The sequence below is a fragment of the Oncorhynchus masou genome, chromosome 31 (assembly GCF_036934945.1).
Source record: "Oncorhynchus masou masou isolate Uvic2021 chromosome 31, UVic_Omas_1.1, whole genome shotgun sequence".
Taxonomy (NCBI): domain Eukaryota; kingdom Metazoa; phylum Chordata; class Actinopteri; order Salmoniformes; family Salmonidae; genus Oncorhynchus; species Oncorhynchus masou.
This window is the reverse complement of record NC_088242.1, coordinates 9,004,796-9,076,884: the sequence shown is the minus strand read 5'-3', so window position 1 is coordinate 9,076,884 and position 72,089 is coordinate 9,004,796. Positions and strand designations below refer to the sequence as shown.

At 44.6% G+C, this 72,089-nt stretch overlaps 2 protein-coding genes across 2 annotated transcripts; both read right to left on the bottom strand.

Annotated features, from left to right (window-relative positions):
• Window positions 1–16,145: 16,145 nt before the first annotated feature.
• On the bottom strand, window positions 16,146–54,220 carry LOC135523396 (nuclear protein localization protein 4 homolog). Its single transcript, XM_064950038.1, has 17 exons — window positions 54,094–54,220; window positions 53,930–53,978; window positions 52,762–52,842; window positions 50,296–50,405; window positions 49,878–50,108; window positions 46,770–46,818; window positions 46,569–46,663; window positions 46,269–46,392; window positions 45,195–45,374; window positions 43,455–43,541; window positions 38,753–38,951; window positions 32,093–32,253; window positions 23,864–23,935; window positions 22,928–23,020; window positions 22,512–22,628; window positions 16,886–16,988; window positions 16,146–16,438 (listed from the first exon to the last, which is right to left on the bottom strand). Exons 2-17 carry the CDS (start codon window positions 53,942–53,944, stop codon window positions 16,275–16,277), a joined length of 1,881 nt encoding a protein of 626 aa, XP_064806110.1. The 5' UTR covers window positions 53,945–53,978; window positions 54,094–54,220; the 3' UTR covers window positions 16,146–16,274.
• A 3,761-nt stretch (window positions 54,221–57,981) lies between these two features.
• LOC135525104 (retinal rod rhodopsin-sensitive cGMP 3',5'-cyclic phosphodiesterase subunit gamma) lies at window positions 57,982–60,183 on the bottom strand. The gene is made up of 4 exons (XM_064952856.1): window positions 60,087–60,183; window positions 58,511–58,738; window positions 58,359–58,399; window positions 57,982–58,233 (listed from the first exon to the last, which is right to left on the bottom strand). The coding sequence occupies exons 2-4, from the start codon at window positions 58,654–58,656 to the stop codon at window positions 58,157–58,159; spliced, it is 264 nt and encodes an 87-aa protein (XP_064808928.1). The 5' UTR covers window positions 58,657–58,738; window positions 60,087–60,183; the 3' UTR covers window positions 57,982–58,156.
• Between the last annotated feature and the right edge of the window lie 11,906 nt (window positions 60,184–72,089).

Here is a 72,089-nt window from a genome sequence, read left to right as displayed (position 1 = left end):
CAGAGGCCTTTTCAAAATAAAAATCCCTCAATGAATCTGCTGACTCGTTTTTCTAAATAAAAGTCTCGTGGGGCGGGCGGGCGGGGCTATTGTTCATGTGTTGTAATAACTGTGATGCCAATAAGTAGATAAACATCACATGACAAATACAAATGACTAATTATTACAATGTAAAATATCAAACCCTCAATCCAATCCTCACAGGGAACTAAAGGAGCAATCCACAAAAATGTGGCGCCACCTATTGACAACAAGGTTATCAGATTCTTCCACAGGTTCACACTCTCATAAAACATTGCGTAAAACATTTGGAATAGCAAAACAATATTTACAACTAGTCTTCCACAATATGTGTTTTGAAATAAAATGTGATTCGAGTCCATTGAAGGAAAGGGGAAAGCAATACATGTCAACTGTATGTTGCTTTTACAACTAACTGAAGGACATGCAATGTACTTCTAGTCTTGAGTGCTTAGAGGGAATGATATTGTCACCACTGAGTTTTAGATGGAGACAGTATGGACTTGTTGTGGACACAGTCCAACCTCTTAGACCTGGGCACCATTAGCAGGTATCTTGACTCTCCGGACCACCACCCGGTTCTCCTGCGTCCCTGTGGTCTAGTACCAGTGCCGGTACTGGTTCCCTCTTCAGTTCCGGTCGGTGTGGTGTTCTTGTTCTCTTCCTCTGGTGTGTGTGGGCGGGGCTCTGCTCTGGGAGGGGCTTCTTTCTGTCCTCATGTCATCCTCAGAGCTCTCGACGCCCTCAAACTTGGTTGTCAGCTCCCCCAGACGCTCCTTCAGACCATTAAACTCCTTGTAGAGATCTCGTAGGGCATCTGATAGAGGAGGGATCCTGGTGGAGGAGTGATCCTGGTGGAGGAGTGATCCTGATAGAGGAGGGCATCTGATGGTGGAGGAGGGCATCTGATGGTGGAGGAGGGCATCTGATGGTGGAGGAGGGCATCTGATGGTGGAGGATAGAGGGCATCTGATAGATCTGATAGTGGAGGATCTGGGCATCTGATGGTGGAGGAGGGCATCTGATAGAGGAGGGCATCTGATAGAGGAGGGCATCTGATGGGGCATCTGATAGAGGAGGGCATCTGATAGAGGAGGGCATCTGATAGTGGAGGGCATCTGATAGGGCATCTGATAGAGGAGGGCATCTGATAGAGGAGGGCAGCTGATAGTGGAGGGCATCTGATAGGGAGGGCATCTGATAGTGGAGGGCATCTGATAGGGAGGGGGCATCTGATAGTCTGATGGAGGATCTGATGGTGGAGGAGGGCATCTGATAGTGGAGGGCAGGATAGTGGAGGGCATCTGATAGTCTGATAGAGGAGGGCATCTGATAGAGGAGGGCATCTGATAGTGGAGGGCATCTGATGAGGGCATCTGATAGTGGAGGGCATGAGGAGGGCATCTGATAGAGGAGGGCATCTGATAGAGGAGGGGGCATCTGATAGGGAGGGCATCTGATAGAGGAGGGCATCTGATAGAGGGCATCTGATAGTGGAGGAGGGCATCTGATAGTGGAGGAGGGCATCTGATAGGGCATCTGATAGAGGGCATCTGATAGAGGAGGGCATCTGATAGAGGAGGGCATCTGATAGTGGAGGGCATCTGATAGGGGCATCTGATAGTGGAGGAGGGCATCTGATAGTGGAGGGCATCTGATAGTGGAGGGCATCTGATAGTGGAGGGCATCTGATAGAGGAGGGCATCTGATAGTGGAGGGCAGGGCATCTGATAGTGATAGGGAGGGGGCATCTGATAGGAGGGCATCTGATAGAGGAGGGCATCTGATAGTGGAGGAGGGCATCTGATAGAGGAGGGCATCTGATAGAGGGCATCTGATAGTCTGATAGAGGAGGGGGCATCTGATAGTCTGATAGAGGAGGGCATCTGATAGTGGAGGGCATCTGATAGAGGAGGGCATCTGATAGAGGAGGGCATCTGATAGTGGAGGGCATCTGATAGTGGAGGGCATCTGATAGGGGGGCATCTGATAGTGGAGGGCATCTGATAGAGGAGGGCATCTGATAGTGGAGGGCATCTGATAGTGGAGGGCATCTGATAGAGGAGGGCATCTGATAGAGGAGGGCATCTGATAGAGGAGGGCATCTGATAGAGGAGGGGGGAGGGCATCTGATAGGGAGGAGGGCATCTGATAGTGGAGGAGGGCATCTGATAGAGGAGGAGGGCATCTGATAGTGGAGGGCATCTGATAGCATCTGATAGAGGAGGGCATCTGATAGAGGAGGAGGGCATCTGATAGAGGAGGGCATCTGATAGTCTGATAGAGGAGGGCATCTGATAGTGGAGGGCATCTGGGGAGGGCATCTGATAGGAGGGCATCTGGAGGGCATCTGATAGAGGAGGGGGCATCTGATAGAGGAGGGCATCTGATAGAGGAGGGCATCTGATAGAGGAGGGCATCTGATAGAGGAGGGCATCTGATAGAGGAGGGCATCTGATAGAGGAGGGCATCTGATAGAGGAGGGCATCTGATAGAGGAGGGCATCTGATAGTCTGATAGAGGAGGGCATCTGATAGAGGAGGGCATCTGATAGAGGAGGGCATCTGATAGAGGAGGGCATCTGATAGAGGAGGGCATCTGATAGAGGAGGGGGCATCTGATAGAGGAGGGCATCTGATAGAGGAGGGGGCATCTGATAGAGGAGGGCATCTGATAGAGGAGGGATCTGATAGAGGAGGGCATCTGATAGAGGATCTGATAGAGGAGGGATCCTGATAGAGGAGGGCATCTGATAGAGGAGGGCACTGATAAGGAGGGCATCTGATAGAGGAGGGCAATCATCTGATAGAGGAGGGCAGCTGATAGAGGAGGATCTGATAGGCATCTGATAGAGGAGGGCATCTGATAGAGGAGGGCATCTGATAGAGGAGGGCATCTGATAGAGGAGGGCATCTATGATAGAGGAGGGCATATAGTCTGATAGGAGGAGGGCATCTGATAGAGGAGGGCATCTGATAGAGGAGGGCATCTGATAGAGGAGGGCATATAAAGGGCATCTGATAGAGGAGGGCAGCTGATAAAGGGCATCTGATAGAGGAGGGCATCTGATAGAGGAGGGGCATCTGATAGAGGGAGGGCATATAGAGGAGGGCACATAGTGAATAGAGGAGGGCATCTGATAGAGGAGGGCATCTGATAGAGGAGGGCATCTGATAGAGGAGGGCATCTGATAGAGGAGGGCATCTGATGTAGGGCATCTGATAGAGGAGGGCATCTGATAGAGGAGGGCATCTGATACATCTGATAGAGGAGGGCATGTTGAAAATCTGTCTGATAGAGGAGGGCATCTGATAGAGGAGGGCATCTGATAGAGGAGGGCAATAGAGGAGGGCATCTGATAGAGGAGGGATCTGATAAGGAGGGCATCTGATAGAGGAGGGCATCTGATAGAGGAGGGCATCTGATCTGAAAAGGGCATCTGATAGAGGAGGGCAACTGATAGAGGAGGGCATCTGATAGAGGAGGGGGCATCTGATACTGATAGAGGAGGGCATCTGATAGAGGAGGGCATCTGATAGAGGAGGGCATCTGATAGAGGAGGGATCCTGATAGAGGAGGGCATCTGATAGAGGAGGGCATCTGATAGAGGAGGGATCCTGATAGTCTGATAGAGGAGGGCATCTGCATCTGATAGAGGAGGAGGGCATCTGATGAGGAGGGCATCTGATAGAGGAGGAGGGCATCTGATAGAAGGAGGGCATCTGATTGATAGAGGAGGGCATCTGATAGAGGAGGGCATCTGATAGAGGAGGGGGCATCTGATAGGGCATAGAGGAGGAGGCAATAGAGGAGGGATAGGCACATCTGATAGAGGAGGGCATCTGATAGAGGAGGGCATCTGATAGAGGAGGAGGGCATCTGATAGAGGAGGGCATAGAGCTATAGGATAGAGGAGGAGGGCATCTGATTGATAGAGGAGGGCATCCTGATAGAGGAGGGCATCTGATAGAGGAGGAGGGCATCTGATAGAGGAGGGCATCTGATAGAGGAGGGCATCTGATAGGGAGGGCATCTGATGGGCATCTGATAGAGGAGGAGGGCATCTGATAGAGGAGGAGGGCATCTGATAGCCTAGAGGAGGGCATCTGATAGTCTGATAGAGGAGGGCATCTGATAGAGGAGGGCATCTGATAGAGGAGGGCATCTGATAGAGGAGGGCAGCTGATAGTGGAGGCTTCAGCTGATAGAGGAGGGCTGATAGAGGAGGGCAGCTGATAGAGGAGGGCAGCTGATAGAGGAGGGCATCTGATAGAGGAGGGCAGCTGATAGTGGAGGGCATCTGATAGAGGAGGGATCCTGAACAGGGATCCTGGTGGAGGAGGGCATCTGATAGAGGAGGGCATCTGGGAGGGATCCTGGTGGAGGAGGGCATCTGATAGAGGAGGGCATCTGATAGAGGAGGGCATCTGATAGAGGAGGGATCCTGATAGAGGAGGGCATCTGATAGAGGAGGGCATCTGATAGAGGAGGAGGGCATCTGATAAAGTCTGATAGTGGAGGGCATCTGATAGAGGAGGAGGGCATCTGATAGAGGAGGAGGGCATCTGATAGAGGAGGGATCCTGATAGAGGAGGGCATCTGATAGAGGAGGGCATCTGATAGAGGAGGAGGGCATCTGATAGAGGAGGGCATCTGATAGAGGAGGGCATCTGATAGAGGAGGGCATCTGATAGAGGAGGGCATCTGATAGTGGAGGGCATCTGATAGAGGAGGAGGGCATCTGATAGAGGAGGGATCCTGATAGAGGAGGGCATCTGATAGAGGAGGGCATCTGATAGAGGAGGGCATCTGATAGAGGAGGGCAGCCATCTGATGAGGAGGAGGGATCCTGATAGAGGAGGGCATCTGATAGAGGAGGGCATCTGATAGAGGAGGGCATCTGATAGAGGAGGGCATCTGATGTCCTGGTGGAGGAGGGATCCTGGTGGAAGGGATCCTGGTAGAGGAGGGATCCTGGTGGAGGAGGGCATCTGGTGGAGGAGGGATCCTGGTGGAGGAGGGATCCTGGTGGAGGAGGGCATCTGGTGGAGGAGGGATCCTGGTGGAGGAGGGATCCTGGTGGAGGAGGGCATCAGGAGGGATCCTGGTGGAGGAGGGATCCTGGTGGAGGATGATCTGGTGGAGGAGGGATCCTGGTGGAGGAGGGATCCGGGTGGAGGAGGGCATCTGGTGGAGGAGGGATCCTGGTGGAGGAGGGATCCTGGTGGAGGAGACAAATACAATCCATTACAGTGCAAAAACAAGCTACGTTATAATAAATTCTTCTTGGGATCTAACTAAAACTAAAGGTATAAAGTAATAGTGTAACACAGTGAAATATCTGCTTTTCCTATGTATCCAATCATACACTATTGTTAAAATGTCTGATCTCACCAATTAAATTCTCATATCTAAAAACCAACTAAGACGCAGCGACTTAGAGTAGTGATTGGATACATTTTCATATTAGTTTGTACTGCTGCCCTGTGGGAATCAACCCACAACCCTAGCTTTGCAAGTGCCACGTCTACCAACTTGAGCCATCTCTACCAACTCAGCTTACTTGGTCCTTCTTGCACCAGCCCTATGAACTCAGCCACGCTCTATCCATTACAGGTTGTCCAACACCAGAACTGAGGTGAGGTTGGCAGCACAGCCTTAGAAGGTCTTTGACTTGGTTCATGATAGCAAAACCTCTGTCCAACACCAGGGTGAGGCATGAACAACATTTAGTAAAAGTTGTATTGATCGTGTTTGGCATCACAAGCTGTACTTCTCCTTCTTGCACCAGCCCTATGCTGATTTATGTCAACCTTGTTCAAGTCTAAAGAACACCTCAGGAATACAAGAGCACATCCTGACTGAGGATGATTCCCAGTAATGTCGTGGAGGGTAAACAAGCCCATTTAAAAAATAAAAAATAAACATTTTAGAAGACACTCTTCCCCAGAGCGACTTAGAGTAGTGATTGGATACATTTTCATATTAGTTTGTACTGCCGCCCTGTGGGAATCAACCCACAACCCTAGCTTTGCAAGTGCCACGCTCTACCAACTAAGCCATGCTCTACCAACTCAGCCGCGCTCTACCAACTCAGCCGCGCTCTACCAACTCAGCCACGCTCTACCAACTCAGCCACGCTCTACCAACTCAGCCACGCTCTACCAACTCAGCCACGCTCTACCAACTCAGCCACGCTCTACCAACTCAGCCACGCTCTACCAACTCAGCCACGCTCTACCAACTCAGCCACGCTCTACCAACTCAGCCACGCTCTACCAACTCAGCCACGCTCTACCAACTCAGCCACGCTCTACCAACTCAGCCACGCTCTACCAACTCAGCCACGCTCTACCAACTCAGCCACGCTCTACCAACTCAGCCGCCAACTCAGCCGCGCTCTACCAACTCAGCCGCGCTCTACCAACTCAGCCGCGCTCTACCAACTCAGCCGCGCTCTACCAACTCAGCCGCGCTCTACCAACTCAGCCGCGCTCTACCAACTCAGCCACGCTCTACCAACTCAGCCACGCTCTACCAACTCAGCCACGCTCTACCAACTCAGCCACGCTCTACCAACTCAGCCGCGCTCTACCAACTCAGCCGCGCTCTACCAACTCAGCCGCGCTCTACCAACTCAGCCGCGCTCTACCAACTAAGCCACACACACAACTGCAAAGTAAACAGAGTTTATGCACTTTTTTAAAATGTTGAACAAGGAGAATTTTTTTATTCACCGTGAACCACAATCAGAGTTTACCTACATAAAAATGTACTTTGTGAATAAATGTAATTCTGAAATGAAAACAGCCCAGGGCAGCTACTCATCCTCCGTTCTGTTGTCCCATTCTGAGTTCTGTTCCGTTCTCTTCCTCGTCTGCGCTGCACACAGAGCAGCCAGGCACAGCAGAGCCACCGCAGTCATCATCCTTAAGTCAGAACAAATATATTATACTTAAGCAATAAGGCACAAGGGGGTGTGGTATATGGCCAATATACCATGGCTAAGGGCTTAGCTTAGGCACAACGCATCGCAGAGTGCCTAGATACAGCCATTACAAACCCCCAAGGTGCCTTATTGCTGTTATAAACTGGTTACTAAAGTAATTAGAGCAGTAAAAATAAATGTTTTGTCATACCCGTGGTATATGGTACATATACCACAGCTGTCAGCCAATTAGCATTCAGGGCTGGAGCCACACAGTTTATACTAAACATTATACCTGAAGTCACATGATATAATCATAGCAGTTTGATTTGCTCTGCAGACATACATTCTATTATAAGGAATGTCTAATAACCTGATTCTTTTCTCAGTGTTGTTCACCAATGACTTTTTCACTGTGTTTGCTGAGAATACGTGTGTTGGTGAACATAAGTAGGCGTACGTACCTGCTCGCACTCAAAAGCTCCTGAATAGTTCGTCAGTGTGTTTGATAATCCCACCGTAGTGCAACGGTGTAGAGTGTCCCGACACTACAGTCACTATGACATCACACTGAGAAGGGTGTGTCCTCCATGTCTCCACCCACTAAGAAAAAAAAACTTGCACAGGGCCACCCACGTTATTTTTCATTGTCCATTGCTCATAATAGGGCAGCAGGTAGCCTAGTGGTTAGGAGCGTTGGGCTAGTTACCCGAAAGGTTGCTGGTTCAAATACCCAAGCAGACAAGGTAAAACAATCTGTCCTTGGGCAAAGCACGTAACCATAATTTGCTCCATTGTTGGGTTCCATGCATAGTAGAAACAGCTGCTAGTGCAGTCAGAAAGTATTCATACCCCTTAACTTATTTCACTTATTCACAGCCTGAATTCAAAATTGACATAATAACATTCTCAGCCATCTCTCTATACACAATACCCCATAATGACAAATTGAACGGTTTTTTTTTGTGACATTTTAACAAATGTATTGAAAATTAAATAGAAATCTTGAATTGACATAAGTATTCACACCCCTTTGCTATGACACTCCAAATGGAGCTCAGGTGCATCTTTTGATCATCCGAGAGACGTCACTGCAAGAAGTCAACATGTGGCCAATTCAATTGTTTGGACATGATTTTAGAAAGAAACACACCTTTCAATTAAAAAGGTACAACAGTTGACAGAGAAGAAATTATACCCTGAAGTCCAAGGAAGTGTCCGTAGATCTCAGAGATAGAACGGTAATGAGGCATATATCTGGGAAGGGTATACAACACTTTCTCAGTGGTCTCCATCATTGGGAAATGATCATTGTCGGTGATCAGGCAAACTTGATGATGGCATTAGAGTCGTGCCTGGCCATGCAGTCATGAGTGAACAGGGAGTACAGGAGGGGGCTGAGCAAACACACCTGAGGGGCCCCCGTGTTGAGGATCAGCATGGCGGATGTGTTGTATACAACTTTATACAACACTTTCTAGAGCACAGTGGTCCCCCCCCCCCCTCCCAGGGTCCTTAGCTCAGTGATGAGCTTTGAGGGCACTATGGTGTTGAACGCTGAGCTGTAGTCAATGAATAGCATTCTCCACATCCCTTTTGTCCAGGTGGGAAAGGGCAGTGTTGAGTGCAATAGAGATTGCATCGTCTGTGGATCTGTTGGGGCAGTATGCAAATTGGAGTGGGTCTCGGGTTTCTGGGATAATGGTGTTGATGTGAACCATGACCAGCCTTTCAAAGCACTTCATGGCTACAGACGTGAGTGCTACGGGTCGGTAGTCATTTAGGCAGGTTGCCTTTGTGTTCTTGGGCACAGGGAGTACAGGGACACATGTAAGTATTAAAGAGTCAGTCAGGGACTGGTTGAAAATGTCAGTGAAGACACTTGCTAGTTGGTCAGCACATGCTCGTTGTACACGTCCTGGTAATCCGTCTGGCCCTGCGGCCTTGTGAATGTTGACCTGCTTAAAGGTCTTACTCACATCGGCTACGGAGAGCGTGATCACACAGTCTTCCGGAATAGCTGGTGCTCTCACGCATGTTTCAGTGTTACTTGCCTCGAAGCAAGCATAGAAGTAATTCAGCTCGTCTGGTAGGTTCGTGTCACTGGGCAGCTCGCGGCTGCGCTTCCCTTTTGTAGTCTGTAATACTTTGCAAGCCCTGCCACATCTGACGAGCGTCGGAGCCGGTGCAGTATGATTCAATCTTAGTCCTGTATTGACATTTTGCCTGTTTGATGGTTTGTTGGGAGGGTATAGCAGGATTTCTAGTCCCACTCCTTGAAAGCAGCAGCTCTACCCATTAGCTCGTGTTGCCTGTAATCCATGGCTTCTGGTTGGGGTATGTACTTATTGATGAAGCCAGTGACCCGATGTGATGTACTCAATGCCATTGGAAGAATCCCGGAACATATTCCAGCCTTTTCTAGCAAAACAGTTCTGTAGTTTAGCATCTGCTTCATCTGACCACTTTCTTATTGACCGAGTCACTGGTGTTTCCTGCTTTAGTTTTTGCTTGTAAGCAGGCAGCAGTAGGATAGAACTTTGGTCAGATTTGCCAAAAGGAAGGCGAGGGAGAGCTTTGTACATGTCGCTTTTATTTTATTTTACCTTTATTTAACCGGGCAAGTCAGTTAAGAACACATTCTTATTTTCAATGACGGCCTGGGAACAGTGGGTTAACTGCCTGTTCAGGGGCAGAACGACAGATTTGTACCTTGTCAGCTCGGGGGTTTGAACTTGCAACCTTCCGGTTACTAGTCCAACGCTCTAACCACTAGGCTACCCTGCCGCCCCTCTGTGTGTGGAGTAAAGGTAGGCTAGGGTTTTTTCCCCCTCTGGTTGCACATTTAACATGCCAGCAGAGATTAGGTAGAACGGATGAGTTTTCCTGCATTAAAGTTCCCAGCCACGAGGAGCGCCGATCTCTGGATGAGCATTTTCCTGTTTGCTTATGGCCCTATACAGCTAATTGAGTGCGATCTTAGTGCTAGCATCGATCTGCGGTGGTATATAGACAGCTATAAAAGATATAGATGTAAACTCTTCGTAAATACTGTGGTCTAGAGCTTATCATGAGATGCTCTACCTCAGACGAGCAGAACCTTGAGACTTCCTTAGATTTCGTGCACCACCAGCTGTTGTTAACAAACATACATCGGTCGCCGCCCCTTGTCTTACAAGAGGCCGCTGTTCTATCCTGCCAAAAAAGCTTAAAACCCGGCAGTTGCATGTTAATCATGTCATCGTTCAGCCACGACTCGGTGAAACATAAGATATTACAGTTAATGTCCCGTTGGTGGGATATGTGCTCGTAGTTGGTCTACTTTATTATTGATTGATTGTACGTTAGTTAATAGGACCGATGGTAAAAAGTAGATTACCCTCTCGGTGACGGATCCTTACAAGGCACCCGGACTGTCGTCCACAATATCTTCTGCATTTCCTTCTGCGAATGATAGGGATCAGGGCCCTGTCGGGCGGTCCGAAGTAAATTCTTCCCGTCCGACCTTTCGTCTGCGTTGAAGAAGAATTCCTCCAGTACATGGTGAGCAATCACTGCCCTGATATCAAGAAGCTATTTTCAGTCATAAGACACGGTGGCAGAAATAATGTACAAAATAAGTTACAAATAACTAGAGAAAAAAAAACCCATACACAATAGGTTTAGGGGATCGTAAAACAGCAGCCATCTCCTTCGGCGCCATTATTCAATTCTCTTTATGGGAGAATAGCCATACGGAATTTAGTCCTGTGAAAAAGGCACATGACAGCACGCCTGGAGTCGCAGCAAGGCACGTGATGGACTCAGAGCATAGGGCCTTCCGAGTGGCGCAGTGGTCTACTAAGGCACTGCACCGCAGTTCTGGCTGTGCCCCTCGAGATTCTGGGTTTGAGCTCAGGCTCTGGCGCATCCGGCCGCGACACCAATGGGGTGGCGCAAAATTGGCCCAGCGTCGTCCGGGTTAGAGGAGGGTTTAAGCCCAGCATCGTCCGGGTTAGGGGAGGGTTTAGCCCAGCGTCGTCCGGGTTAGGGGAGGGTTTAAGCCCAGCGTCGTCTGGGTGAGGGGAGGGTTTAGCCCAGCGTCATCCGGGTGAGTGTAGGGTTTAGCCCAGCGTCGTCCGGGTGAGGGGCGGGTTTAGCCCAGCGTCGTCCGGGTGAGGGGCGGGTTTAGCCGGCAGGAAGTCCTTGTCCCATGGTGCTCTAGCGACTCCTGTGGCGGGCCGGGCGCAGTGCACGCTGACACGGTCACCAGGTGCACAGTGTTCCCTCTGACACATTGGTGCGGCTGGCTTCCTGGTTAAGTGGGCTTTGTGTCAAGAAGCAGTGCAGCTTGGTTGGGTTTCGGTGGACTCGCGGCTCTTGACCTTCGCCTCTCCCAAGTCCATACAGGAGTTGCAGTGATGAGACAAGACTAACTACTAATTGGATCCAACAAAATTGTGGAAAAAAAAAGGGCTTAAAAAAACGCTAAGTCTGGAGAAAAGCAGCTTATCACCAGTCTAACACCGTGCGGCAGGGACTGGTAACAATGAATGGAGCTAAACACAAACAAACCCTTGATAATAACCTGCTTCAGATGACCTTAAACTGGGGGACAAATACTTACGTTCCAACAGGACAATGACCCCAAGCATGCAGCCAAAGCTACTCTGTAATTGTTTCATAACAAGAATGTAAAAGTCCTTGAGTAGCTTAGCCAAAGCCCAGACTTGAAAATTGCTGTTGACTGCTGCTCCCCTTCTCATTTAAGAGTTTGAGAAAATCTGCAAAGGACAATGGGAGAAAATCCCCAAATCCAGATGTGCAAAGCTGATAGACATACCCAAGACAACTCAACACTGTAAATCACTGCCAAAAGGTACTTCTACAATTGACTCGGGTGTAAATCCTTAAGTAAATTAGATCTGTATTTCATTTTGAATACATTGATTGGCCCAAAATCAAAATTTCGAAACATATTTTCACTTTGTCATTATGGGGTTTCAGGTGTAGATGGGTGAGAGACCATTTCATATGTTCTGAATTCAGGCTGTAACAACAAAATGTGTTATGAATACTTTCTCTTGGCACTGTAAATTGACATTTTAATAAGTGTTAAAAATAGTGATAACTAATCAGATATGCTAGCATCAAAGTTAAAACACGTAATACTGGGTCTGGTCAAGCGCATGGAGAGAAAAGAAAAATGACTCATATCAGATAAATAATCTGCAAAAGAGCTCCAAAAATAAACGAAGGGAAATACTTTGTGTTGTTTCAAAAAGGACCCAGTGGTTGAAAATTCAGAGTACACATGCAATTTGCATTTGAGGTATTCAGCAGATGCGCTTATCCAGAGTGACTTACAGGAACACTTAGGGTTAAGTGCCTTGCTCAAGGGCACAGACATTTTTCACCTTATCAGCTTGGGGATTTGAACAAGCAACCTTTCAGTTACTGTGCCAACACTCCTAACCGCTAGGCTACCTGCCCGCGGTTAGAGGCCAGACTTTAACTACTCCGTTAAAACCTGTTTGGGATAGGGGGCAGTATTTTCACGTTCGGATGAAAAGCGTGCCGAGAGTAAACTGCCTGCTACTCAGGCCCAGACGCTAATATATGCATATTAATAGTATATTTGGATAGAAAACACACTTAAGTTTCTAAAACGGTTTGAATGATGTATAACAGAACTCATATGGCAGGCAAAAACCTGAGAAAAATCAACCAGGAAGTGAGAAATCTGAGGTTTGTAGTTTTTCCAACTCATTGCCTTCCTAATATACAGTGTAAATGGGGTCCTATTGCACTTCCTACAGCTTCCACTAGATGTCAATCTTTAGAACCTTGTTTCAGGCTTCTACTGTGAAGGGGGAGCGAATGAGAGCTGCTTGACTAAGAGGTCTGGCAGAAGGCCATGAGCTAAATCATGCGTGTGGCCGTGAGAGGTAGCTGCGTTCCTTTTCATTTCGAAAGACAATGGAATTGTCCGGTTGAAACATTATTGAAGATTTATGATAAAAACATCCTAAAGATTGATTCTTTACATCGTTTGACATGTTTCTATTAACTGTAATAGAACTGTTTTGACCTTTCGTCTGGACTTACCTTGTGAATTTCGATTGGTGAACTAAACGCACTAACAAAAAGGAGGTATTTGGACATAAAGATGAACTTTAGCGAACATTTGTGGAACTGTGATTCCTGGGAGTGCATTCTGCTGAAGATCATCAAAGGTAAGTGAACATTTATAACGCTATTTCTGACTTTTACTGACTCCACAACATGGCGGGTATCTGTACGGCTTGTTTTTGTGTCTGAGCGCTGTACTCAGATTATTGCATGGTGTGCTTTTTCCGTAAATCTTTTTTGAAATCTGACACAGCGGTTGCATTGAGAAGTATATATTAATTCTGTGCATAAACTTTGATAAAAGATACAAGTGTTATGATGAGTATTTCTGTAAATTGATGTGGCAAATTCGCCGGATGTTTGAGGCACAACATTACGCGCCAATGAAAACTGAGATTTTTGGATATAAATATTAACTTTATTGAACAAAACATACATGTATTGTGTAACATGAAGTCCTATGAGTGCCATCTGATGAAGATCAAAGGTTCGTGGTTCATTTTATCTCTCTATTCCTGCTTTTTGTGACTCCTCTCTTTGACTGGAAAATGGCTGTATGTTTTTCTGTGACTAGGTGCTGACCTAACATAATCGTATGGTGTGCCTTTGCTGTAAAGCCTTTTTGAAATTGGACACGATGGGTATATTAACAAGAAGTTAAGCTTTAATTTGGTGTATTGCACTTGTGAATGTATGAAAGTTAAATATTTCAACAACAAAAAAATGAATTTCGCGCTCTGCCATTTCATCGGATGTTGTCGAGGCGGAACCCCTAGCCTTAACAGGTTTTAAGAAGACAAAAATCAGCCTAAAAGTACAAAACAAACACGGTGCTTCATTGATAGGAATTGTTTATTGTTTTACTGGTATTTCTGATATTAAATTAAAATCCAGGTCTACAGCATCATACAACTTTCTTTCAGGGTCCAGTTCTTCAGCTCAGAGTGGGAAGTTAGGATTTATGTAGCTCTGGTCCAAGGCGTTGCGTATGGCTGAAACTCAGCATCAACAAGCCACGTAACTCCCTGGACCAGATCGGGGACTTATTTTATGCATTTTAAGATAATCGTTCTCAACAACTCACACAGGGGGAAGTGGATATAAAATGGGCAAAATAACCTTAAACCATTCTCAAATAAAATCTACAAAATAAAAACTCAACTTTTTCAATGGAAATGACTCCCGAGCAAAAACAAAACAAGTAATCTGGGATTAAAAAAAAGTATAATTTGAAACCCATGACCCCTCTTCTCCATTCAACTGACAAGGATCATTTACTGATATCAGCCCCAAAATGGAGGAAAACCTCAAGTGACGACAGGCTCAACCGCTTGGACATGTGCTCGCTACATATATCCCTCTCCAGGAAATACCTGAAGGCTGGAAAAAGTTGAGGTATCTGTTAGACTAAATCTGACTGCTACAGTGTCAAATTAGGGAGTAAATATCTAAAAAAAAAAAAAAAAAACACACAAAAAACCCAATTCAAATCAAAGACTTCATTGAATGCCATCAAAATAGCAATGTCAAGGTTTGGCCACTTTATAAGAATATAAAGCTGAATTAATTGAATCAGCGTTCTGTGTGAAATAACACAGACACCTACCCTGTGCTGACCAAGAGACACTGTGGAACAGGTAAATATAATAATAATAATACTTGTTCATGCTAACCACTAACCCATTCATATTCTCAGACATTAATGGTGCACCTAGATCATTGTGATCTGTATCTAATACGGGGACATGAGAAGAGAAAACATTCTGAATTGATTGTGCTGTGGACATAAGTTATTTGATGTCAAATAACTACTGTTGGAATGAGTTCAGTTTTACAGCTTTTTTAGTGTAGAGAGAAAATATTGGTTCTCAGTAACAGAAGCAAACACACCATGAGCTCTTCAGCCCTGCCTGGCCACCACCTTTCCCAGTTCTTTCACAATCCCTCTTTCTTTCCCCCTCCCTGCTTCCCTTGCCATCTTTCTTCCTCTGTCCATCCCAGGTGCACAGCACATTGGCCTGCTAAAAGGCATGGGACCATTAAGGCATCTTTCTCTCTCCGCTATGTTGACCTGTGACCTATAGTGTCTTTGAAGGCAGAGTGATGGAGATCCATAGGGAACGTAGGAGGAATAAAAAGCATTCCATACCTCTCTGGCCCCTCTAGACGGGCGCTAGTCGAAAGAGGAGAACCGATGCAAGACAGGGAAGGAGAGAAAGAGAGAGATGCAGTGTTGGCAGCTAACCCAGTAAGCAAGCATCTCAAAGCTACCAACAAAGAAAACATGGCACACTATAAGCTTCAACTGGAGCTTCAAATCTTTATCAAAGTTAACAAATAACCCAAAATCGAATGATTTCATTAAATGCTAGGACCATCACTCCAAACTCACTCCTGAGGGCAGAGCATCAACTTAAGGGAAAGTGCCTGAGCAACCGAGAACACATCACTACTGCAATACAAAACACTCAAAATAAAACAGCTCGGTTTATGATAGTGCCTGATAGGTTAATTGTATAACTCTGTGAAGAGGTTTGGGCCAATCAAGAGATCTTCTGGATAGACCCGTCAGTGTCTGATAACTCTTGGGAGAAATGAGAAGAAAAAAAAAAACACACCCGATATCTACTGTAGCTACAAATCAGGAAAACAAAACGCTTCATGTGCAATTAAATAAAACAGCAATCAATCCTTCCTCAAGGAATGTATATTATTTACACAGACTTTCCAGAATAAGTCGCGAGAGCGAACGGGTGCACCGGTCGGTGTGAGTGACATATAACTTCAAATGATTGAGTCTTTCCTTTGCTGTTGTCCCTGAAGCACAGCAACATTTATTGGCGCCAGGTCATGGAGGAACATAAGGAACCGTGGGGAGGAAGAGGGAAGAAGCCTTGTTGCCAAAGTGCTTTCAGCTAAACATGTCCCAGCCAGTCTCAGTCAGGGGCCACGGCAGAGAGCGCGTGAGAGAGATGAGAGCACAGTCATTATTTGTTAAATCATTTGATTTGGTGTAAACAAATACCATCGTTTTGCGCTTGTCAACCCCGCAGCAGTCTGAGATTGAATAGACAAGGGGGGGGGGGGGTCAGAGGAGACATCCAATCACGCAGCTGTTTGCAGTGTCCAATCCCGGTGCGAAGTCGTTGGTGGATTAGGGAAGCGGGTGGGTAGAGGTGTTCGGGAAACATGGGGGCCAGGGCAGGGGTGGGGTTTAACCCCTCGGCAGGCTGCACATCTCACAGAGCTCTGTGCCTGGTTGGTTCATAAAGGTGCAGTGGAGACAAGACCACATCGCCGAGGAGGATGCTGGGGTAGAGGGGCCCCCGCCCATGGCCCCGTACTCCTGAGGGCCCGATGACTGCCCACCCACCGTGCCTGAGGAGAGGAGGGAGAGAGGGGTCAGGGACATAAGAGTGGCGGTGACTCTTACCAGGAAGGACTTCTCAGACTTCCTTTTTATATGTAGGGATGATACATGAAAGGAGCTCCAACCAAATGTATCTTTGTGGTCAATAAAGTTCTACGGAATTGAATGCAAGACAAGTTTAACTCAATCACTTTAAAATCAGATCCAAAATCAAATTTTATCGGTCACATACACATATTTAGCAGATGTTATTGCGGGTGAAATGAAATGCTTTGTGTTCCTAACTTCAACAGTGCAGTAGTATCTAACAATTCACAACAATACACACTAATCTAAAAGTAAAATAATGGAATTAAGAAAAATATAACAATCCATTACTCTTCAACAGTGACAGAAATGTAAAAATTTCAACTAAGGCATGTCAGTGCCCTGCCTGGATGTCCAGAGGTACTTACTGCACAACTGCTCGATAGTGGCCCACTGCTCAGACTTCTTCCAGGTCTGAGCCAGCTCCTCGTCTTTCGTCTTCACAGCGTCCAACAGCAGACCAATGCTGTCCTGGGAACAAATAATGAGAACATTTTTGGGTAAAAAATAAAATACATTAAGTAACTATTTTCCGGCCACGCCAAGATAACCCCAATCAAATGCAGGGAAACATTGCGATTGTTAACGATAGATGACATCAATCAAGGATTTAGAGCCAAGTTGCCATGAACAAAGAGATTGATTGAAGATGGGGGGGGGGGGGAGTACTGTTGACAAATACACAATCATTTCCACATTGAACAAACGTGGTGATAATCTGAACCTTTTGTAGCATGACAATAAACCAACACATAGTGCTTGAACGTTTTTGGTTTGAGAGTGTGGGTGTGTGTGGGTGTGGGTGTGTGTGCGCGAAATATGGTTGGGCGATGTCTGGAGGGAAATATTGTCCCATCTTCCTGTAAAAACAGTTTTTCACGGTATACTGAAACTTTGGTCGTTTTTTAATACTAGAACAGAGGAGAAAATGCCCACAGCTTGGCTTCTAACAGAAACACCATACCTTCACGCCCACAGCTTGTTTACAAAACTGGCTCCAGAAGTGAACTATGAACTTAAGAGCAGATAACGACAACTATGCAAAAGTTGTGCAATGGAGGTTTTGTTGCAAAACGACAAACTATTTTACAGGTGACATTTGTATTCTAACATTCTACTAGCAAGTACATTACATTTTTTAAGGAGATAATGACTTGAACATAGTGTTTTCAGAAAGTATTCACACCCTGAGACGTTGTTTTACAGCTTGGATTTAAAATGGATTCAATTGAGCTCGTGTCACTGGCCTACACACAATACCCCATAATGTCAAAGTGGAATTAAAAATATAAAGCTTAAAATGTTTTTGAGTCAATAAGTATTCAACTCCTTTGTTATAGCAAGCCCAAATAAGTTCAGGAGTAAAAATGTGCTTTACAAGTCACATAAATTGCATGGACTCACTATGTAAGTGTGTGACATTTTTTTAATGACTACCTCAAATCGCTGTACTCCACACATACAGACAATTGTACGGTCCCCCTCAGTCGAGCAGTGAATTTCAAAACACAGATTCCACCATAAAAAATACCAGGGAGGTTTTCCAATGCATCACAAGTAAGGGCACCTATTGGTAGATGGGCAAAAACAAAAACACATTGAATATCCCTTTGGGGATGGTGACGTAATTACTTTGGGTGCTGTATGAATAAACCAAGTCACTACAAAAGACACAAGCGTCCTTCCTAACTCATTTGCCAGAGGGGAAGGAAACAGTTATGGGGTTTCACCATGAGGCCAACTTTAAAAAGTCAGAGTTTAATGGCAGTGATGGGAGAAAACTGAGGATGGATCAACATTGTAGTTGCTCCACAATACGAACTTAAATTAAAGTGAAAAGTAAAGCACATATATATTCCAAAAACATCCTGTTTGCAATAAAAGGCACTAAAGTCAAAATGTGCCAAAGAAATTACATTTATGTCCTGAATTACAAAGCATAATGTTTGGAAAAGAATCCAATAAAGCGTCACTGAGTACCACTCTTCATATGTTCAAGCATGGTGGTGGCTGCATCATGTTATGGGTATGCTTCTCATCGGCAAGGACAAGGGAGGTTTTTGGGGGATAAAAATAAACAGAACAGGGCCAAGCACAGGCAAAATCCTAAATGGAAAACCTGGTTCAGTCTGCTTTCCAACAGACACTGGGTGACAAATCCACCTGTCAGCAGAACAATGACCTAAAACACAAAGGTCAAATATACACTGGAGTTGCTTTCCGAGATGACACGGAGTGGCCAAGATACAGTTGACTTAAATCTATTACCGAACAGAAACATAAAACGCAACATGTAAAGTGTTTGGTCCGATGTTTCATGAGCTGAAATAAAAGATTCAAGGAATGTTCAATACGCGACTCAAGGCTGACTCAATACACTCAAAATGTCTAAAAACATCTTCTCACTTTGTCATCATGGGGTAATGTGTGTAGATGGGTGAATAACTCAAATACATGTTTTATTAATGATGTAACAACTATAACTTGGTATCAGTCCAGTGCTATGAATACTTCCTGAAGGCAAAGTATTCATTACATTTATGTGAGCACTATAATAATATGATTACAACCCAAAAGTAAATGTGAAATGCACTCTTAACTTCACTATAACAACAATGTAGCCACTAGCCAGCGAGCAGTCATGAGCGAAGCATTGCTCCCTGGGAGTTGAAATGCACTCTGGGAATCGTAGTAGATATATATATACAATACAATTATAGACACTTTTCTGTGAACAAAGAGACTTACTGGCGAGTTAAGACACTAAATCATTTCCACAAAACGTGGTGATAATCTGAACCTTTTGCAGCATGACAACAAACCAAAACATAGTGCTTGAATGTATTTGATTTGAGAGTGTGAGAGACTGAGGGTGTTCCATCTTCCTGGGCAAACATTAGTTTTTGTCCGATATAACGAAACTTCAGTACTTTTCCGGCTCAGAAGTGTGTGAAATGCACTCATAACTTGCTATGGCATCAATATACACTGAACAAAAAATATAAATGCAATCAAGTGTTGGGCCTATGAGCTGAAAAAGCTTACTTCTTTCAAATTTTGTGCAAAAATTTGTTTACATCCCTGTTAGTGAGCATTTCTCCTTTGCCAAGATAAACCATCCACCTAACAGGTGTGGCATATCAAGAAGCTGATTAAACAGCATGATCATTACACACAGGTGCACCTTGTGCTGGGAACAATAAAAGGCCACTAAAATGTGCAGTTGTCTCACGCGACACAATGCCACAGATGTCTCAAGTTGAGGGAGCGCGCAATTGGCATGCTGACTGCAGGAATATCCATCAGAGCTGTTGCCAGAGAATTTGATGTTCATTTCTCTAGCATAAGCCCCCTGCAACATTTTTTTTCTCCAGAGAAAATGGCAGATCATCCAACCAGCCTCACAACCACTGACCACATTTAACCACGCCAGCCCAGGACCTCCACATCCAGCTTCTTCATCTTCGGGATCATCAGACCAGCCACCCGGACAAGCTGGTGAAACTGTCAGAAACGGTCTCCAGGAAGCTCGTCTCAAAGCTCGTCGCCCTCAGGTTTTGACCTGACTGTAATATGGTGTCATAAGTGACTTCAGTGGGCAAATGCTCACCTTTAGATGGCCACTGGCACGCTGGAGAAGTGTGCTCTTCGCAGATCAATATCGGCTTCAACTGTACCGGGTAGATGTCGTGTGGGCAAGCGGGTTTTCTAATGCCAACGTTGTGAACAGAGTGCCCCATGGTGGCGCTGGGGTTATGGTATGGGGCAGAATTAAGCTATGGACAACGAACACAATTGCATTTTATTGATGGCAATTTGAATCCACAGAGATACCATGACGAGATCCTGAGACCCATTGTCGTGCCATTCACACGCCCTCCATTCGTTATTGTTTCAGCATGATGATGCACAGCCCCATGTTGCAAGGATCTGTACACAATTTTCTGGAAGTTGAAAATGACCCAGTTCTTCCACGGCCAGCATTCTCACCAGATATGTCACCCATAGAGCATGTTTGGGATGCTCTGGATTGACATGTACGACAGCGTGTTCCAGTTTCCGCCAACATCTGGCAACTTCACACAGCAATTGAACAAGAGTGGGACAGTATTCCACAGCCCACAATCAACAGCCTGATCAACTCTTTTCGAAAGAGATGTGTCGCGCTGCATAAGGCAAAAGGGTGGTCACACCAGATGCTGACTGGTTTTCTGACCACGCCCCCTACTTTAAAAAAATAAGTTCTGTGATACACATTCGTTTTTTTGACGTGGTATCGTTTCCGTATCGAGTATCGCTTCCGAATAAAGTAACCCTAAGCTTGTTATTGGTCCAAATTCTGATATTGTGACAACACTAATAAACATCGTTGACATACGATTGTACCGTGTATTTCCCCTCTGGAGGAGAACACGTGTTGTGCATGGAAGGGTCAATTGGCGGGAAGAAAGCAATATAATGGATACATTGCTAATAATTTTTCTGTATCTAGTCTAGACTGCAGAAAGATGATTAAATAGGCTGTGTTTCTCTTGTCCATAGAAATACCCAGATATCACTTAGTATTTCTTTACCTTTTAAAAATGAATATTATAGACGTATCAAGTGTAGACTATTGTTCCTACTCCAAAACAATGACAATATCCATTCGGACCTTTGCCACCTAGGAAATGTGTGTGACCGAACCTTCTCGGGGTGGCAGGGTAGCCTAGTGGTTAGAGCATTGGACTAGTAGTTGCAATTTCAAACCCCCGAGCTGACAAGGTACAAATCTGTCATTCTGCCCCTGAACACGCAGTTAACCCACTGTTCCTAGGCCGTCATTGAAAATAAGAATTTGTTCTTAACCGACTTGCCGAGTTAAATAAAGGTAAAAAAATAAAAAATCCAAATACATGAGTATAGGATAGGCTAAAATATTCGGTCAAACCATGAGACATATTTTCAACGTGTTCTTCCCCCTCTCCACTCACTACTTGGTTCACACTCATTTCTTAAAACGTTGTAACTTGTAGGTCTATATTTGGGATTTGTACAGTTTGATAGGTGAAAGGCATATCCTAAAAGGCCTATTAGTTTAACATTTGCCATTGTTCATTTGTTTCTAAGTGTTATAAAATTATCATTCGTTTAAACTTCCTATTCCATTAGTATTTTTAGCAATTGTTTTGTACTCCCTTGTCGATAAAACGCAATTGTAAATTCGCCCAAACCCTAGTGTACAAGTCTGTATGCGAGTGAGTGACAGTATGGGTGTGTGGGGTATGGTGTGAGTGTGTTTGTGCAGAACTTACCCTGAGAGGCATGACCAACCCTAGTGTACAAGTCTGTATGTCAGTGAGTGACAGTATGGGTGTGTGGGGTACGGTGTGAGTGTGTTTGTGCAGAACTTACCCTGAGAGGCATGACCAACCCTAGTGTACAAGTCTGTATGTGAGTGAGTGACAGTATGGGTGTGTGGGGTACGGTGTGAGTGTGTTTGTGCAGAACTTACCCTGAGAGGCATGACCAACCCTAGTGTACAAGTCTGCATGTGAGTGAGTGACAGTATGGGTGTGTGGGGTACGGTGTGAGTGTGTTTGTGCAGAACTTACCCTGAGAGGCATGACCAACCCTAGTGTACAAGTCTGTATGTGAGTGAGTGACAGTATGGGTGTGTGGGGTACGGTGTGAGTGTGTTTGTGCAGAACTTACCCTGAGAGGCATGACCAACCCTAGTGTACAAGTCTGTATGTGAGTGAGTGACAGTATGGGTGTGTGGGGTACGGTGTGAGTGTGTTTGTGCAGAACTTAACCTGAGAGGCATGACCAACCCTAGTGTACAAGTCTGTATGTGAGTGAGTGACAGTATGGGTGTGTGGGGTACGGTGTGAGTGTGTTTGTGCAGAACTTACCCTGAGAGGCATGACCAACCCTAGTGTACAAGTCTGCATGTGAGTGAGTGACAGTATGGGTGTGTGGGGTACGGTGTGAGTGTGTTTGTGCAGAACTTACCCTGAGAGGCATGACCTCGTTGGTGACCAGGAAGAGGAGCAGGTGGAAGTCTGACACCATGTCCAGGAATACAGTCGAGGTGCACTGGGACAGGTACGTAGCTAAACTGTGGAAATCCTGTCACACATACAGGAAGGGGAAAACATAGAATATGATCAAGAATAATAACTTTCTATGATCCCCATAGCCCAGGGACTCTTAGGATGAATTGGCAGACAATCATGTGATCAGGTCAGATCGAAACAGAGAAATAATGGCTGTTGCCAAAGTAGGTTAAACAAAGTTTAAAAAAAAAAAAAACACTTCGGAACCTTCTGTATGGTAGGTCATTCTTTGACCACTGAAAGAAAACAAAAATACCAAACCTCACACATCGGAACAGCCAATTTAGCTGTTGTGTGTGTGTCAATGTGTACCTGTGTCTCTCCCAGGATATCTCTGTTCTCTATGGGAAAGCGTGGTGTGGAGCTGAAGGTATACTGGGGGTCCTTAGGGAAGGTGGTGGTTATCTGGATAGAAGGAGTGACAAACGAAGTTAACTGACTGGAACCTCTCGTCGTCTCTTGGCCCTCCCCACCTCTCCCGCTGAGCCAAGTTAAAACATCTCTGTCCTGGCACCACAATGGTGGAACCAGCTTCCCCTTGAAGATAGGACAGCCGAGTCCCTCTGCTCATTTTCTGAAAACATTTGAAACCATAACTCAAAGAATATCTTAAATGAATCCCATAGCGCTTCTCTAACTAGCAGACTGCGCTAACAGACTGGAAGAGAGTTCCATCTTGGAGAGTCCCTTTGACATCAGCGAGATGTAGAGCCAAGACAACAGATGTCAGTTGAATATGAAAACAGAGGACCACGCGACGACAACAGAGTGGAACACGAGACAGAGGAATACAAGAGAAGTAACAAAGTGCTCTCAGCTGGTGCCAGTAAATATTTGGCTAGTCCATCTAGTTCTTTATTTTCTTGGGCTCATCATTGGACAGAACAACCTCATGATAGGTTGGTGGAGTTATGGTGATTTGGATATTTCTGTATGGCGAGGAGCTGCCAATATTATTGTGGAAGGAGAAAGACATCTTTACAGCGTCGGGCAAACCTTCAGTTGAACAATTTAGTTGTTCGTAAAAACACACATAGCAACTAGAAAATGTGAAACACCTGCTAGTTAGATGGAGAATGTTAATGAGCTAATATTAAAACGGACAGACGCGTATTTCAGTTGGCTGGCCCTGCTATGAATGCTAAACTCTAAAACCTGTCCTACCACTCCTCATGTCATTGGTTGATTCCTTTCTTTAAACCTGCATAAAAACGGCAAATGTACACACCCACATGCTTTCATACTTACATCTATGATAAGGTACTCCACAGGAAGGGGCCGGGCTAAATATGTGATGTCATTGCCAAATTTATCTTTGTCCTGTTGAGGGGGATGAAGAAAAATGACAATCAATGGAGAGAAATACGACAGCTGTAACTGTTCCAATAGTTATTTGGTATTTTATTAAGATGCCCATTAGCTGTTTCTGTGGTCCACACAGTACACGAAGCATGACATAATACGGAACATTAATAGACAAGGACAGAACTACATACAATGGCACATCAATACATACACTAAATATCTAGGTCAAATAGGGGAGAGACGTTGTGCTGCGAGAGGCTTTGCTTTCTGTTTTTTGAAACCAGGTTTGCTGTTCATTTGAGCAATAGGAGACGGAAGAGCGTTCCATGGCTCTATATAATACCTACTGCGTCCTTGAATTTGTTTTGGATGAGGACAGTGAAAAGACCCCTGGTGGCATGTCTGGTGGGGTAAGTGTGTGCGTGTCAGAGCTGTGTGTGTGGAAGTTGACTAAGCAAACCATTTGGAATGTCACAACATTGTTTCTCATAAAAAAAATAACACTTAACCAAGAGAGAGTGGAATGCATATTATTTCAATTAGCCTTCTGATTACAGTGAAGAGCAAGATGTGCCGCTCTGTTCCGGGCTGCTGCAGCTTAACTAGATCTTTCCCTGCACCACTTGACCCTACGCCTGGTAAGACAAAACTAGAACCTGCACGACTTGCTTTTGAAGTGTGGTGTCCAAAAAAACAGAGCATCTGTTTATTATGGACAGACCTCTCCCCATCTTTACAACCATTGAATCTACAGTACCAGTCAAAAGTTGACACAGCTACTCGTTCCAGGGTTTCATATTTTCTACATTGTAGAATAATAGTGAAGAAATCAAAATTATGATAGAATGCATATGGAATCAGGTAGTCACCAAAAAAATAAATATATATATATATATATATATTTTTATATATTGATTTGTTTGAGATTCTTCAAAGTTGTCACCCTTTGCCTTGATGACAGCTTTGCACACACTTGGTGTTCTCTCAACCAGCTTCACCTGGAATGCATTTCAATTAATAGGTGTGCATTGTTCAAAGTTTATTAGTGGAATTTCTTTCCTTCTTAATGGGTTTGAGACAATCAGTTGTCTTGTGACAAGGTAGGGGTGGTATACAGAAGATGACCCTATTTGCTAAAAGTCCATATTTAGGCAAAAACAGCTCAAATAAGCAAAGAGAAACGATAGTCCATCATTACTTTAAGACATGAAGGTCAGTCAATACAGAATATTTCAAGAACTTAATATTAAGTGCAGTTGCAAAATCCATCAAGCGCTATGATGAAGCTGGCTCTCATGAAGACCGCCACAGGAAAGGAAGACCCAGAGTTACCTCTGCTGTAGAGGACAAGTTCATTAGAGTTAACTGCAACCTCAGACTGCAGCCCAAATAAATGATTCAGAGTTCAAGTAACAGACACATCAACTGTTCAGAGGAGACTGTGAATCAGACCGTCACGGTGAAATTTCTGCAAAGAAATCACTACTAAAGGACACCAATAAGAAGAAGAGACTTGCTTGGGCTAAGACACACAAGCAATGGACATTAGACCAGTGGAAATCTGTCCTTTCGTCTGATGAGTCCAAATGTGAGGTTTTTGGTTCCAACCGCCGTGTCTATGTGAGACGCAGAGTAGGTGAACGGAAGATCTGTGGTTCCCACTGTGAAGCATGGAGGTGGTGTGATGGTGTGTGTGTGGGGGCTTTGTTGGTGACACGGTCTGTGATTTATTTAGAATTCAAGGCACACTTAACCAGCATGTCTATCCCAGCATTCTGCAGCGATACGCCATCCTATCTTGTTTGCGCTTAGTGGGACAATCATTTGTTTTCCAACAGGACAATGACCTAACGCACCTCCAGGCTGTGTAAGGGCTATTTGACCAAAGAGAGTGATGGTGCTGCATCAGATGACCTGGCCTCCACAATCACTCAATCTCAATCCAAATGAGATGGTTTGGGATGAGTTGGACAGCAGAGTGAAGGAAAAGCAGCCAACAAGCGCTCAGCATGTGGGAACTCATTCAAGACTGTTGGAAAAGCATTCCTCGTGAAACTGGTTGAGAGAATGCCAAGAGTGTGAAAACTGTCAAGGCATAGGGTGGATTACTCTGAAGAACCTCAAATAACATATGTTGATTGGTTAACCCTTTTTTGGTTACTACATCTTCACTATCATCCTACAATGTAGAAAATAGTGAAAAGAAAAACCCTTGAATGAGTCGGTGTGTACAAACTTGACTGGTACTGTATATATGTTTGGACCATGACAGTTTACAATCTAAGGTAACGCCAAGTAATTTAGTCTCCTCAACTTGTTCAACAGCCACACCACTCATTACCAGATCCAGCTGAGGTCTACAGCGTCAGGAATGATTTGTACCAGATATAATGCTCTTAGTTTTAGAGATGTTCAGGACCAGTTTATTATTGGCCACCCATTCCAAAACAGACTGCAACTCCTTCTTAAGGGTTTCAGTGACTTCATTATCTGTGGTTGCTGACAAGTATATGGTTGAATCCTCAGCATACATGGACACACAGGGTTTGTTAAATAGCAGTGGCAGGTCATTGATAAACATAGTAACGAGGGCCAAGAGAGCTGCCATGGTACACCACACGTGACATTAGAGAAGCTTCTATTAAAGAAGAGTTATAGTCGATCGATAGATCTTTAGCCACAATATGCCATAAAAAAAAATATATATATATAACATACGTTTTCAACAGGTTATGGTCAATAATATCGAAGGAGTCACTTAAATCTAACAGTACAGCTCCCACAACCTTCTAAATATCAATTTATTTCAAACAATCATCAGTCATTTGTGTCAGTGCAGTACATGTTGAGTGCCCTTTCTCTATAAACATGCTGAAAGTCTTGTCAATTTGTTTACAGAGAAATAGCATTGTATTTGGTCAATAACAACAAAAAATTCTACAGTTTTTTTTTTAAAGAGCTGGCAGCAAGCTGATTGTTCTGCTGTTAGAACCGGTAAAACCCACTTTGCCACTCTTGGGTAGCGGAATGACTTTCGCTTCCCTCCAGGCCAGATAACTAACACCTTCCTCTAGACTCAGATTAAAGATAAGACAGACAGCTGACTTTATGGCCACTCCTACCATCCTCAGTAGCTTGCCAAGCTGTCAATGCCAGGTATAAGTATTGATCAATAATAATTCTCACCTCTCCCACACTAACTTAACAAAATTCAAACTTACAATGTTTTTCTTTTTTTTGATGCATGAATACGATCGCTGTTAGTTGTTGGCATTTCCTGCCTAAGTTTGTCACCTTCACCAATGAAGGAATCATAATCATTGAAGGAATCAAAATGAAGAAATCAATGAACCAATGAAGGAATCAAAATAACACCAAATGGTTGTGTGAGTAATAGATGATTCAATGAAAGATGAATTTGTTTTTCTGCCCATAATTTTAAAAAGTACTTCTAAGATTGTTTTCCCCCATCATTCATCTTGGCTTCATAATACAGTTATTTTTGTTGAGTTTAGTCATCATTTCTCAGTTTACAGTAAGTCAGCCAGTCAGATATGCAGCCCCCCCATCGCTTTTCCATCTCTTTCAAACAAACTGTCTCAATTTCCCATCAATCCACAGACCCTTAAGAGACTGACTGTTAGAACTGTTAGCAGGTGAATGTCTATCAATAATTAGAAGAAGCAAATTTGTCAAGTGCAGCGTCTGGAAACTCCTTATGAATCACATCAGACTAACACACACAAGAGTCACAGCAGAATCTTTTGTATGATCTCTTACACACGATTTTAGGCCCAGCTTTTGGAACATTGGCTCTCCTAGATAGATCACTGCATCTTATAGGTACAAAATAATCTTCTTCCTCTTGAGCAGACAGTTTGATTAATTAAGTATTCTGGTTCCCAAGAAAGTATACTTCTCTGTTTACATCACATACCCTATCAAGCATTTCACACATTATTTAGATAGTGACTGTCAGCACTTGGCCTATAGTAACACCTCATAATTAAAGGCTTTTAGATATGCCAAGTGAACCTGCAACCACAACACTCCAACAACATTTGACAAAAGATCTTCTCTAAGCATTTCAGGGATTTGGCTCTGAATATATACTGAACAAAAATATGAAAGCAACATGTTGTTAAGTGTTAGTCCCATGTTTCATGAACTGAAATAAAAAAAAGGGACCAAGATAAGTTCCATATGCACCAAAAGCTGATTTCGCACAAATTTGGTTCCATCCCTGTTTGTGAGCATTTCTTCTTTGCCAAGATAATCCATCCACCTGACAGGTGTGGCATATCAAGAAGCTGATTATTAAAACATTAGGATCATTACACAGGTGCACTTTATCCTGGGGACAATAAAAAGGCCACTAAAATGTGCAGTTGTCTCATATGACACAATACCACTGATGTCTCAAGTTGAGGGAACGTGCAATTGGCATGCTGACTGCATAAATGTCTACCAGAACTGTCGTCAGAGAATTTAAACGATTTCTCTACCATAAGCTGCCTCTGGTGTTGTTTTAGAAAATGTCAGTACGTCCAACCGGCCTCACAACTGCAGAGTGTAACCACACCAGCCCAGGACCTCCACATCCTACTTCTTCACCTGCGGGATGGTCTGAGACCAACAACCCAGACAGCTGATGAACCTGAGGAGTATTTCTGTCTGTAATAAAGCCCTTTTGTGGGTGAAAACTCATTCTGATCAGCTGGGCCTGGCTCCCCAGTGGGTGGGCCTAAGCACTCCCAGGTCCACCCATGGCTGCTCTCCTGCCCAGTCATGTGAAATCCATAGATTAGGGCATAATTCATTTATTTAAATTGCTTGATTTTCTTATATAACTAACTCAGTAAAAATCATTGCGTCTATATTTCAGTTTAGGGTATATATAAAAAAAAACTCTCCCGTAAGTATTCCGGTCTCTTTTAAATATGTTATATCCTGCTATTGCAACACTAAAACACTAAAATAACACATCCTAGATCTGAATTAATGAAATATTCTTAAATACTTTTTTCTTTACATAGTTGAATGTGCTGACAACAAAATCACACAAAAATGATCAATGGAAATCAAATTTATCAACCCATGGAGGTCTGGATTTGGAGTGACACTCAAAATTAAAAAGTGGAAAACCACACTACAGGCTGATCCAACTTTGATGTAATGTCCTTAAAACAAGTCCAAATGAGGCTCAGTAGTGTGTGGCCTCCACGTGCCTGTATGACCTCCCTACAACGCCTGGGCATGCTCCTGATGAGGTGGCTGGTGGTCTCCTGAGGGATCTCCTCCCAGACCTGGACTAAAGCATCCGCCAACTCCTGGACAGTCTGTGGTGCAATGTGGCGTTGGTGGACGGAGCGAGACATAATGTCCCAGATGTGCTCAATTGGATTCAGGTCTGGGGAACAGGCGGGCCAGTCCATAGCATCAATAACTTCCTCTTGCAGGAACTGCTGACATACTACAGCCACATGAGGTCTAGCATTGTCTTGCATTAGGTGGAACCCAGGGCCAACCGCACCAGCATATGGTCTCACAAGGGGTCTGAGGATCTCATCTCGGTACCTAATGGAAATCAGGCTACCTCTGGCGAGTACATGGAGGGCTGTGCGGCCCCCCAAAGAAATGCCACCCCGCACCATGACTGACCCACCGCCAAACCGGTCATGCTGGAGGATGTTGCAGGCAGCAGAACGTTCTCCACGGCGTCTCCAGACTCTTTGTCACGTCCTGCTTTCATCTGTGAAGAGCACAGGGCACCAGTGGCAAATTTGCCAATCTTGGTGTTCTCTGGCAAATGCCAAACGTCCTGCACGGTGTTGGGCTGTAAGCACAACCCCCACCTGTGGACGTCGGGCCCTCATACCACCCTCATGGAGTCTGTTTCTGACCGTTTGAGCAGACACATGCACATTTGTGGCCTGCTGGGGGTCATTTTGCAGGGCTCTGGCAGTGCTCCTCCTGCTCCTCCTTCCACAAAGGCGGAGGTAGCGATCCTGCTGCTGGGTTGTTGCCCTCCTACGGCCTCCTCCACATCTCCTGATGTACTGGCCTGTCTCCTGGTAGCGCCTCCATGCTCTGGAAACTACACTGACAGACACAGCAAACCTTCTTGCCACAGCTCGCATTGATATGCCATCCTGGATGAGCTGCACTACCTGAGCCACTTGTGTGGGTTGTAGACTCCGTCTCATGCTACCACTAGAGTGAAAGCACCGCCAGCATTCAAAAAGTGACTAAAACATCAGCCAGGAAGCATAGGAACCGAGAAGTGGTCTGTGGTCACCCCCTGCAGAACCACTCCTTTATTGGGGGTGTCTTGCAAATTGCCTATAATTTCCACCTGTTGTCTATTCCATTTGCACAACAGCATGTGAAATTTATTGTCAGTGTTGCCTCCTAAGTGGACAGTTTGATTTCACAGAAGTGTGATTGACATGGAGTTACATTGTGTTGTTTAAGTGTTCCCTTTGTTTTTTTGAGCAGTGTATTAACATGGGAAATTTTCAGCCCATCTCCTGTGTAGCCTCATACATAATATGGAAAAGAACAAACAAAGAGGAACATTCTTTTTTAAATCGTTAGTCCATTAAATCAGTTGGTGTGCTGCCGGGTTGAAGCTACAAACTCGCGGGTTCGTCTCTCATCCCTTCCAGGCTTTTGGGAGGGAGGGTGAAAATAAAAATAAGAAACCTGCACACTGCTCTGGCTCGTATCACTGCTCTGGCTCGTATCACTGCTCTGGCTCGTATCACTGCTCTTGATTAAGCTTTAAGTATTGGCCTCATGGCCGAGGGTGGACAATGAGGCTGACATAGCAGATGTAAGCAATGTCCCAACGCGCTCCGACTTTCATGGCCGGAGATAAGTTATTTTCTCTTCTGGCGCACATTTTTCAGGATAGTCCTTGGTGAGGAAGATGCACATTCCTCTCAAGTTCTTGGCTCTTTCCAGAACATCTACCTTGTCCTTGAACCTCAAGAACTTGACCACTATTGGCCTGGGCCTGTCACCTGGGTTGGTGGTGGGTTTTCTAGTCCTCTGGGCATGCTCCACCTCAAATCTTCCTGTGATCCATATTCACTTTCTCAGAGATCATTTCCCTCACTTTGTCCTCAGACTTCATCCAGGTATCATGTTGAAGATCCTGCAACTCCATCCACAACCACGTTGCCTTCATTGTCCCTCCAGATAATCTGTTTTCGCCGTCCTTGTTATCATGGATTCACATACAGGATGAGGGAGGAGCTTATGCCCTAGGCAGAGAGAGGATGAGGGAGGTGCTTATGCCCTAGGCAGAGAGAGGATGAGGGAGGAGCTTATGCCCTAGGCAGAGAGAGGATGAGGGAGGAGCTTATGCCCTAGGCAGAGAGAGGATGAGGGAGGAGCTTATGCCCTAGGCAGAGAGAGGATGAGGGAGGAGCTTATGCCCTAAACCAGGGGTTGGCAATTCTAGTCCGAGCGCATGATTGGTGCCACAGTCTTGTCCGAGCACCAGCTTACACACCTGACTCCAATAATCACCTAATCATGATCTTCAGTTTAGAAGTACATTAGTTTAATCAGCTGTGTTTGCTTGGGATGGGGGGGAAAGTGTGACACCAAATCAGGCCCTCGAGGACTGGAGATGACCACCTATGCTCGGCTACCGCCTAGTGGTTAGAGCATTGGACTAGTAACCGAAAGGTTGCAAGTTTGAATCCCCAAGCTGACAAGGTACAAATCTGTTGTTCTGCCCCTGAACAAGGCAGTTAACCCACTGTTCCTAGGCCGTCATTGTAACTAAGAATTTGTTCTTAACTGACTTGCCTAGTTAAATAAAGGTAAAATAAAAAATTAAATGCTCTAAAACAGAGAGATTAAGATCTTTGGGTTGCATTCATTCTGTCATTCTCACATTGGAAAGATGTAATGTGATGAAAACGTTTTGTTATTTCTATAAAGCAGTAATCCATTAGGTTTACCTCAGGTCCAAGCTAATACCACTTATTCACACAGAGTCCCCTTTCGGTTAACTCAATCTACTGGATGACATTTTTTTGTTCTGTTTAAATCAACATTTTGTTCCTGCCATTTTAGCCTAAAAAAAAGAAACATTAGGAGCAGTAAAAATGAGTGAAGTGGTGAGAGATTTTAGTGACTGTCTCCTTGTAACTGTACCTTGTAGAAGACGTCTGGTACGTACTGCTCTGTGCTGGACTCTTTAGCGTAGCCCAGCTCAGGGGCGTCTCGGCAGGGCAGTAGACACTCATCTCTGACCAGGGCCATGCACTGGTTAGACACCTGGTAACCCTCAAAGTGCACCTGGTTATCAGGACCACCTGCAGGGAGAGGAAGTGAGGCACACAGTCACCCTCACAGAACATCTGGAAAAAAAAAAATCACAAGACAGGCAGTCATCATCATCAAGCATGATTGATCCGTTATACAACAGTGCAGGCCCGGGATAGCCACATTATAGTCATAGAATCATGGTTGTGGTGAAATATCCACATCTCATTAATCCATGGGACAACATTTCATTCACACCCAAGTTCACATCCCAAACTTGAAGTGAGCCGTTAGGAGAATGCAGGCTAGAGGTTTGTTCTTATTACACATTAACGAAATGAGTCGGTCGGTGCAAACACTCATCATTAAAACACCCAGGTTCGAGTCCCAAAGGGCGGAGCACAATTGGCCCAGCGTCGTCCGGGCTAGGGTTGGCCATCATTGTAGAATAAGAATTTGTTCTTAACTGACTTGCTTCGCTAAATACAAAACGTTTCTAAACGTATTTTTACTATCCTCAAAGCAAAGTCCACCATGTACAGTTGAAGTCAGAAGTTTACATACACCTTCGCCAAATACATTTAAACTCAGTTTTTCACAATTCCTGACATTTAATCCTAGTAAAAATGCCCTGTTTTAGGTCAGTTTGGATCACCCCTTTGTTTTAAGAATATGAAATGTCAGAATATTAGTAGAGAGAATGATCTATTTCAGCTTTTATTTCTTCCGTCACATTCCAAGTGGGTTAGAAGTTTACATACAATCAATTAGTATTTGGTAGCATTGCCTTTAAATTGTTTAACTTGGATCAAACGTTTCAGGTAGCCTTCCACAAGCTTCCCACAATAAGGTGGGTGAATTCTGGCCCATTCCTCCTTACAGAGCTGATGTAACGGAGTCAGGTTTGTAGGCCTCCTTGCTCAGAAATGCTTTTTCAGTTCTGCCCACACATTTTCTATAGGATTGAGGTCAGGGCTTTGTGATGGCCACTCCAATACCTCGACTTTGTTGTCCTTAAGCCATTCTGCCACAACTTTCTAAGTATGCTTGGGGTTATTGTTCATTTTGAAGACCCATTTGCGACCAAGCTTTAACTTCCTGACTGATGTCTTGAGATGTTGCTTCAATATATCCACAAAGTGTCTTCCTCATGATGCCATCTATTTTGTGAAGTGCACCAGTCCCTCCTGCAGCAAAGCACCCCCACAACATGATGCTGCCACCCCCTTGCTTCATGGTTGGGATGGTGTTCTTCGGCTTGCAAGCCCCCCACCCTTTTTCGTCCAAACATAACGATGGTCATTATGGCCAAACAGTTCTATTATTGTTTCATCAGGTCAGAGGACATTTCTCCAAAAAGTATGATCTTTGTCCCCGTGTGCAGTTGTAAACGGTAGCCTGGCTTTTTAATGGCAATTTGGAGCAGTGGCTTCTTCCTTGCTGAGCGGCCTTTCAGGTTATGTCGATATAGGACTCGTTTTACTGTGGATATAGATACTTTTGTACCTGTTTCCTCCAGCATCTTCACAAGGTCCTTAGCTTATGATGGCTGCATGGTCCCATGGTGTTAATACATTTACATTTAAGTCATTTAGCAGACGCTCTTATCCAGAGCGACTTACAAATTGGTGAATTCACCTTCTGACATCCAGTGGAACAGCCACTTTACAATAGTGCATCTAAATCATTAAGGGGGGGTGGTGAGAAGGATTACTTATCTTATCCTAGGTATTCCTTGAAGAGGTGGGGTTTCAGGTGTCTCCGGAAGGTGGTGATTGACTCCGCTGTCCTGGCGTCGTGAGGGAGTTTGTTCCACCATTGGGGGCCAGAGCAGCGAACAGTTTTGACTGGGCTGAGCGGGAACTGTACTTCCTCAATGGTAGGGAGGCGAGCAGGCCAGAGGTGGATGAACGCAGTGCCCTTGCTTGGGTGTAGGGCCTGATCAGAGCCTGGAGGTACTGCGGTGCCGTTCCCCTCACAGCTCCGTAGGCAAGCACCATGGTCTTGTAGCGGATGCGAGCTTCAACTGGAAGCCAGTGGAGAGAGCGGAGGAGCGGGGTGACGTGAGAGAACTTGGGAAGGTTGAACACCAGACGGGCTGCGGCGTTCTGGATGAGTTGTAGGGGTTTAATGGCACAGGCAGGGAGCCCAGCCAACAGCGAGTTGCAGTAATCCAGACGGGAGATGACAAGTGCCTGGATTAGGACCTGCGCCGCCTCCTGTGTGAGGCAGGGTCGTACTCTGCGGATGTTGTAGAGCATGAACCTACAGGAACGGGCCACCGCCATGATGTTGGTTGAGAACGACAGGGTGTTGTCCAGGATCACGCCAAGGTTCTTAGCGCTCTGGGAGGAGGACACAATGGAGTTGTCAACCGTGATGGCGAGATCATGGAACGGGCAATCCTTCCCCGGGAGGAAGAGCAGCTCCGTCTTGCCGAGGTGATCCGTCATCCACACTGATATGTCTGCCAGACATGCAGAGATGCGATTCGCCACCTGGTCATCAGAAGGGGGAAAGGAGAAGATTAATTGTGTGTCGTCTGCATAGCAATGATAGGAGAGACCATGTGAGGTTATGACAGAGCCAAGTGACTTGGTGTATAGCGAGAATAGGAGAGGGCCTAGAACAGAGCCCTGGGGGACACCAGTGGTGAGAGCGCGTGGCGAGGAGACAGATTCTCGCCACGCCACCTGGTAGGAGCGACCTGTCAGGTAGGACGCAATCAAGCGTGGGCCGCGCCGGAGATGCCCAACTCGGAGAGGGTGGAGAGGAGGATCTGATGGTTCACAGTATCGAAGGCAGCCGATAGGTCTAGAAGGATGAGAGCAGAGGAGAGAGAGTTAGCTTTAGCAGTGCGGAGCGCCTCCGTGATACAGAGAAGAGCAGTCTCAGTTGAATGACTAGTCTTGAAACCTGACTGATTTGGATCAAGAAGGTCATTCTGAGAGAGATAGTGGGAGAGCTGGCCAAGGACGGCACGTTCAAGAGTTTTGGAGAGAAAAGAAAGAAGGGATACTGGTCTGTAGTTGTTGACATCGGAGGGATCGAGTGTAGGTTTTTTCAGAAGGGGTGCAACTCTCGCTCTCTTGAAGACGGAAGGGACGTAGCCAGCGGTCAGGGATGAGTTGATGAGCGAGGTGAGGTAAGGGAGAAGGTCCCCGGAAATGGTCTGGAGAAGAGAGGAGGGGATAGGGTCAAGCGGGCAGGTTGTTGGGCGGCCGGCCGTCACAAGAAGCGAGATTTCATCTGGAGAGAGAGGGGAGAAAGAGGTCAGAGCACAGGGTAGGGCAGTGTGAGCAGAACCAGCGGTGTCGTTTGACTTAGCAAACGAGGATCGGATGTCGTCGACCTTCTTTTCAAAATGGTTGACGAAGTCATCTGCAGAGAGGGAGGAGGGGGGGGAGGAGGATTCAGGAGGGAGGAGAAGGTGGCAAAGAGCTTCCTAGGGTTAGAGGCAGATGCTTGGAATTTAGAGTGGTAGAAAGTGGCTTTAGCAGCAGAGACAGAGGAGGAAAATGTAGAGAGGAGGGAGTGAGAGGATGCCAGGTCCGCAGGGAGGCGAGTTTTCCTCCATTTCCGCTCGGCTGCCCGGAGCTCTGTTCTGTGAGCTCGCAATGAGTCATCGAGCCACGGAGCGGGAGGGGAGGACCGAGCCGGCCTGGAGGATAGGGGACATAGAGAGTCAAAGGATGCAGAAAGGGAAGAGAGGAGGGTTGAGGAGGCAGACTCAGGAGAAAGGTTGGAGAAGGTATGAGCAGAGGGAAGAGATGATAGGATGGAAGAGGAGAGAGTAGCGGGGAGAGAGAGCGAAGGTTGGGACGGCGCGATACCATCCGAGTAGGGGCAGTGTGGGAAGTGTTGGATGAGAGCGAGAGGGAAAAGGATACAAGGTAGTGGTCGGAGACTTGGAGGGGAGTTGCAATGAGGTTAGTGGAAGAACAGCATCTAGTAAAGATGAGGTCGAGCGTATTGCCTGCCTTGTGTAGGGGGAAGGTGAGAGGGTGAGGTCAAAAGAGGAGAGGAGTGGAAAGAAGGAGGCAGAGAGGAATGAGTCAAAGGTAGACGTGGGGAGGTTAAAGTCGCCCAGGACTGTGAGAGGTGAGCCGTCCTCAGGAAAGGAGCTTATCAAGGCATCAAGCTCATTGATGAACTCTCCGAGGAACCTGGAGGGCGATAAATGATAAGGATGTTAAGCTTGAAAGGGCTGGTAACTGTGACAGCATGGAATTCAAAGGAGGCGATAGACAGATGGGTAAGGGGAGAGAGAGAGAATGACCACTTGGGAGAGATGAGGATCCCGGTGCCACCACCCCGCTGACCAGAAGCTCTCGGGGTGTGCGAGAACACGTGGGCGGACGAAGAGAGAGCAGTAGGAGTAGCAGTGTTATCTGTGGTGATCCATGTTTCCGTCAGTGCCAGGAAGTCGAAGGACTGGAGGGAGGCATAGGCTGAGATGAACTCTGCCTTGTTGGCCGCAGATCGGCAGTTCCAGAGGCTACCGGAGACCAGGGACTCCACGTGGGTCGTGCGCGCTGGGACCACCAGATTAGGGTGGCCGCGGCCACGCGGTGTGGAGCGTTTGTATGGTCTGTGCAGAGAGGAGAGAACAGGGATAGATAGACACATAGTTGACAGGGTACAGAAGAGGCTACGCTAATGCAAAGGAGATTGGAATGACAAGTGGACTACACGTCTCGAATGTTCAGAAAGTTAAGCTTACGTAGCAAGAATCTTATAGACTAAAATGATTGAAATGATACAGTACTGCTGGAGTAGGCTAGCTGGTAGTGGCTGCGATGTAGCTAACCTAGAAAATCGCTCTAGGCTAAACAATTGACTTAGATACAAAGACGGCTATGTAGCTAGCTAGCTACGATCAAACAAAACAAACCGTTGTACTGTAATAGTTACTACAGTGCTGCTATTCGGGGGCTAGCTGGCTAGCTACGTTAAGAGGACGACAATAGCTGGCCAGCTAACCTAGAAAATCGCTCTAGACTACACAATTGTCTTAGATACAAAGACGGCTATGTAGCTGGCTAGCTACGATCAAACAAATCAAACCGTTGTACTGTAATGAAGTGAAATGAAAAATGTGATACTACCTGTGGAGCGACGCAGAATGTTGACCGGGTAGTTGGAGTTCAATTCGGTAGAGGTTGGCTAGCTAGCTAGCAGCATTTCCTACGTTAAGGACGACAAATAGCTGGCTAGCTAACCTCGGTAAATTAAGATAATTAATGCATACTATTATTTGTACAGATGAACACGGTACCTTCATGTGTTTGGAAATTGCTCCCAAGGATGAACCAGACTTGTGGAGGTCTACACATTTTTTTCTGAGGTCTTGGCTGATTTCTTTTAATTTTCCCTTGATTTACATTTACATTTAAGTCATTTAGCAGACGCTCTTATCCAGAGCGACTTACAAATTGGTGAATTCACCTTCTGACATCAGTGGAACAGCCACTTTACAATAGTGCATCTAAATCATTTAAGGGGGGGTGAGAAGGATTGCTTTATCCTATCCTAGGTATTCCTTGAAGAGGTGGGGTTTCAGGTGTCTCCGGAAGGTGGTGATTGACTCCGCTGTCCTGGCGTCGTGAGGGAGTTTGTTCCACCATTGGGGGGCCAGAGCAGTGAACAGTTTTGACTGGGCTGAGCGGGAACTGTACTTCCTCAGTGGTAGGGAGCGAGCAGGCCAGAGGTGGATGAACGCAGTGCCCTTGTTTGGGTGTAGGGCCTGATCAGAGCCTGGAGGTACTGCGGTGCCGTTCCCCTCACAGCTCCGTAGGCAAGCACCATGGTCTTGTAGCGGATGCGAGCTTCAACTGGAAGCCAGTGGAGAGAGCGGAGGAGCGGGGTGACGTGAGAGAACTTGGGAAGGTTGAACACCAGACGGGCTGCGGCGTTCTGGATGAGTTGTAGGGGTTTAATGGCACAGGCAGGGAGCCCAGCCAACAGCGAGTTTCAGTAATCCAGACGGGAGATGACAAGTGCCTGGATTAGGACCTGCGCCGCTTCCTGTGTGAGGCAGGGGCGTACTCTGCGGATGTTGTAGAGCATGAACCTACAGGAACGGGCCACCGCCTTGATGTCAAGCAAAAAGGCACTGAGTTTGAAGGTACACCTCAAATTGACTCAAATGATGTCAATTAGCCTGTCAGAAGCTTCTAAAGCCATGACATAAACAGCTTGGAAAATTCCAGAAATTTAAAAGCCAGTCAACTTTGTGTATGTAAACTTCTGACCCACTGGAATTGTGATAGTGAATTATAAGCAGTCTATAAACAATTGTTGGAAAAATAACTTGTGTCATGCACAAAGTAGATGTCCTAACCGACTTGCCAAAACTATAGTTTGTTAACAAGAAATTTGTGGAGTGGTTGAAAAACGAGTTAATGACCTAAGTATTTGTAAACTTCCGACTTCAACTGTACCTACTGCTTAAAGCGAGTCAGACAACTAGGACATATCTACACCCGCTTCTGGTCTGGTAGGATTCTGTTGTAGAAGTCATTAGATGGCCTTGTTAGGTCCGTGTACCTGTGGCCACCACAGTGATAAACTTGGACCCGAAGTGTCCGTCGGGTGAGAGTCTGCAGGGGTTACACTGTTGGTTCTGGAAGTGTCCAGCCGTGATGCACTCCTCCGCACTTAGGAAGTACGAGTCCTTGTTCCTGGTGTATTTGACCGTGCCTATCCTGGTGTCCTCAGAGAGAAGGTCAGTGAAGATCCACCCCACCTTCAGTAAAGACCACATAGGAAAACTATGGTCAGCAAAGTCAAGCTCATCAAACTCCACATTGTTGGACTAAGAATATATATTATACTTTTGTCGAGTGACCTATATTCATAAGGTAATTCTCTGGTGCGGACAGCTATAGTAACATACACTGCATTCAGGAAGCATTTAGACCCCTTGACTCCCCCCCATTTTGTTACAGACTTATTCTAAACTTGATTTTTTATTGCCCCCCCCCTCCCCTCCCCCTCAATCTACAGACAATACTCCATAACGACAAAGCAAACATTTGTTTATTATTATTATTAATTTATGCCAATTTATAAATTACAAAACAGAAATATCACATTTACATAAGTATTCAGACCCTTTACTCAGCACTTTGTTGAAACACCTTTGGTAAGTACGGCCTCGAGTCTTCTTGGGTATGACACTAAAAGCTTGGCACGCCTGTATGTGGAGAGTTTCCCCCATTCTTTGCAGATCCTCTCAAGCGCTGTCAGGTTGGATGAGGAGCGTCTCCCCAGAGATGTTCGATCGGGTTCAAGTCCAGTTCATGTCCAGGCTCTGGCTGGAACACTCAAGGGCATTCAGAGACTTGTCCAAGGCCACTCCTGCGTTGTCTTGGCTGTGTGTTTAGGGTCGTTGTCCTGTTGGAAGGTGAACCTTCGCCCTAGTTTGAGGTCCTGCACTGGAGCAGGTTTTCCTCAAGGATCTCTGTACTTTGCTCTGTTCATCTTTTCCTCGATCCTGACTAGTCTCCCAGTCTCTGAAAAACATGCCCACAGCATGATGCTGCCGCCACCACCACGCTTCAACGTAGGGATGTTGCCAGGTTTCCTTCCTCTGGCTGGCCACTACCATAGAGGCCTGATTGGTGGAGTGCTGCAGAGATGGTTGGCGTTCTGGAAGGTTCTCCCAGCTCTACAGGTAAACTCCAGAGCTATGTATGAGTGACCATCGGGTCCTTCTCTCACGATTGCTCAGTTTGCCCAGGCAGCTGTGTTTTTGCGGAACTTCAATGCTGCAAGAAATGTTATGGTGCCCTTCCCCAGATGTGTCTCGACACAAATCCTGTCTCAGAGCTCTACGTACAACTCCTAAGACCCCATGGCTTGGATTGTCAACTGTGGGACATTATATCGACAAGTGTGTGCCTTTCCAAATCATGTCCAATCAAATTTAATTTACCACAGAGGGACTCCAATCAAGTTGTAGAAACATCAAGGATGATTAAATGGAAACAGGATGCACCAGAACTCAATTTTGACTCTCGTAGCATAGAGTCGGAATACTTATGCAAATAAGGTATTACGTATTTAAGAAAATCAGCAAACATTTCTAGAAACCTGTTTTCGCTTTGTCATTATGGGGTATTGTGTGTAGATTGATGAGGGAATCCATTTTTTTTTATCCCTTTTAGAATAACTCTTATATATATATATATATATATATATATATATATATATATATATACACACATATATATATATATACACACACACACACACACACAGTGCCTTGCGAAAGTATTCGGCCCCCTTGAACTTTGCGACCTTTTGCCACATTTCAGGCTTCAAACAAAGATATAAAACTATTTTTTTGTGAAGAATCAACAACAAGTGGGACACAATCATGAAGTGGAACGACATTTATTGGATATTTCAAACTTTTTTAACAAATCAAAAACTGAAAAATTGGGCGTGCAAAATTATTCAGCCCCCTTAAGTTAATACTTTGTAGCGCCACCTTTTGCTGCGATTACAGCTGTAAGTCGCTTGGGGTATGTCTCTATCAGTTTTGCACATCGAGAGACTGAAATGTTTTCCCATTCCTCCTTGCAAAAACAGCTCGAGCTCAGTGAGGTTGGATGGAGAGCATTTGTGAACAGCAGTTTTCAGTTCTTTCCACAGATTCTCAATTGGATTCAGGTCTGGACTTTGACTTGGCCATTCAAAAACACCTGGATATGTTTATTTTTGAACCATTCCATTGTAGATTTTGCCTTATGTTTTGGATCATTGTCTTGTTGGAAGACAAATCTCCGTCCCAGTCTCAGGTCTTTTGCAGACTCCATCAGGTTTTCTTCCAGAATGGTCTTGTATTTGGCTCCATCCATCTTCCCATCAATTTTAACGATCTTCCCTGTCCCTGCTGAAGAAAAGCAGGCCCAAACCATGATGCTGCCACCACCATGTTTGATAGTGGGTATGGTGTGTTCAGGGTGATGAGCTGTGTTGCTTTTACGCCAAACATAACGTTTTGCATTGTTGCCAAAAAGTTCAATTTTGGTTTCATCTGACCAGAGCACCTTCTTCCACATGTTTGGTGTGTCTCCCAGGTGGCTTGTGGCAAACTTTAAACAACACTTTTTATGGATATCTTTAAGAAATGGCTTTCTTCTTGCCACTCTTCCATAAAGGCCAGATTTGTGCAATATACAACTGATTGTTGTCCTATGGACAGAGTCTCCCAACTCAGCTGTAGATCTCTGCAGTTCATCCAGAGTGACAGAGTGATCAGGGGCCTCTTGGCTGCATCTCCGATCAGTCTTCTTCTTGTATGAGCTGAAAGTTTAGAGGGACGGCCAGGTCTTGGTAGATTTGCAGTGGTCTGATACTCCTTCCATTTCAATATTATCGCTTGCACAGTGCTCCCTGGGATGTTTAAAGCTTGGGAAATCTTTTTGTATCCAAATCTGGCTTTAAACTTCTTCACAACAGTATCTCGGACCTGCCTGGTGTGTTCCTTGTTCTTCATGATGCTCTCTGCGCTTTTAACGGACCTCTGAGACTATCACAGTGCAGGTGCATTTATACGGAGACTTGATTACACACAGGTGGATTGAATTTATCATCATTAGTCATTTAGGTCAACATTGGATCATTCAGAGATCCTCACTGAACTTCTGGAGAGAGTTTGCTGCACTGAAAGTAAAGGGGCTGAATAATTTTGCACGCCCAATTTTTCAGTTTTTGATTTGTTAAAAAAGTTTGAAATATCCAATAAATGTCATTCCACTTCATGATTGTGTCCCACTTGTTGATTCTTCACAAAAAAAATACAGTTTTATATCTTTATGTTTGAAGGCTGAAATGTGGCAAAAGGTCGCAAAGTTCAAGGGGGCCGAATACTTTCGCAAGGCAATGTGTGTGTGTGTGTGTGTGTGTATATATATATATATATAAAACAACAAAATACATATATAAAATAACATAAAACGTGGGAAAAGGGAAAGGGTCTGAATACTTCTCGAATGCACTGATTGGACGTCTTAAAATCCATGATGGATGCGTAAACTTTCTACACAACTCACACACACTATGGCCCGGGGGCACACTATGGCCCGGGGGCACACTATGGCCCGGGGGCACACTATGGCCCGAGGGCACACGGAAGCTGTTTAACGTCACTATCCTGTAAAGACTGAGGAATCGAGGGAACGCCCCATATTGATGAGTGCCTCATGACCCCAGTGGTCTATAATGATGGGCCAGTCAGACTGGACAGTAGCTGTCCTTAAAATCAAATTTCATTTGTCACAGCAGATGTTAATGCCAGTGTAGTGAAATGCTTGTGCTTCTGGTTACGACAGTGCAGTAATATCTAACAATTTCCCAACAACTACCTAATACACAAACATCCAAAGGGGTGAATGAGAATATGTACATATAAATATATGGATGAGTGATGGCCGAGTGGCATAGGTAAGGCGCAATAGGTGGTATAAAATACAGTAAATACATATGAGTAATGTAAGATATGTACACATGATTAAAGTGGCATTGTATAAAGTGACTAGTGATCCATGAGTTAAAGTGGCCAGTGATTGGGTCTCCATGTAGGCAGCAGCCTCGGAGTTGGTGATTGCTGTTTAGCAGTCTGATGGACTTGAGATATAAGCTGTTCCCCTACACCTGTTCCCAGATGTTCCCCTACACCTGTTCCCAGATGTTCCCCTACACCTGTTCCCAGATGTTCCCCTACACCTGTTCCCAGATGTTCCCCTACACCTGTTCCCAGATGTTCCCCTACACCTGTTCCCAGATGTTCTCCTACACCTGTTCCCAGATGTTCTCCTACACCTGTTCCCAGATGTTCTCCTACACCTGTTCCCAGATGTTCTCCTACACCTGTTCCCAGATGTTCTCCTACACCTGTTCCCAGATGTTCTCCTACACCTGTTCCCAGATGTTCTCCTACACCTGTTCCCCCTGAGAGACGGGGTACGACCCAGATGTTCTTCTATACCTGTTCCCAGTGAGTGAAGGGGGTACGACCCAGATGAAGGGTTGTACATGGAAAAGGATACTACCCCTCCGATGCTGTGATACATTGTGACATCACAATACAAATGTGGCACTAAGTCAGCTGGACACGTATTGAAGAGCACAATAGGTTAGAGATATGAGGGTACTAGGCAGAATCCAAATCTGGATCAGGGAAAGGATATGGGAAAAAATAAATAAAAGTCCATATTTTTAGCTAGTGGTGTCGGCTAACCTTGCGCAGGCCCAGCTTGGCTGCAATCTCCTCCACGGCTGCAGCTTTAGGGTCCTCTACCAGCTCAAGACTGTTCTGGGTGGCAATCTGATGGACAGAGGAATTCACAAGAGCTTAAATTCAACCAACTAAATCAAACACATCTAGGTTAAACATTTCTTTAAAAACAAAGTACACAAGCTTAAAGTAGTTTCCAATAGCCTAATAAATAAATATATGTCACATTCAAAAGTGTGGGGTCAATTGAAAATAAAGCACATTTCTAAAAACAAGGAAATTTTTTGTCCATTTAAAATAACATCAAATTGATCAGCAATACAATGTAGACATTGTTAATGTTGTAAATAACTATTGTAGCTGGAAACGGCAGATTTTTTAGGGAATATCTACATAGGCCCATTATCAGCAACCATCAGTCCTGTGTTCCAATGTCACGTTGTGTTTGACTTTTAAAATTATAAAATTGGATAAGCTAACTGATCATTAGAAAACCCTTTTGCAATTATGTTAGCACAACTGAAAACTGTTGTTCTGATTAAAGAAGCAATAAAACTGGCCATATTTAGACTAGTTAAATATCTGGAGCATCAGCATTTGTGGGTTTGATTACAGGCAGAAGCAAAGACCTTTCTTCTTAAACTCATCAGTCTATTCTTGTTCTGCGAAATGAAGGCTATTCCATGCGAGAAATTGCCAAGAAACTGAAGATCTCGTACAACGCTGTGACCTACTCCCTTCACAGAACTGCGCAAACTGACTCTATCCAGAATATAAAGAGGAGTGGGAGGCCCCGGTGCACAACTGAGCAAGAGGACAAGTACATTAGAGTGTCTAGTTTGAGAAACAGACACCTCACAAGTCCTCAACTGGCAGCTTCATTAAATAGTACCCGTAAAACACCAGTCTCAACGGCGAAGAGGAGACTCCGGAATGCTGGCCTTCTAGGCAGAGTTCCTCTGTCCAGTGTCTGTTCTTTTGCACATCTTAATCTTTTATTTTTTGATTGGCCGGTCTGATATATGGCTTTTTCATTGCAACTCCGCCGTAACCCCACCATAGGGGCACACTGTTGACAACTTTAACCGCCAGACACGTGGTCAGCGGTTGTGAGGCCGGTTGGAAGAACTGACATTTTCTCTAAAACAATGTAGCAGGGGGCTTATGGTAGAGAAATTCATTCAATTATCTGGCAACAGTTCTGGTGGACATTTCTGCAGTAATAATGCCAATTGCACACACCCCCAAACCTTCAGACAACTGTGGCATTGTGTCGGGTGACAAAACTGTACATTTTAGTGACCTTTTATTGTACCCAGCACAAGGTGCACCTGTGTAATGATAATGCTGTTTAATCAGCTTCTTGATATGCCACACCTGTCAGGTGGATGTATTATCTTGGCAAAAGAGAAATGCTCACTAACAGGGATGTAAACACAACTGTGCACAACATTTGAGACGGTGAAGCTTTGTATGTGTGTGCGGAACATCTTTTATTTCAGCTCATGAAACATGGAGCTAACAGGGTTACACGTTGCACTTGTATTTTTGTTCAGTGTAGATACAATGATCTGATTACTTCAAGTCTGTGATAAATACTGCTCCTGCAACAGCAGCACTTTGTCAATACCCATTACCCATTGAAAGTGAACCTACTGCCACCCTGTGGCAAATTAATCTTACTACATCTACAAATCACTAACAAACCATTGGAGTCCAGAGTCCAGAGCGCAGAACACTCACCTGCGGGGGTTCGTAGATGGCAGCAACCTCAGCTCTGATGGCCAGAGGGATGTCTTTGTGCTCCGTGTACCTGCCGTACAGGTAGCCCATCCTCTGGCTGCCCGTCTTCCTCCAGAAGTCCAGGAAACGGTCTGCGATGGTGTGGTTCTCAAACATGATGTTGTCTATATGTCTGTATTTCTGTTGGCGGGGATGAGGCGGGTTATTAAATCAACATCTCCACTAGGAAATGAGTAGAGGTTGAGAAACCTCTTGGGAGGTGCATTTCAATAGGTTATAGTGGATTCCTCTCCTCGTGTGCTTTTCTAAATCTGAAGTGATGCGACAGAAGTAGTCATGTGAAAAAGTGAAATCAAATGGCCTTGTAATCATCAATCCACCATATTTCCTTGTTATCACCCATCCTGTGAAACCCAATGACTAAATGAAGCCAAGAAAACGAGGAGGAGCTACTCTAGAAAAGGGTTTGCCAAACTCGGTCCTGCCCCACCGCCCTCTCTAGGTGCACATTTTGGTTTTTACCCTAGCACTACACAGAGCATTCAAATAATCAAAGCTCAATGGTCATTTAAAAAAATCAGCTGTATAGTGCTAGTGCAAAACAAATACAAAATGTAAACATGTGCCCAGGGGGGGGCCCCAGGACAGAGTTTGGGAATCCCTGCTTTAGACTTCCCGAGATGGACCCTTGGCAGTAAAGTGGAGTATTGAGATGGACCCTTGGCAGTAAAGTGGAGTATTGAGATGGACCCTTGGCAGTAAAGTGGAGTATTGAGATGGACCCTTGGCAGTAAAGTGGAGTATTGAGATGGACCCTTGGCAGTAAAGTGGAGTATTGAGATGGACCCTTGGCAGTAAAGTGGAGTATTGAGATGGACCCTTGGCAGTAAAGTGGAGTATTGAGATGGACCCTTGGCAGTAAAGTGGAGTATTGAGATGGACCCTTGGCAGTAAAGTGGAGTATTGAGATGGACCCTTGGCAGTAAAGTGGAGTATTGAGATGGACCCTTGGCAGTAAAGTGGAGTATTGAGATGGACCCTTGGCAGTAAAGTGGAGTGCGTTATAGGGTGTACTTGTCTATTGAGGGTGATGGCGCTGGGCTGGCACTTGGTGCAGATCCCCTCTGGCCAGGGAGGGTGGCCCTCGCAGCCCGACTTGATCTTACAGCTGATGTTCTCCAGGGCCACAAACTTCCCTCTGTAGATGAAAATAAGATTTGAATAAAGACAAAGAGCTTGTGGATGTGGCCAATCCTCCTGCTGGAAAAGAGCAGAGTATACAGAGTGTATATTCTTTTGATATCGTCAAGGCAAACATGTTGCCAAGACAATACAGACAGATCTAGAAACAGGCTACAGGCTAGAGCCACTCACTTGTCAGCGCCTCCTGTCAGCTTGCGGATGTAGGCATGGAATGACATGTGTTTGACAGGTGGCTCTAGATGACTCAGGTACTCTTCGTCAAAAGGCTGGCAGATAGAAAACAATTGGAATTCACAGCAAAGTTGACACGTAAAACAAATTTTAAGCATCACAGTCAATTGTTGGACGAATGAAGGAGGAAAGAGCACTTACCTCTAGGGGCACACAGTGCACGCACTTTCCCATCGATCCATGTCGACACCTGAAACAAGAACTGAATCAATACACTGATACATGTGAATGGCTTAATACAATTACATATCTAGCTGGCAACAGTCTCTCTTATGTCTGTGGATCTCTGTTCCTATAGATCTTTATGTATATAAATATCTCTGTTCCTATAGATTATAAATATATTACAGCTGTGGATCTCTTCTCCTATAGATCTTTATGAATATAAATATCTCTGCTCCTATAGATTATAAATATATTACAGCTGTGGATCTCTGCTCCTATAGATCTTTATGAATATAAATCTCTGCTCCTATAGATCTTTATGTATATACATATCTTACAGCTGTAGGATCGATGCAGCTGTTATGGGTGTGAACTTTTAAACTAAATTCATTCCTCAAAGTTGAGTAAAATATGTATCTCCACAAAATTCAAATCACAATGCAGTTATGAATAACAAAACTAATTTATACGCCGGCACAGCTGCCGATCATTAACATAAAAAAACCTTGGCCAAAACCTTGAACAAATAAGTCACACAGCCACGGCGGCAACGCCAACGTTGACAGCAACGTGACAGCACAGCGGCACGCCAAACGTGACAGCACAGCCACACGGCACAGCACAGTGACAGCACAGCCACAACGCCAACGTGACAGCACAGCCACGGCGGCAACGCCAACGTGACAGCACAGCCACGGCGGCAACGCCAACGTGACAGCACAGCCACGGCGGCAACGCCAACGTGACAGCACAGCCACCGCGGCAACGCCAACGTGACAGCACAGCCACCGCGGCAACATCTGCATTGCTTGCTCTTTGGGGTTTTAACTATATGTATAAAAGAGCTTTATAAATACATAAATTATATCCAGCTCATGATAAGTGGCTAGATGTCAAGATCTTCTTGGTTACAGCAGAGACCCCTATCCTGGATTAAAATCCCGGTTGCGTAAAATAGCACCTGCTATATTTTACATTTGAGATTCTTCAAAGTAGCCACCCTTGGCATTGACAGCTTTGCACACTCTTGGCATTCTCTTAACCAACTTCAACTGGAATGCTTTTCCAAAAGTCTTGAAGGAGTTCCCACATATGCTGAGCACTTGTTGGCTACATTTCCTTCACTATGCGGTCGAACTCATCCCAAACCATCTCAATTGGGTTGAGGCCGGATGATTGTGGAGGCCAGGTCATCTGATGCAGCACTCCATTACTCTCCTTCTTTGTCAAATAGCCATTACACAGCCTGGAGGTGTGTTGGGTCATTGTCCTGTTGAAAAACAAATGACAGTCCACTAAGCGCAAACCAGATGGGATGACGTACCGTTGCAGAATGCTGTGATAACCAGCATGGCTAAGTGTGACCTTGAATTAAAAATAAAAGCAAAGCCCCCCCACACCATCAGGCCTCCTCCTCCATGCTTCACAGTGGGAACCACAGATGCAGAGATCATCCGTTCACCTGCTCTACGTCTCACAAAGTCATGGCGGTTGGAACCAAAAATGTCTAATTTGGACTCATCAGACCAAAGGACAGATTTCCACCGGTCTATTGTCCATTGCTCATGTTTCTTGGCCCAAGAAAGTCTTCTTATTGGTGTCCTTTAGTAGTTTCTTTGCAGCAATTCGACCATGATGGCCTGATTCACACAGTCTCCTCTGAACAGGTGATGTTGAGGTGTGTCTGTTACTTGAACTCTAAAGCATTTATTTGGCATGCAATTTCTGAGGCTGGTAACTCTAATGAACTTATCCTTTGCAGCAGAGTTAACTCTGGGCAATCCTTATGACAGGGAGTGTCATCACGCTTGATGGTTTTTGCAACGGCACTCGGGCGACAGACTGCACTCGGGCGGCACTCGGGCGACAGACTGCACTCGGGCGACAGACTGCACTCGGGCGGCAGACTGCACTCGGGCGGCAGACTGCACTCGGGCGGCAGACTGCACTCGGGCGGCAGACTGCTGGGCGGCAGACTACTCGGGCGGCGGACTCTAATGGGCGGCGGGCGGCACTTATCCTTTGCACTCGCGAGACTGCACTCGGGCGACAGACTGCACTAGACTGCACTCGGGCGACAGACTGCACTCGGGCGACAGACTGCACTCGGGCGACAGACTGCACTCGGGCGACAGACTGCACTCGGGCGACAGACTGCACTCACTCACAGACTGCACTCGATGGTTTTCGGGCGGCACTCGGGCGACAGACTGCACTCGGGCGGCACTCGGGCGACAGACTGCACTCGGGCGAGACTGCACTCGGGCGGCAGACTGCACTCGGGCGGCAGACTGCACTCGGGCGGCACTCGGGCGACAGACTGCACTCGGGCGGCACTCGGGCGACAGACTGCACTCGGGCGACAGACTGCACTCGGGCGACAGACTGCACTCGGGCGGCACTCGGGCGACAGACTGCACTCGGGCGACAGACTGCACTCGGGCGACAGACTGCACTCGGACGACAGACTGCACTCGGACGACAGACTGCACTCGGACGACAGACTGCACGCGAACAGACTGCACGCGAACAGACTGCACGCGAAGAGACTTTCAAAGTTCTTGACATTTTCCGGGTTGACTGACCTTCATGGTTTTAAAGTAATGATGGACTGTTCTTGCAATACTATGGACTTGGCCCTATTTGGTAATAGACCAATTTCTGTATACCACCCATACCTTGTCAAAACACAACTGATTGGCTCATAACGCATTATTAGGGAAAGAAATTCCACTAATGAAGAAGGGACACCTGTTAATTGAAATGCATTGCAGGTGACTGATGACCTCATGAAGCTGGTTATCCAAAGCTGTCATCAAGGCAAAGGGTGGCTACTTTGAAGAATCACAAATATATTTTGATTTATTTAACACTTTTTGGTTACTACATGATTCCATATGTGTTATTTCATAGTTGTGACGTCTTCACTATAATTCTACAATGTAGAAAATATTTAAAACCCTGGAATGAGTAGGTGTGTCCAAACTTGTGACAGGTATTGTATATAAATCTTACAGCTGTGGATCACTGTTCCTCTAGATCTTTGCTTAAATACAACATACAGGATGTATATAAAGCTCTTACAGCTGTGGATCTTTATTCCTGTAGATCTTTCCCTCCTGCTTGGCCAGGTACTGGTCGATCTCGTCCTCGGAGATTTGGGGCGCCGAGTGGGAGCGTGACATCATGGACGATGAAGAAGAGGACGAATGGGAGGTAGAGGGTAGTGATGACGAGTGAGGCGTGGCCAGGTCCATGGTCTCTCCTGCCGGTCCCGGGGAGCCCGAGGGGTATAGGTAGAGCATGTCTCCATGTCTAGAGGGAGGGAAGAATTAGACACATTAAATTCACCCACACAATGAGCATAATGACAATCCAAGATAAAATGCCGAAGTGACGATATTGATGACAACATGTGTAGCTAGCTAAATGGAGCAGTCTAACGACTAGTGATGCATGTAATAGGTCTAATAGTAACAACTCAATGTTGCTCCGAACTCACTTGATCTTCAGCAGGCTGAGGGTCTTATTCTGGGACTGGATCTCGTCAGTCTTGTTACGGTTCAGGAAGATGGTGAAGCCGTTGGAGGGGAATCCAAACTCTTTGCCCACCTGACAGTAGAAACAGAGCAATGACGATTAGTCCTGTCTCGCTTGCCAGACTCATGGCACGGCTGTGGGAAGAGACTAGATAACGATGAGCTTTAGTTGAGGGTTAAGTAGGGCCACTTGTCTCCTGGAGCATGACACATCATGAGTGTAGTATAAAGTAAATGTGTCTAATTGTCTATTAAAAGCCCATGAAATAAAAAAAATAATAAAAAAAGGGAAAACAAAGATTGTAAGAAATCTGGTTGTGAAGTCATGTCTCGCTAATCCTTCGATCAACTGTGTGTTTAACAAAGAGTGTTCACTCCACTTCATTTCACTACCCATTAAACTGTCAAAGCGGATTCCCAAACAACAGGCTGACAGAGGAGAAAGTAAGACTGTCAGAGTTGCCTGGTCTACGGTCATTATCGCAGAAACATCCAAGATCTATCCAAGTCCTCTGAGCACTTCTGCTGAGCCTAAGTGGGCTTTCTTGCATTTAATCAAATCCATAATGCTTTAGTGGTGCAAAGAGAGTCAACTCTGTTGTACTGTTGGTCACATCTCACCAACAAAGGATAAGTCACAAGTCCAAGAGATCAGCAGGAAAAACATTCATGACTGAGGATGTCCATGTTGTCAAACTGGAAGGTTAAAGCAAAGGTGTCACTAAGGAGGTTTCAATCCAACTTAATTTGAGTAAAGTACGCGCACACAAAAGTATGTGGACACCCCTTCAAAATCCTGGTTTGGGGCTGTCTTTCATGGTTCAGGCTAGGGCCCTTAGTTCTAGCGAAGGGAAATCTTAATGCTACAGCATACAATGACATTCTAGACGATTCTGTGCTTCCAACGTTGTGGCAATTCCACAAATTAACTTTTAAGAAGGCACACCGGTTAATTGAAATGCATTCCAGGTGACTACCTCATGAAGCTGGTTAAGAGAATGTCAAGCGTGTACATATCTGTCAAGGCAAAGGGTGGCGACTTTGAAGAATCTCAAATATATTTTGATTTGTTTAACCCTTTTTTGGTTAATACATGATTCCATATGTGTTAATTCATAGTTTGATGTCTTCACTATCATTATACAATGTAGAAAATAGTAAAAATAAAGAAAACCCCTTATACATCTCTCAGATATGGAGGTCAGACACTACAGAACCAACTTCCTTTAGAATTTTTTTTTTTGGGGGGGGGGCAGCTATCTGTTGTTCCATGCAGTGAATATGTTTTTCAACGCAATAATAGCAGAAAGGCCCCCCCCCAAAAAATTCTGAAAAATACCAAACAAAAAGATACCTCGAGTGGTCTTAAAATTCTAAATCAAATAGCAAAATGATCCTTGGTATAACCTTCTCAAACAATTCCACATAGCTTCCTAGACCCACACCCTTCCCACCCAGCTTAGACTCTTATGGGTTAATTAATGCCTCTCTGAGCTATTCATGCAACTCTCCATTTCCATCTCTCCCCATCACTGACTGAGTGACTGTACATCTGAGACCAGGGAATACAAAAAATACCCTCATTGATCTGCCACACATTATTTATTTTTTAACTCAAAGACATGCATTTTTAATAAGGCACTGCCGCAGGCAACCTTCTCCACGGTGACCGAACAGCCGGCCACTCCTGATTCAGCCATTGATGTGGAAATTTGACTCCCACTTAAGATTTCCTACCCAATACTGTCTCGCAGTCACTGAGGTCCATTTGTGCCCAAGGCGTTGCCCATATTTCACTGTCAGTATCTAAATGCTGCTAAGCCACAGTTAGACATTCATATCCATTTCATCCAAACACAGCCTGGCTAGATGAAGTGGATTTGGAATGGAAAACCCTTACTGGAAGGTAGCTAGGTACTCCCAAGGGGTTTTATCCTGGCAGGATAGCAAGCAGCTGCTGTGGTGAATCTATTGATAGCACACTGTTTAAAAACATTGCATTGCACACCATTCTCTCTCCACATAACTCACAGCTTTCCCTACACACACACACACACACACACACAGGTCTCTGCTGAGCCATGCATCAGATCCATCAACAGTGGATGCCATTAACTGCACAGGCAAAGGGGGGGTAAACACTGAAATAAATTCGCTATCCTGCAGAGCTGCATGCTTCATACATAAATTAACAGAGCACAGGCTAGGCAAAGGGAGATAAAGACATAAATGTCCATCTTCTGATGCTAGCTGGTCAATAGCACAGTTGGAAAGAATGCGCTATGAATATGACAACAGAATGACAGAAAGAACAAGTTTCACATGTGTTTGTGGAAAGTACTGTTTGTTGTACACGGCCCAACCATATAGCCTAGAGTACCACTGAGAGCCAATGTTTGTCTTCATATCATGCATCCATACTTTAATACCTTATTGAGGAAAGCGGCTGCTGTCTCCTTCTTGGTGGCAGGGATCTTCTTCATCCCGTTCGGGGACTGAACCCTGATGATCTGCAAATTAGGAAAAACATTACATTCTCCACATCATACTGTTGTTTCCTTGAATTTAGATTGCTTTGCCAAACCAAAAACATCCATTGGGGAAACCTTATTGGTCATGGCTCATTAGCTAATTTGATTAACCATGAGCTGGTTACCGGCAACCCACTGAAAACATGACACTGCTGTAGCTAGTTAGATTGTTCAGCTTGTATCTTTCAGTGTGTGGACCATGACAGTGCATAAATATGGGTGGAGGGTCGTTGACACCATTGTCGTTCATCTTTATCATGACACATGGGGTCATAATTCACAAGCAATAACGTGGTTGTGATATCAAATGAACAGTAGCTAGTTCAACTAGTTGGGAATTTTAAATGACATGAGCAGCTTATATCATGCCATGAGACGGCTAAAATACCAGTGACTGGTTCAGGTCATAAGCTAACTTAGTTGGATTGTTTTACCTCGAATGAACAAAGATAACAACACTAGCTAAAGTTAGCTAACCGATATTGTGGCTAACTATGTTAATGTTTGCTCGTCATTTTTTCTGCCACAAGTTGAATACAAGCTATGAACACTGACTAGCTTTTATTTCTCCAAATTTAGCTAACTGTTGCTTCTTTCCAGCAATAAAAAAAGTAGAGGCCAGGGTTATGTTGATAAAACCAGTTAGCTTGCTAACCACTAGTACTGTATGTAGCGAACTAGCTAGTTAACAGAGTCAACAATGTCCTTTTTCTCAAAGTGAACGTCCACGCATTTTTTTTTTAAATCCAACAACGTTACAAATATAACGTTATTAAGTTAATATACTACGACCTTGTTTATTAAATAAGATAGTTTTAACTAAAAACAACAGTACATACGGGCACATTTTAATTCAAAACGTTTCTGACCAGTTAAGCTTGCTAACAGTGAGTTAGCAGTTATCTAGGCCTTGTCATTCTAGTACTGATGCTAGCAAGTGGCTAATTCTGCTGCCTCATCACTCCGACAATCAGACTACGGTAACGTTAGCTAGCGAAATTAGCTACCTAGCCGGCAAACAATACACAATATTTTATCAACAACTACAATGTGTTGTCACACTTACCATATTTTCTGCCATTGATGTTCGGGTTTTGTGCTCCCGATGTATTTCGCTGTGTAACAAAATATACCGATGTCAGATATTAAAAATTGACTGACTGGACAAGAGTCAACAAAACTCCATCCCACAATTCAAACACCGGGCGTTACTCGCTAACAAGTCCGTACCTTAGTGTCCCTCCTCATCAATCGCCCGAGTGAAACAATCAATATAAACTAATTCCGCCACGTTATTTTTAGCAAGATTTCCAGGTTATAACGCCCTCGATAAAGTAACCCCATTTAATTGAAATGAAGGGATAACAACAACAAAAATACCAGTAATTTGTTGGCTGTTGTTCAAATTGACAAGCCCTACACTTTTTGTAGGAGCCATTTCGGCCTGCTTCACTGTGCTCGTTAGAGAAAAGTGGAAGCGGCGAAGTAAAAGGGATGTCACCACTACTTACAAAAGTCATAATTATGGCTAAACCCCGCCTATTTCTACAATGTATCTTTTTTGAATCAGATTTTAAATCTAACCCTGAACTTTAAAGTAATCACACTGCTAACATTATGTCAAATGAAATGTGATTGGTCACATGTTTAGCAGATGTTGCGAAATGCTTGTGTTTCTCACTCCAACAGTGCAGTACTATCTAATATCTAACAATTTCACAACAATACACACAATACACACAAATTGAAAGTAAATTAATGGAGTTAAGAATATATAAATATTTGGACAAGCGATATCAGAGCGGCATAGACAAAAAATACAGTGGAATATAATATAATACAGTATATACAGTGGGGCAAAAAAGTATTTAGTCAGACACCAATTGTGCAAGTTCTCCCAATTAAAAAGATGAGAGAGGCCTGTAATTTTCATCATAGGCACACTTCAACTATGACAGACAAAATTAGAAGAAAAAAAATCCAGAAAATCACATTGTAGGATTTTTTATGAATTTATTTGCACATTATGGTGGAAAATAAGTATTTTGTCAATACTTTGTTATATACCCTTTGTTGGCAATGACAGAGGTCAAACGTTTTCTGTAAGTCTTCACAAGGTTTTCACACACTGTTGCTGGTATTTTGGCAGATTCCTAATTTGCAAATAAATTCATTAAAAATCCTACAATGTGATTTTCTGGATTTTTTTTCTTCTAATTTTGTACAATTGTTGGCTGACTAAATACTTTTTTGCCCCACTGTATATAGGGCAGCCACCTCTAAAGTGCTAGTGATGACTATTTAACAGTTTGATGGCCTTGAAATAGAAGCTTTTTTTTCAGTCTCTCTGTCCCAGCTTTGATGCACTTGTACTGACCTCACTTTCTGGATCATTTTTCTTTTATTTAAAAGTCAGTTAAGAATAAATTCTTATTTACAATGACGGCCTACCCCAGCCAAACCCGGTCGACGCTGGGCCAATAGTGTGCCGCCCTGTGGGGCTCCCAATCACATCCGGATGTGATGCAGCTTGGATTCGAACCAGGTACTGCAGTGACGCCTCTTGCACTAAGATGCAGTGCGATGATAGCGGGGTGAACAGACAGTGGCTCGGGTGGTTGTTGTCAGAAGAGGACTGGCCACCCCTCATAGACTGGTTCCTCTCTAGGTTTCTTCCTAGGTTCTGACCTTTCTAGGGAGTTTTTCCTAGCCACCATACTTCTACACCTGCATTGTTTGCTGATTGGGGTTTTAGGCTGGGTTTCTGTACAGCACTTTGAGATATCAGCTGATGTAAGAAGGGCTTTATAAATAAATTTGATTTGTCCTTGATTATCTTTTTGGCCTTTTTACCCACTTCAAATGATTGATATTATGAGATGATGCAGAGATAATGAAGAGGAAAGATTGTCTTCTACATGAGTACACAACTACAAACTGCAGCGCACAACTACAAACTGCAGTGAACATAATGAAAAGATGAGCATGCAGCATAAACACAGGACACAACGCCAACATGCGGTGGACAAAGTATAAAACAGAGAACAATCATATAATACCTACATCTATGAATGATATATGCTATTCAAATGGAACTGGCCATACGGGTACATTGATCTCTGGAAATATGATTCAATGAAATATACCATTGAAATTGATACAAAACTACAATGAACCAAAAGAAAACAAAATGATGGTAAGCGTGATAATGAAAAGAATGAGATGAATGAAATAGAGATCACATGCCCAAATATATAATATGTCAAAGAGACGTCAACATGAGCATTGGGGAAGATGAAAAACCTACAAAAACAGAAGCACAACAACACGAGACATCACCAACTACTACTGCCCAATCACAGCATGGTAGATTATCAGGTGACAATCACATTTGGAATCGAGTTTGACATCTGAGGTTTGTGGGTAATCTGTGCAGTGGCTGTCAGTGCCATCTACATCCATTGTAGTAATGTTGCATTAATCTCCAATCCATGTCAGTGGAGACTGGCGGGAGGAGCTATAGGAAGATGGGCTCATTGTAAGTGAATGGAACGGAATCAACCACATCAAACATATGGAAACCACATGTTCGACTCTTTTTCATTTATTACATTCCTAACCCCCCCTTAATGATTTAGATGCACTATTGTAAAGTGGCTGTTCCACTGGATGTCAGAAGGTGAATTCACCAATTTGTAAGTCGCTCTGGATAAGAGCGTCTGCTAAATGACTTAAATGTAAATGTAATGACAATGAGCCCGTCCTCCTACAGCTCATCCCACCAGCCTCCACTGTCCCATGTATACCATGCTGCTTGGGATAAAACTAAGGGCAGCAAAAGTCAAAATTCCCATTAAACAAGCTTCTATCCCGGAGAATACTAAGTTAGAAAATATAGTACCAGTCAAAAGTTTGGACACACCTACTCATTTATGGGTTTTTCTTTATTTTTTTCTATTTTCTATATAATAATAGTGAAGACATCAAAACTATGAAATAGCACACATGGAATCGTGAAGTAATCACAAAAGTTTTTGAACAAATCAAAATGTATTTTATATTTCAGATTCTTCAAAATAACCCTTTGCCTTGATGAAAGCTTTGCTCTCTTGTTATTTCACAGTTTTGATGTCTTCACTATTTTATACAATGTAGAAAGTAGTTTTAAAAAATAAAGAAAAACCCTGGAATGAGTAAGTGTGTCCAAACATTTGACTGGTTCTGTATATGATATATAATAAAGATAGTCATAAATAATTTATTCTAAAAAATATATATAGAAAATCAGTATAAGAAAAGGAGAAGTAAAGAATATGCCCGTGTTAAACAGGATGGAACGTTATAATCCTGCTTCTGTTGAAGTTGTGTGTGTGTGTACCACTAATGGACAGGTGAGGGAGGGGAAAAGGGGAGTGGGATGATGATGAGGATGATGTAGCTTCATCTACATTGTCCCAGGGACAGATTACAGCTCAGCAATGACCAGCAGCTGTCTCATCTCTACAGGAGTCATGTTTTATACGTGTTAATTCCGGATAGATGGGCAGGCGGCTATGATGACAGCAAAGGTGCCGAGGCACATGAAATGAGAACCCACACATTTCACGAGTATGTCACACACTGTTTACTCAAGGTTGAGGCTGCTTTGCTTTCGTAAATGTTGTTCCATGTAAAGGAGAGGATAGAAGAAGAGAAGCGCGTGAAGATGGTGGAGGGGAGAAGGGCAAAATGGCTGCCGGTTGCTGCAATAGACAGCGATACCAGAACAGAGTCCTAATCATGAGCAGACATTTTGTATGATGTGAACGTTGGCTGCAGAAACAAAATAAGAAACCAGTGAAAGATGGATACACTCTTAGAAGAAAAGGGTTCCAAAGGGGTTCTTCGGCCTTCCTCATAGGAGAAACTTTTTTGGTTCCAGGTAGAATCCTTTTTGGTTCCAGGCAGAAATAGAACCCTTTTGGGTTCTATGTAGAATACTCTATGGAAAGGGTTCTACGTGAAACCCAAAAGGGTTCTACCTGGAACTAAAAGGGTTTTTACCTAGTAGCAAAAAAGGGGTCTACAAAGGGTTCTACAGCGGAAACAGCAAGTAGAACCCTTTTAGGTTCTAGAAAAGAGTGTAGACGGTTGTTTTTCTGTAACGTTTTCTTTATTTATTTATTCTTTGCTTTGGTTTATGCTTGAAAGTTCTAGTCAAACCCTGTGAGAGTGCTCGAGGCACATGCATGGCTTGAAGTAGATGGAGGTGGATGCAGAGGACTGTGGGATGGATGGTGAAGGTCTGGATGACTTAGATGATACCATATTTGGCCAGCTCACTAAGCTCCAGGTGGTTGAAGGCCTCCCAGGGGCAGATTACTGTGATGTCTGCAGAGGAAACACATGTTACGTTCAGTAAAAGTCAGTAGGCCAAGCAAACCCTACAATATGGCTTTCTACAGTTTTTTAGGGAAGGCACAGGTAGAGTAGATGAACAGTAATAATGAACGTACCAGTGCCTAAGCCCTCCATTCCAGGGATGTCATCGCCAAAGCTGTAAAGGAGACAGAGATCATTTATTTACAATCAGACCTCATGAAAATGTCATTATGCACTTGTCGAATGCCTGTTTGAGACTAAGAAACCCAATGAAAGTGGCCCTTACCCCTGGATTCCCTTCTTGGGGGGCTTGCTCTTGAACTGGCGAGTCTGCCTCTGCTTGAATTTAGGGGGTCCCTTGCGTGGTGTTGCAGGGCCTCCAGTGACACGGGTGGCAGACTTGATCTCCAACTTGGGGACCTCGAGATTCATGGTTATTAGTTAGCTGGTTGGTGTGTGCAGCTGCTTATGTGTTCAAACCTCCTCTGAAGTTGTCTTGATGAAATCTCATCAACTGGGGAAATGAGAGAGAAACATATTGTATTACACCCACACTTCATGATAGAACTCACATTGTCATAGCTTGGTGTTTTATCAATTCAGTATTGACCGTTTGGATTATTGACTGGCTGCATCACCTCTTGGTATCTCAACTGTACGGCATCCGACCACGAGGCGCTACAGAGGGTAATGCGTTTCTACCTCCAAGCAATAAGAAGCTAAACAGTTAATTAAATGGCCACCTGGACTTTCTGCATCTCACAAACCTACCTACATGTACAGAGTACTTCAATCAATCACCCCAACTACTTCAGTACACCCCAGTACACTGACTCAGTACCAGTACTCCTTGTTTATAGCCTGTCTACTTATTGTTATTTTGTTACTATTGTATTTTGATCTATTTGTTAATTATTTTACTTTTTAATTGCATTGTTGGGAAAGGGCTCGTATGTAAGCATTTCACCGTGACAATAAAATATAATTAAAAGACAAGTACCTGGCCCTTAATCTTGTCTGACATGTAGACCTCATCCTAATCCCCTTACTGATCGTATCGCCCTCGTCATGTAGTGTCCGATGAATGTCTAGCTCGAATAACTATTCATCATGTAATCCCCAGTTCACGTAAATAAGCACCCCCCTCCCACCACATCCTCCTTCCTCATTTCAAGCCAGTGGCCAGTCATCTACACTTGGGCTAATCTTATTAGTACAAGGACAACGCGGAGAATGTGTTGAGCAGGCAGAAAGGGTCTAAGAACCAATCCTATTATCTACCCCTCATACAATGGTGTTCCAAAAGCTAACAAGGCTCTAGAATGTTTCTTACTGGGATCAACTGTACATTATGTTTAACTCAACAGGAAGTCACTTTCAATGCACAATGATGCATTGAGCAGCAGTTGAGAAAATGAAACATGAAAATCAGCCATATTTCCATTGTCATTGACTGATGTACAAGTACAAAATACAAGAATGTTCAGAAATGGGATGGTTTTGGGTCTGTCCAATTTAAACTACTACGTGAATCAGGAACATTTCAAACATTAAACAGATCTCGAACTGTAAAAAATGTATCCACACTACAAAGTCATGAAGCAGTTCTCTCTAAATCCATTCAAGAACCTCCCAATATCAATATAACTGCTCAAAACGATCTCCCTTCACACATTCCCTCTTCAACCACACACATTCCCTCTTCAAGTGCCAACTATTCAGGAAGTAGTATATTTTCTTACTACTTGAAAAACTTCTCTCCCCTCCTCTCTTTTCTACGAGGTTCAACAGTACAGTTACAAAATCCATCACGTCTCTGTCATCACGGGCTATGTGTCTGAATGGATGGTGGGTGTACTCACCTGCTGCCTGGGTGAAGGCTAGCCAGAAGAGTGGGCGTGGGCGCTGAGCGCAGCTCTCTCTAGCAGATGTGTGTATCTCTATGCTAGGTTGGCTCTGAGGGCCAGGCTGGGCTGACCGGACTTCTTATATTCCTCATGGTCCCTCTGCAGATTAGGAATGTCCCGCCTCCCATCACTGACCCCTTGTTATCGCGGCTCTGGCCTGAGGTGGGGTTCAGCGGGTGAGGGTCAGGGGGTGGGAGTCAGGGGTGGGAGTCAGGGGGTGAGGGTCAGGGGGTGGGAGTCAGGGGGTGAGGGTCAGGGGTGGGAGTCAGGGGTGGGAGTCAGGGGGTGGGAGTCAGGGGGGGGGTCAGGGGTGGGAGTCAGGGGGTGGGGTCAGGGGGTGGGGTCAGGGGTGGGAGTCAGGGGGTGGGGTCAGGGGGTGAGTGTCAGGGGGTGGGAGTCAGGGGTTGGGAATCAGCGGGTGGGGTCAGTGGGTGGGAGTCAGGGGTGGGGAATGAGGGTCAGGGGGTGGGAGTCAGGGGGTGGGGGTCAGGGGGTGGGGTTGGGAATCAGGGGTCAGTGGGAGTCAGGGGGACCCTGGGGGTGGGGGTGAGTGGGGGGTGGGGTCAGGGGTTGGGAATCAGAGTCAGTGGGTGGGAGTCAGGGGGAGGGTCAGGGGGTGGGAGTCAGGGGTGGGGGTCAGGGGTGGGAGTCAGGGGGACCCTTGTGAGGGGTGGGGAGCAGAAGAGGGGGTGGGGGTCAGGGGGTGGGAGTCAGGGGGACCCTTGGAAGGGGTGGGGAGCAGAAGGGGGGTGGGGGTCAGGGGTGGGGGTCAGGGGTGGGGGTCAGGGGGTGGAAGTCAGGGGGACCCTTGTGAAGGGGTGGGGAGCAGAAGGGGGGGTGAGGGTCAGCGGGTGGGAGTCAGGGGGTGAGGGTCAGGGAGTGGGGGTCAGGGGGTGGGAGTCCTTGTGAAGGGGTGGGGAGCAGAAGAGGGGGTGAAGGGAGATGGATGGAAGTTAATTAGAGCGCTAAGGCAGCATTGAATGCATGTAGTGATGCACTTGTACCTCACTCCAGCCACTTCAATAATGGGAATTGATGGGAAAGGATGTAAAATATATCACTAGCCTCTTTAAACAATGCTACCTAATATAATGTTTACATACCCTACATTATTCATCTCATATGTATACGTATATACTGTACTCTATCATCTACTGCATACTTATGTAATACATGCATCACTAGCCACTTTGTTTACATACTCATCTCATATGTATATACTGTACTCGATACCATCTACTGTATCTTGCCTATGCTGCTCTGCACCATCACTCATTCATATCTTTATGTACATATTCTTTATCCCCTTACACTGTGTATAAGAAATTAGTTTTGGAATTGTTAGTTAGATTACTTGTTGGTTATTACTGCATTGTCGGAACTGGAAGCACAAGCATTTCACTACACTCGCATTAACATCTGCTAAACATGTGTATGTGACAAATAAAATTTGATTTGATTTGATTTGTATTCCATACATGAAATCCAAGATGACACCTTCAATGGTCTTTTATCTACAGTCTTCAAAATCCTTCAAACTAAATGGAGACATAATACGGGATACAACAGTGCATGGAGGTGTGGATTAATCAACTGGGTGAATGACGTCATCGTGGCACCCAGAACCAAATGAGAAAGAACCTTCCAGTCCTACCTACTGAGAGTCCTAGCCCTACTGACCAGAACCTTCCATTACTGACCAGAATTATGACCAGAACCTTCCAGTCCCATACCTACTGACCAGAACCTTCCAGTCCTATAACTGACCAGAACCTTCCAGTTGACTTGAAGAACCTTCCAGTAATGAAGAACCTTCCAGTCCTATACCTACTGTTCCAGTCTTATACCTAACCTTCCAGAACCTTCCAGTCCTATACCTACTGACCAGAACCTTCCAGTCCTATACCAGAACCTTCCAGTCTTATACCTACTGACCAGAACCTTCCAGTCCTATACCTACTGACCAGAACCTTCCAGTCCTATACCTACTGTCCAGAACCTTCCAGTCCTATACCTACTGACCAGAACCTTCCAGTCCTAGCCCTACTGACCAGAACCTTCCAGTCTTATACCTACTGACCAGAACCTTCCAGTCCTAGTTCCAGTCCTAGCCCTATGACCAGAACCTTCCAGTCTTATACCTACTGACCAGAACCTTCCAGTCCTATACCTACTGACCAGAACCTTCCAGTCCTAGCCCTACTGACCAGAACCTTCCAGTCCTAGCCCTACTGACCAGAACCTTCCAGTGCTATACCTACTGACCAGAACCTTCCAGTCCTAGCCCTACTGACCAGAACCTTCCAGTCCTATACCTACTGACCAGAACCTTCCAGTCCTATACCTACTGACCAGAACCTTCCAGTCCTATACCTACTGACCAGAACCTTCCAGTCCTAGCCCTACTGACCAGAACCTTCCAGTCCTATACCTACTGACCAGAACCTTCCAGTCCTATACCTACTGTCCAGAACCTTCCAGTCCTATACCTACTGACCAGAACCTTCCAGTCCTAGCCCTACTGTCCAGCCCTCCCACCTGTTACGTAACCCTCTCTCCATCCATCTGCTGGGCCAGGTTCTCTGGGCTGTGTCACCAAAGCCTCAATGCCCATCCCTCAGGAGTATCTCAGATTGACTGATCTATTACTCAACGCACCACATAGGCTAATCCTCTACGGTGAGTGTCTTCATGGTAGGCTACTCACCAGATGACTCACTTGTACCTCACTCTAAAGACACTCCACATGCTCTCAGATGGTTGCTCACTTGACTGGCTGCAGCCCCCCCACCCCTCCTCCTCCTCCCCTCCCTCACTCTGAAAAACAGAAAACAATTACTGAATGGAGTTGGGGATTTTAGTGGCTGGCTTCTGTTCTCTAGTTAATTAATTACATTGGGTAAACCCACAGTGAGGCCGGGATTATTTCACCTCAGTAGTTATTGGCCAATCGGTTTTCAATTATGCTCATCATCTACATGCATTAGATTTGAAATGAATGACAGATCAAATAGATAGCATGTGGCTCTGCATCAATACCATCTCCTCTGCATCAATACCATCTCCTCTGCATCAATACCATCTCCTCTGCATCAATACAGTCTCCTCTGCATCAAAACAGTCTCCTCTGCATCAATACAGTCTCCTCTGCATCAATACAGTCTCCTCTGCATCAATACAGTCTCCTCTGCATCAATACAGTCTCCTCCGCATCAATACAGTCTCCTGTGCATCAAAACAGTCTCCTCCGCATCAATACAGTCTCCTCCGCATCAATACAGTCTCCTCTGCATCAATACTGTCTCCTCTGCATCAATACAGTCTCCTCTGCATCAATACAGTCTCCTCTGCATCAATACAGTCTCCTCCGCATCAATACAGTCTCCTCTGCATCAAAACAGTCTCCTCCGCATCAATACAGTCTCCTCCGCATCAATACAGTCTCCTCTGCATCAATACTGTCTCCTCTGCATCAATACCATCTCCTCTGCATCTCCATCTCCTCTGCATCAATACAGTCTCCTCTGCATCAATACCATCAATACAGTCTCTCCGCATCAATACAGTCTCCTCTGCATCTCCTCTGCATCAATACAGTCTCCTCCGCATCAATACAGTCTCCTCTGCATCAATACTGTCTCCTCTGCATCAATACAGTCTCCTCCGCATCAATACAGTCTCCTCCGCATCAATACCATCAATACAGTCTCCTCTGCATCAATACAGTCTCCATCAATACAGTCTCCTTTGCATCAAAACAGTCTCCTCCGCATCAATACAGTCTCCTCCGCATCAATACAGTCTCCTCCGCATCAATACAGTCTCCTCCATCAAAACAGTCTCCTCTGCATCAATACAGTCTCCTCTGCATCAATACAGTCTCCTCCGCATCAATACAGTCTCCTCTGCATCAATACAGTCTCCTCCGCATCTGCATCAATACAGTCTCCTCCGCATCAATACAGTCTCCTCTGCATCAATACAGTCTCCTCTGCATCAATACAGTCTCCTCTGCATCAATACAGTCTCCTCTGCATCAATACAGTCTCCTCTGCATCAATACAGTCTCCTCCGCATCAATACAGTCTCCTCTGCATCAATACTCCTCCTCTGCATCAATACAGTCTCCTCTGCATCAATACAGTCTCCTCTGCATCAATACAGTCTCCTCTGCATCAATACCATCTCCTCTGCTTCAATACCGTCTCCTCTGCATCAAAACAGTCTCCTCCGCATCAATACAGTCTCCTCCGCATAAATACAGTCTCCTCCGCATCAATACAGTCTCCTCCGCATCAAAACAGTCTCCTCCGCATCAATACAGTCTCCTCCGCATCAATACAGTCTCCTCCGCATCAATACAGTCTCCTCCGCATCAATACAGTCTCCTCTGCATCAATACAGTCTCCTCCGCATCAATACAGTCTCCTCTGCATCAATACAGTCTCCTCCGCATCTCCTCTGCATCAATACAGTCTCCTCTGCATCAATACAGTCTCCTCCGCATCAATACAGTCTCCTCCGCATCTCCTCTGCATCAATACAGTCTCCTCTGCATCAATACAGTCTCCTCCGCATCAATACAGTCTCCTCCGCATCAATACAGTCTCCTCTGCATCAATACAGTCTCCTCTGCATCAATACAGTCTCCTCCATCATCAAGTCTCCTCCGCATCAATACAGTCTCCTCTCCTCCGCATCAATACAGTCTCCTCCGCATCAAAACAGTCTCCTCCGCATCAATACAGTCTCCTCCGCATCAATACAGTCTCCTCCGCATCAAAACAGTCTCCTCCGCATCAATACAGTCTCCTCCGCATCAATACAGTCTCCTCCGCATCAATACAGTCTCCTCCGCATCAATACAGTCTCCTCCGCATCAATACAGTCTCCTCCGCATCAATACAGTCTCCTCTGCATCAATACAGTCTCCTCCGCATCAATACAGTCTCCTCCGCATCAAAACAGTCTCCTCCGCATCAATACAGTCTCAATACAGTCTCCTCCGCATCAATCCTCTGCATCAATACAGTCTCCTCTGCATCAATACAGTCTCCTCCGCATCAATACAGTCTCCTCCGCATCAATACAGTCTCCTCTGCATCAATAGTCTCCTCTGCATCAATACAGTCTCCTCCGCATCAATACAGTCTCCTCCGCATCTCCTCTGCATCAATACAGTCTCCTCTGCATCAATACAGTCTCCTCCGCATCAATACAGTCTCCTCTGCATCAAAACCTTGTCAGCGTGTGATATTCATCAGAGCCTAAAAATAGTAGGCCTATGGCATTGACTATTGTTCTTTCTGACCTGAGATATTTTGTTTCATGTTGTCCATAGCACATTTCATGTATTGTACTACAATCCTATTTTTGAAGTGAATACCATTACTGTAAAATAAATACAATAGACTAGATGAATATTACATCAGGTGGCTAAACATTATGTTTGCTAGACAAGGCATAGGTTAAGTGACATGTGACATGGAAAGAAAGGATACATGATTTCAGAGTGTATAGCATTGTAAACTCCCAGGTATCAATCTCACCAAACACCACTGCATTTTACTAGGATCCTGAATTGACTTCATTCATCTGAGCTGTAGTCAATCAGCAGTTGTCCAGCAGTGTAGAGTGCTGCCGCGTTCACAACTGTAAAATCAGAAATCTCTGGTTTCCGACTTCAGTGTGATCAAGAAAACTGGAAACTAACCGTCTACGAGCTCCGACTGTGAGAAATTGTTTTGAACAGTCATCCAAGTTGGAAACACTGGCATCTTTCTAAAGGTTATTGTTTGATCTGGGTTATTTGGGGGGTTTATACATTATAAGATATTCTTTAGGGTGATCAAGCCAGATGGCTATGATGTCATGGGAAACAATGAAAGATTATGCTGGTTGTAATGCCCCTTACTGCTAAGTGCCCATGTCACAATGCTACATGTCACAATGTCCCTTACTGCTAGGTGCCCATGTCACAATGCTACATGTCACAATGTCCCTTACTGCTCGGTGCCCATGTCACAATGCTACATGTCACAATGCTACATGTCATAATGTCCCTTACTGCTAGGTGCCCATGTCACAATGCTACACGTCATAATGTCCCTCACTGCTAGGTGCCCATTTCACAATGCTACACGTCATAATGCCCCTTACTGCTAGGTGCCCATGTCGCAATGCTACATGTCATAATGTCCCTTACTGCTAGGTGCCCATGTCACAATGCTACATGTCATAATGTTCCTTACTGCTAGGTGCCCATGTCACATTGCTACACATCATAATGTCCCTTACTACTAAGTGCCCATGTCACAATGCTACACGTCATAATACCCCTTACTGCCAAGTGCCCATGTCACAATGCTACATGTCCCCAATGCCCCTTTCCTGTGCATTTATTCTCACATGGAAACAAAACTTAAAATGTCAGAAGTGTCAAAAAGTATTTGTTATTCAACAGATGATAACTCTGTACTATTGAACTAAACCACCCTATAGTGGTCAATATCATAGAGTCAAAATGGTCAAAGAAAATGAGAGTTCATTCAGTCATACAAGTACAAGATTTATTTCAAAACAAATGTCCATCGTCAACAGACACTTACAATTTATATTTAAATAAGGACAACTCATCCACCACCAACTGATATAAAAATAAAATCAACCAATAAACCTAAAAATGTTTAAACCCAAACATAATTGTGCGTATTCTATTTAAAGTGTCAGGGAAATGTATTTTTCAGGTTCATTTGTCACAGCATAGCAGGAAGTAACTGTCAGACGGCATAAATAAATTAAACAGCAAATGTATCGAGATTATGTGAACATTGAAATCACTAGGCCTACCTTATTGAATGCCTCAACAAAGTATGCTTGAATGGCCCTAGGCTATATCTACGCATGAATGAAATGAGAAATTATACATGTATACACTCATGTAAAAAAAAACAAAAAAAAACTATAGATTAGGTTAGAATATGCGATGACAAAAACTAGTTGAAATGTCCATGCCTCAGTATCCATGACAGTTTGATAGACACGTACGATAAAATGCATACCAGTATTCAAATACGAGGGAGTGGTTGTAAAGTGCATACAGTGTCAAAAGGCCCTCGATGTCCCCATTCACCCTCTGCCACACAAAGACACAATAATAATAAAAAAATAAATAAAGAGTCTACTTCTACTTCATCATCCTGATCTCCATCTTCAAGAAGGCTTTCAGGTTCTCATCCGATACGTTCTCCTCAATAGCAGCCAGGGCTCTCTCTTTCCCAAACCCTCCATCACGGTAGTAGGCTAGGAGCTGCTCTGCGTGTTCGATCCACACACAGTTATGGCAACCGCTCATACAACAGTGGGTGGGGGCGAGTGGAGGGCCAACGGCCTTGGCAGGAGGGGGGTCAGAGCTACTGAGGCCAGAGCTAGACTCAAGGCTACTGTCGGAGGTATTCAGAGTAGCAGTTGGTGTGGTTGATCCAACTTCAGTTGTGACTCTACGGACAGTTCCTAGTCTGAGGTGAGGTTTTACCCACGGCAGTTGAAACTGTTGAGAGACAAAACACATTGCCTAAGAGATCCGCCCTCCCAGGTACAGGACACACAGCTGGTAGAAATACAAAACACATTGCCTAAGAGATCCGCCCTCTCACGTACAGGACACACAGCTGGTAGAAATACAAAACACATTGCCTAATTTCATCACCATCATGTGATAATGAAAGAGAAGGGTGAGAGAAAAACAGTATGGTGTGGTAGGTAGCTAGCTAGATAGTCTAAATAATGTACTGGCAAGGAGTGTAGGCTTGGGGAATGAGAGCTAGTAGCTAGCTATCCCTTGATCATGACTTCCAGTTTCTTTATATTACATATAATAGAGTCATTGGATGAAGGCCTCTTCTGTATGGGGGAGTTCTCTTATGAGCCCTGACACTCAGTCTGAACATAAACATCTATCACGGTTTTGGAAGAAAAAGGAACATATCTTTCATATCAGCAAGAAATAAAATGTACAAAAAAGTGAACTGTTAAATTGATACAGACCTTTATGGGGTTAGTGTTGCCACATGGCCAGACCTCCATGTTACAGTGTGTTCACGGAAAACTGACAGTTGACTCTGTGCTAAACCTCAATCTTTCACTTTCACTAGTGACATTTCTGATCCCCAGCTACATGGGCACCCCTACAATTAACACATTCCACTACTTTCACCAATGCTACACATTCCTGTCTCATGCCCTTCTGCACACTTCTCACACCTTGGACCCTCTCTCCTACACACTTCTGTCAGATGCCCATAAGCTTGACACCTATAACATCTTAATGTAATCGGCACACACGCTCGTACAGGATAACGTATATATCCTAAATTCACTTTGTCCGGAAAAGACAACTTCAAAACTCAAAAGAACAATGAATGACTCTTCTGTTTCCCCACTGTCTGCGTCGCATGAAACGACGAGCATCACATACACCGGGAATCTTTGGTCAACGTTTATATCTACTGCTACCCCAGTGATCACTCCTTTCATTGGTGCCCTTTTCTTGAGAACGAAACAATTCCCTTTACTTGCCCCCCCGCCCCATTCGTTTTATTTCGAGGGCATTCTTCCTCTGCCCAACAGAAGCAAACAATTATCACTAGACCACTTTTAGCCACCCTCACTGATTCCAAATGGATCGGACAAAAGGCAAGGATCCACTTTTCCATAAACTTCGCTCCTACTGTCACAGACTTCTTTATCCTGATCCTCCGCGCATACTTCGGTCTCCGATAACTTTACCGCACCTACCACCTCATTCACTTCCATTTCTCCCCATCCAGCTCCATCTGCTTACACTTTCTACCATTCTTCTTTGACAAACCATCTCCCTTTTCCCCACCATTTTTATCCGACTCAAACTCACCCTCTTCTTCCCTCACTCTCTTAGACCTCTTCTCGCCTCCATTACTTCTCTGTTTCCCCAAGTACACGTCTCCTTGTGATTATACTGCCGCTCCATCCCCGACACTCTACTTGCTTTATCCAGGGACTCCACTTCCCCCTTCAGGAGTTATGCTCATGTGCCTCTTATTTTGATGTGATATGAAAGTAGAGGATTTATGTTTCTCGAACCGAGTATTTTGCTGTTTTGGCTTCCAGAGCCAATTCGCCCGTAAAACAGAACACGTAGCCAATATCCGTGGACTATAAGGAGTAATGTTACGTACCTTTAGTCCAACATTGTACAAAACAGCCAAATACTCGTGAATCGATTCGCAATTGCGCCACGATTCTAGAAAACACAAGTCCTCTACTTTCATATCACATCAAAATAAATACAAAATGCACACGTACTCTACACCTTTTTCAATAGTTTTAGAAGTTTTTTTCAGTAGCAACACCTATTCCGTTTACAGGTGTTAAGAGATACATATGAGTGATTGGGAAAGTAATCATCGGTTTTCCGTATGGGAACACTAACCCCGTTAACGGTCTGTATCAATTTAAACAGTTATTTATTATTATCATTTCTCGCTGATATGAAAGACAAGGTCCTCATGGTTCCAACCCCGTACAGCAAGCGATGCGTTTTACTGTTCAGACCGCGCGTCGCGGCTCTTAATGAACAAAACTCCCCATACAGACCGACGCCCTCGTCGAATAACTCATGTGTAATGGTACTGAGAGTCATGAACAAGGGACCGTGCTTCTGTGGATAACCAACCTTCTGTAAAGACAACGATGATCCCATGATATTTCCTCTCAAACGAAACATCTTTCTGATGTATACGATGCTACATATCTGAAGACATAATTTCCTACGTAGAGTACAATCCACAAATCTATTTCCCTCCAGCCAAGTGTTTCAGCTACTTGGCTAACTAGCTCGCATTCCAGCCGTGAAATTCCGCCATGTTGGAATGAACTATGACCGTCAGTGGCTGTAAGCAACGTCGCTGATTGGCTGAAAGGAAACACAGTGCGGGCTGATGTTCATGACTGCATTGTCAACTTCTGTCCAGCAGATGTCAATAAAGAATATCTATGAATTTGGCCTTCAGTTAAAACATCCCTCAGTGTCTGATTTGTCAAGAAAAACGGAGCAAACGAATGTACACAATGGTCCATTTATAAACAACGGATATTTCAACAGATTTATAATGAAGATGTTAGATAAAAATTAAAAATAATGATATGCCCTGCTGGCTGTAGGCGGCTACATCAATACATATGTACTTCCAACAAAGAGAGACTTGCTTCATCATTACTACATCAAGCTGACGATGGATGGAGGGTGTGAGTATTACCCGATGGACGTCTTGTTGCCAAGGACTACCTGCTTAGAGTTTTGAAGAGCTACGCATCTGCTCTGTCAGGATTCTTTCATTAGCGCACAAGAAAAAAGAGTCTTAACATATGACATCATTTGATTCCACGTTTGTGTGTTACAATAAAATAATTAGAACATCCTATTGTAGGGGAGCTCTATGGTTCAGCTTTGTTAAACATAGTTTCAGTTCGAGTCATATATAATGCTTTATGTAGAGGGCTATCCATTTGAGCAAAAGCCGTTGAAAATATGTATTTCTGAGTAAAATACATATGTTTCTGTATTGTGCTCACGAGGATGTTGTTTATTCGAGTATTACATTTTGTAGCAGCACACCAACAAGCCTCCTCTGTTCTAAAGTATGCCAACAAACTAATATCCTGATGCCAGCCCTTCACTGATTCACTTCCTTGCAATTACTCACACCTCCAAAAGAAAATGTTTTCCTTTGACTGCGTTACAATGGTTGGCAAACATATGCAGCACAATTGTACATCTTGTCCAAAGGTCTGTTGGCATTAGAGTACTAGCCTACCTCTCTGTGTGACCGTGAATCATGGAAGTCAATATTACACCAACAGGATTCTCTCTCACTGTATAGCCAGTCTATAGACTACAATAAGTTCAGGTATTTCTCCATACAGCCTAACCTACTACAGCATGTAGTAACAACCTGAATTATTATTATTGTTATTTCACCTTTATTTAACCAGGTAGGCTAGTTGAGAACAAGTTCTCATTTACAACTGCGACCTGGCCAAGATAAAGCAAAGCTGTGCGACACATACAACAATAGAGTTACACATGGAATAAACAAACATACAGTCAATAATACAGTAGAAAAAGTCTATATACAGCATGTGCAAATGAGGTAGGATCAGGAAGGTAAGGCAATAAATAGGCCATAGTGGCGAAGTAATTGCAATATAGCAATTAAAACACTGGAGTGATAGATGTGCAGAAGATGAATGTGCAAGTCGAGATACTGGGGTGCAAAGGAGCAAGATAAATAAATAAATAAATACAGTATGGGGATGAGGTAGTTGGATGGGCTATTTACAGATGTGCTATGTACAGGTGCAGTGATCTGTGAACTGCTCTGACCGCTGGTGCTTAAAGCTAGTGAGGGAGACATGAGTCTCCAGCTTCAGTGATTTTTGCAGTTCGTTCCGCTGAGAGGTCTCTAGACCGGTATTACTTCGGTGTGACATGACTGAAGTAAATATTTTCAGGGTCTCTGCACAAAGGTGAAATGTTTGTTATTTCTTCATAGTGTCTGTAGCCTTCTATGCTTGCTGAAGTAATCTCAAGACTCTTCACTACTCATAGGTTGTATCCCAAATGTCATACTATTTTCTTAATGGGCCCAGGTCAAGACTATTGCATTATGTGACCTTGCCGCAGGAAGTAGGGGGTCCTGAGGGTGTTGCAGCACCCCCTGAAAAATCAAATAAAAAAAACCGTTTATATTCAATAAATGTAAAAATCTTGATTTTTTTTTTCTTTCACAAAAGTAGTGAACAGAGCCTTTACTAGTCCTGTATTAATGGCCATTGTGGACAAAGACATTTGTACAGCCCCCTGTTGGAGAAAAAAAAATCACACACTCCCAAACTACTTCCCCCGGCTATGGGCAGGGG

Excerpts from the sequence above, each read along its gene's own strand:
- LOC135523396 (XM_064950038.1), bottom strand. Across the intron at positions 32,254-38,752 it reads TATCACTGTGGTGGCCACAG|GTGGTCCTGATAACCAGGTG; the intron begins GTACACGGACCT and ends CTCTCCCTGCAG. Across the intron at positions 23,936-32,092 it reads TACCAGACGTCTTCTACAAG|GACAAAGATAAATTTGGCAA; the intron begins GTACAGTTACAA and ends CCCCCTCAACAG.
- LOC135525104 (XM_064952856.1), bottom strand. The coding sequence starts at position 58,656 with ATGAATCTCGAGGTCCCCAAGTTGGAGATCAAGTCTGCCACCCGTGTC. Across the intron at positions 58,400-58,510 it reads CCCAAGAAGGGAATCCAGGG|CTTTGGCGATGACATCCCTG; the intron begins GTAAGGGCCACT and ends TCTCCTTTACAG. Across the intron at positions 58,234-58,358 it reads AATGGAGGGCTTAGGCACTG|ACATCACAGTAATCTGCCCC; the intron begins GTACGTTCATTA and ends TTTCCTCTGCAG.